The following is a 72089-nucleotide window of genomic DNA, read 5'->3' as shown; positions in this document are numbered from 1 at the left end:
GAAACTGTCAAAATCTTCAAAATGAAAAAAAGCACAATGAAATTAATGCTGGAATCATCTTCAAGTTGCTAAAATACACTAATGACAGCAAAAAGTTTGAGTCTACAACATTTAGTTAAGGTGTGAGAGCCAAAATGAACTTTATATTGCTTTAAATGCATTTTCAGCCCGATAGTACACTTCAGGTGAAACTGTCAAAATCTTTAAAATGAGCAAAAGCACAATGAAATTAATGCTGGAATCATCTTCAAGTTGCTAAAATACACTAATGACAGCAAAAAGTTTTAGTCTACAACATTTAGTTAAGGTGTGAGAGCCAAAATGAACTTTGTATTGCTTTAAATGCATTTTCAGCCCGATAGTACACTTCAGGTGAAACTGTCAAAATCTTCAAAATGAGCAAAAGCACAATGAAATTAATGCTGGAATCATCTTCAAGTTGCTAAAATACACTAATGACAGCAAAAAGTTTGAGTCTACAACATTTAGTTAAGGTGTGAGAGCCAAAATGAACTTTGTATTGCTTTAAATGCATTTTCAGCCCGATAGTACACTTCAGGTGAAACTGTCAAAATCTTCAAAATGAGCAAAAGCACAATGAAATTAATGTTGGAATCATCTTCAAGTTGCTAAAATACACTAATGACAGCAAAAAAATTGAGTCTACAACATTTAGTTAAGGTGTGAGAGCCAAAATGAACTTTGTATTGCTTTAAATGCATTTTCAGCCCGATAGTACACTTCAGGTGAAACTGTCAAAATCTTCAAAATGAGCAAAAGCACAATGAAATAATGCTGGAATCATCTTCAAGTTGCTAAAATACACTAATGACAGCAAAAAGTTTGAGTCTACAACATTTAGTTAAGGTGTGAGAGCCAAAATGAACTTTGTATTGCTTTAAATGCATTTTCAGCCCGATAGTACACTTCAGGTGAAACTGTCAAAATCTTCAAAATGAAAAAAAGCACAATGAAATTAATGCTGGAATCATCTTCAAGTTGCTAAAATACACTAATGACAGCAAAAAGTTTGAGTCTACAACATTTAGTTAAGGTGTGAGAGCCAAAATGAACTTTATATTGCTTTAAATGCATTTTCAGCCCGATAGTACACTTCAGGTGAAACTGTCAAAATCTTTAAAATGAGCAAAAGCACAATGAAATTAATGCTGGAATCATCTTCAAGTTGCTAAAATACACTAATGACAGCAAAAAGTTTGAGTCTACAACATTTAGTTAAGGTGTGAGAGCCAAAATGAACTTTATATTGCTTTAAATGCATTTTCAGCCCGATAGTACACTTCAGGTGAAACTGTCAAAATCTTTAAAATGAGCAAAAGCACAATGAAATTAATGCTGGAATCATCTTCAAGTTGCTAAAATACACTAATGACAGCAAAAAGTTTTAGTCTACAACATTTAGTTAAGGTGTGAGAGCCAAAATGAACTTTGTATTGCTTTAAATGCATTTTCAGCCGGATTGGACACTTCAGGTGAAAGTGTCAAAATCTTCAAAATGAGCAAAAGCACAATGAAATTAATGCTGGAATCATCTTCAATATGCTAAAATACACTAATGACAGCAAAAAGTTTGAGTCTACAACATTTAGTTAAGGTGTGAGAGCCAAAATGAACTTTGTATTGCTTTAAATGCATTATCAGGCCGATTGTACACTTCAGGTGAAACTGTCAAAATCTTCAAAATGAGCAAAAGCACAATGAAATGAATGCTGGAATCATCTTCAAGTTGCTAAAATACACTAATGACAGCAAAAAGTTTGAGTCTACAACATTTAGTTAAGGTTTGAGATCCTAAATGAACTTTTCATTGCTTTAAACGCGTTTTCAGCCCTTGATTGTACAATTCAGGTGAAACTGTCAAAATCTTCAAAATGAGCAAAAGCACAATGAAATTAATGCTGGAATCATCTTCAAGTTGCTAAAATACACTAATGACAGCAAAAAGTTTGAGTCTACAACATTTAGTTAAGGTGTGAGAGCCAAAATGAACTTTGTATTGCTGTAAACGCGTTTTCAGCACCTGAATGTACACTTCAGGTGAAACTGTCAAAATCTTCAAAATGAGCAAAAGCACAATGAAATTAATGCTGGAATCATCTTCAAGTTGCTAAAATACACTAATGACAGCAAAAAGTTTGAGTCTACAACATTTAGTTAAGGTGTGAGAGCCAAAATGAACTTTGTATTGCTTTAAATGCATTTTCAGCCCGATAGTACACTTCAGGTGAAACTGTCAAAATCTTAAAAATGAGCAAAAGCACAATGAAATTAATGCTGGAATCATCTTCAATATGCTAAAATACACTAATGACAGCAAAAAGTTTGAGTCTACAACATTTAGTTAAGGTGTGAGAGCCAAAATGAACTTTGTATTGCTTTAAATGCATTATCAGGCCGATTGTACACTTCAGGTGAAACTGTCAAATTCTTCAAAATGAGCAAAAGCACAATGAAATTAATGCTGGAATCATCTTCAAGTTGCTAAAATACACTAATGACAGCAAAAAGTTTGAGTCTACAACATTTAGTTAAGGTGTGAGAGCCAAAATGAACTTTGTATTGCTTTAAATGCATTATCAGGCCGATTGTACACTTCAGGTTAAACTGTCAAAATCTTCAAAATGAGCAAAAGCACAATGAAATGAATGCTGGAATCATCTTCAAGTTGCTAAAATACACTAATGACAGCAAAAAGTTTGAGTCTACAACATTTAGTTAAGGTGTGAGAGCCAAAATGAACTTTGTATTGCTTTAAATGCATTATCAGGCCGATTGTACACTTCAGGTGAAACTGTCAAATTCTTCAAAATGAGCAAAAGCACAATGAAATTAATGCTGGAATCATCTTCAAGTTGCTAAAATACACTAATGACAGCAAAAAGTTTGAGTCTACAACATTTAGTTAAGGTGTGAGAGCCAAAATGAACTTTGTATTGCTTTAAATGCATTATCAGGCCGATTGTACACTTCAGGTTAAACTGTCAAAATCTTCAAAATGAGCAAAAGCACAATGAAATGAATGCTGGAATCATCTTCAAGTTGCTAAAATACACTAATGACAGCAAAAAGTTTGAGTCTACAACATTTAGTTAAGGTGTGAGATCCTAAATGAACTTTTCATTGCTTTAAACGCGTTTTTAGCCCTTGATTGTACAATTCAGGTGAAACTGTCAAAATCTTCAAAATGAGCAAAAGCACAATGAAATTAATGCTGGAATCATCTTCAAGTTGCTAAAATACACTAATGACAGCAACAAGTTTGAGTCTACAACATTTAGTTAAGGTGTGAGAGCCTAAATTAACTTTGTAATGCTTTAAACGCGTTTTCAGCCCCTGATTGTACACTTCAGGTGAAACTGTCAAAATCTTCAAAATGAGCAAAAGCACAATGAAATTAATGCTGGAATCATCTTCAAGTTGCTAAAATACACTAATGACAGCAAAAAGTTTGAGTCTACAATATTTAGTTAAGGTGTGAGAGCCAAAATGAACTTTGTATTGCTTTAAAATTTATTTTCAGCCCGATTGTACACTTCAGGTGAAACTGTCAAAATCTTCAAAATGAGCAAAAGCACAATGAAATTAATGTTGGAATCATCTTCAAGTTGCTAAAATACACTAATGACAGCAAAAAGTTTGAGTCTACAACATTTAGTTGAGGTGTGAGAGCCTAAATGAACTTTGTATTGCTTTAAATGCATTTTCAGCCCGATTGTACACTTCAGGTAAAACTGTCAAAATCTTCAAAATGAGCAAAAGCACAATGAAATTAATGCTGGAATCATCTTCAAGTTGCTAAAATACACTAATGACAGCAAAAAGTTTGAGTCTACAACATTTAGTTAAGGTGTGAGAGCCAAAATGAACTTTGTATTGCTTTAAATGCATTTTCAGCCCGATAGTACACTTCAGGTGAAACTGTCAAAATCTTCAAAATGAGCAAAAGCACAATGAAATTAATGCTGGAATCATCTTCAAGTTGCTAAAATACACTAATGACAGCAAAAAGTTTGAGTCTACAACATTTAGTTAAGGTGTGAGAGCCAAAATGAACTTTGTATTGCTTTAAATGCATTTTCAGCCCGATAGTACACTTCAGGTGAAACTGTCAAAATCTTCAAAATGAGCAAAAGCACAATGAAATTAATGTTGGAATCATCTTCAAGTTGCTAAAATACACTAATGACAGCAAAAAAATTGAGTCTACAACATTTAGTTAAGGTGTGAGAGCCAAAATGAACTTTGTATTGCTTTAAATGCATTTTCAGCCCGATAGTACACTTCAGGTGAAACTGTCAAAATCTTCAAAATGAGCAAAAGCACAATGAAATAATGCTGGAATCATCTTCAAGTTGCTAAAATACACTAATGACAGCAAAAAGTTTGAGTCTACAACATTTAGTTAAGGTGTGAGAGCCAAAATGAACTTTGTATTGCTTTAAATGCATTTTCAGCCCGATAGTACACTTCAGGTGAAACTGTCAAAATCTTCAAAATGAAAAAAAGCACAATGAAATTAATGCTGGAATCATCTTCAAGTTGCTAAAATACACTAATGACAGCAAAAAGTTTGAGTCTACAACATTTAGTTAAGGTGTGAGAGCCAAAATGAACTTTGTATTGCTGTAAACGCGTTTTCAGCACCTGATTGTACACTTCAGGTGAAACTGTCAAAATCTTCAAAATGAGCAAAAGCACAATGAAATTAATGCTGGAATCATCTTCAAGTTGCTAAAATACACTAATGACAGCAAAAAGTTTGAGTCTACAACATTTAGTTAAGGTGTGAGAGCCTAAATGAACTTTGTATTGCTTTAAATGCATTTTCAGCCCGATTGTACACTTCAGGTAAAACTGTCAAAATCTTCAAAATGAGCAAAAGCACAATGAAATTAATGCTGGAATCATCTTCAAGTTGCTAAAATACACTAATGACAGCAAAAAGTTTGAGTCTACAACATTTAGTTAAGGTGTGAGAGCCAAAATGAACTTTGTATTGCTTTAAATGCATTTTCAGCCCGATAGTACACTTCAGGTGAAACTGTCAAAATCTTCAAAATGAGCAAAAGCACAATGAAATTAATGCTGGAATCATCTTCAAGTTGCTAAAATACACTAATGACAGCAAAAAGTTTGAGTCTACAACATTTAGTTAAGGTGTGAGAGCCAAAATGAACTTTGTATTGCTTTAAATGCATTTTCAGCCCGATAGTACACTTCAGGTGAAACTGTCAAAATCTTCAAAATGAGCAAAAGCACAATGAAATTAATGCTGGAATCATCTTCAAGTTGCTAAAATACACTAATGACAGCAAAAAGTTTGAGTCTACAACATTTAGTTAAGGTGTGAGAGCCAAAATGAACTTTGTATTGCTTTAAATGCATTTTCAGCCCGATAGTACACTTCAGGTGAAACTGTCAAAATCTTCAAAATGAGCAAAAGCACAATGAAATTAATGTTGGAATCATCTTCAAGTTGCTAAAATACACTAATGACAGCAAAAAAATTGAGTCTACAACATTTAGTTAAGGTGTGAGAGCCAAAATGAACTTTGTATTGCTTTAAATGCATTTTCAGCCCGATAGTACACTTCAGGTGAAACTGTCAAAATCTTCAAAATGAGCAAAAGCACAATGAAATAATGCTGGAATCATCTTCAAGTTGCTAAAATACACTAATGACAGCAAAAAGTTTGAGTCTACAACATTTAGTTAAGGTGTGAGAGCCAAAATGAACTTTGTATTGCTTTAAATGCATTTTCAGCCCGATAGTACACTTCAGGTGAAACTGTCAAAATCTTCAAAATGAAAAAAAGCACAATGAAATTAATGCTGGAATCATCTTCAAGTTGCTAAAATACACTAATGACAGCAAAAAGTTTGAGTCTACAACATTTAGTTAAGGTGTGAGAGCCAAAATGAACTTTGTATTGCTGTAAACGCGTTTTCAGCACCTGAATGTACACTTCAGGTGAAACTGTCAAAATCTTCAAAATGAGCAAAAGCACAATGAAATTAATGCTGGAATCATCTTCAAGTTGCTAAAATACACTAATGACAGCAAAAAGTTTGAGTCTACAACATTTAGTTAAGGTGTGAGAGCCAAAATGAACTTTGTATTGCTTTAAATGCATTTTCAGCCCGATAGTACACTTCAGGTGAAACTGTCAAAATCTTCAAAATGAGCAAAAGCACAATGAAATTAATGTTGGAATCATCTTCAAGTTGCTAAAATACACTAATGACAGCAAAAAGTTTTAGTCAACAACATTTAGTTAAGGTGTGAGAGCCAAAATGAACTTTGTATTGCTTTAAACGCGTTTTCAGCACCTGATTGTACACTTCAGGTGAAAATGTCAAAATCTTCAAAATGAGCAAAAGCACAATGAAATTAATGCTGGAATCATCTTCAATATGCTAAAATACACTAATGACAGCAAAAAGTTTGAGTCTACAACATTTAGTTAAGGTGTGAGAGCCAAAATGAACTTTGTATTGCTTTAAACGCGTTTTCAGCACCTGATTGTACACTTCAGGTGAAAATGTCAAAATCTTCAAAATGAGCAAAAGCACAATGAAATTAATGCTGGAATCATCTTCAAGTTGCTAAAATACACTAATGACAGCAAAAAGTTTGAGTCTACAACATTTAGTTAAGGTGTGAGAGCCAAAATGAACTTTATATTGCTTTAAATGCATTTTCAGCCCGATAGTACACTTCAGGTGAAACTGTCAAAATCTTCAAAATGAGCAAAAGCACAATGAAATTAATGCTGGAATCATCTTCAAGTTGCTAAAATACACTAATGACAGCAAAAAGTTTGAGTCTACAACATTTAGTTAAGGTGTGAGAGCCAAAATGAACTTTGTATTGCTTTAAATGCATTTTCAGCCCGATAGTACACTTCAGGTGAAACTGTCAAAATCTTCAAAATGAGCAAAAGCACAATGAAATTAATGCTGGAATCATCTTCAAGTTGCTAAAATACACTAATGACAGCAACAAGTTTGAGTCTACAACATTTAGTTAAGGTGTGAGAGCCAAAATGAACTTTGTATTGCTTTAAATGCATTTTCAGCCCGATAGTACACTTCAGGTGAAACTGTCAAAATCTTCAAAATGAGCAAAAGCACAATGAAATTAATGCTGGAATCATCTTCAAGTTGCTAAAATACACTAATGACAGCAAAAAGTTTGAGTCTACAACATTTAGTTAAGGTGTGAGAGCCAAAATGAACTTTGTATTGCTTTAAATGCATTTTCAGCCCGATAGTACACTTCAGGTGGAACTGTCAAAATCTTCAAAATGAGCAAAAGCACAATGAAATTAATGTTGGAATCATCTTCAAGTTGCTAAAATACACTAATGACAGCAAAAAGTTTGAGTCTACAACATTTAGTTAAGGTGTGAGAGCCAAAATGAACTTTGTATTGCTGTAAACGCGTTTTCAGCACCTGAATGTACACTTCATGTGAAACTGTCAAAATCTTCAAATTGAGCAAAAACATAATGAAATTAATGTTGGAATCATCTTCAAGTTGCTAAAATACACTAATGACAGCAAAAAGTTTTAGTCTACAACATTTAGTTAAGGTGTGAGAGCCAAAATGAACTTTATATTGCTTTAAATGCATTTTCAGCCCGATAGTACACTTCAGGTGAAACTGTCAAAATCTTCAAAATGAGCAAAAGCACAATGAAATTAATGCTGGAATCATCTTCAAGTTGCTAAAATACACTAATGACAGCAAAAAGTTTTAGTCTACAACATTTAGTTAAGGTGTGAGAGCCAAAATGAACTTTGTATTGCTGTAAACGCGTTTTCAGCACCTGATTGTACACTTCAGGTGAAAATGTCAAAATCTTCAAAATGAGCAAAAGCACAATGAAATTAATGCTGGAATCATCTTCAAGTTGCTAAAATACACTAATGACAGCAAAAAGTTTGAGTCTACAACATTTAGTTAAGGTGTGAGAGCCAAAATTAACTTTGTATTGCTTTAAAATTCATTTTCAGCCCGATTGTACACTTCAGGTGAAACTGTCAAAATCTTAAAAATGAGCAAAAGCACAATGAAATTAATGTTGGAATCATCTTCAAGTTGCTAAAATACACTAATGACAGCAAAAAGTTTTAGTCTACAACATTTAGTTAAGTTGTGAGAGCCTAAATTAACTTTTTATTGCTTTAAACGCGTTTTCAGCCCTTGATTGTACACTTCAGGTGAAACTGTCAAAATCTTCAAAATGAGCAAAAGCACAATGAAATTAATGCTGGAATCATCTTCAAGTTGCTAAAATACACTAATGACAGCAAAAAGTTTGAGTCTACAACATTTAGTTAAGGTGTGAGAGCCAAAATGAACTTTGTATTGCTTTAAATGCATTTTCAGCCCGATAGTACACTTCAGGTGAAACTGTCAAAATCTTCAAAATGAGCAAAAGCACAATGAAATAATGCTGGAATCATCTTCAAGTTGCTAAAATACACTAATGACAGCAAAAAGTTTGAGTCTACAACATTTAGTTAAGGTGTGAGAGCCAAAATGAACTTTGTATTGCTTTAAATGCATTTTCAGCCCGATAGTACACTTCAGGTGAAACTGTCAAAATCTTCAAAATGAAAAAAAGCACAATGAAATTAATGCTGGAATCATCTTCAAGTTGCTAAAATACACTAATGACAGCAAAAAGTTTGAGTCTACAACATTTAGTTAAGGTGTGAGAGCCAAAATGAACTTTGTATTGCTGTAAACGCGTTTTCAGCACCTGATTGTACACTTCAGGTGAAACTGTCAAAATCTTCAAAATGAGCAAAAGCACAATGAAATTAATGCTGGAATCATCTTCAAGTTGCTAAAATACACTAATGACAGCAAAAAGTTTGAGTCTACAACATTTAGTTAAGGTGTGAGAGCCTAAATGAACTTTGTATTGCTTTAAATGCATTTTCAGCCCGATTGTACACTTCAGGTAAAACTGTCAAAATCTTCAAAATGAGCAAAAGCACAATGAAATTAATGCTGGAATCATCTTCAAGTTGCTAAAATACACTAATGACAGCAAAAAGTTTGAGTCTACAACATTTAGTTAAGGTGTGAGAGCCAAAATGAACTTTGTATTGCTTTAAATGCATTTTCAGCCCGATAGTACACTTCAGGTGAAACTGTCAAAATCTTCAAAATGAGCAAAAGCACAATGAAATTAATGCTGGAATCATCTTCAAGTTGCTAAAATACACTAATGACAGCAAAAAGTTTGAGTCTACAACATTTAGTTAAGGTGTGAGAGCCAAAATGAACTTTGTATTGCTTTAAATGCATTTTCAGCCCGATAGTACACTTCAGGTGAAACTGTCAAAATCTTCAAAATGAGCAAAAGCACAATGAAATTAATGCTGGAATCATCTTCAAGTTGCTAAAATACACTAATGACAGCAAAAAGTTTGAGTCTACAACATTTAGTTAAGGTGTGAGAGCCAAAATGAACTTTGTATTGCTTTAAATGCATTTTCAGCCCGATAGTACACTTCAGGTGAAACTGTCAAAATCTTCAAAATGAGCAAAAGCACAATGAAATTAATGTTGGAATCATCTTCAAGTTGCTAAAATACACTAATGACAGCAAAAAAATTGAGTCTACAACATTTAGTTAAGGTGTGAGAGCCAAAATGAACTTTGTATTGCTTTAAATGCATTTTCAGCCCGATAGTACACTTCAGGTGAAACTGTCAAAATCTTCAAAATGAGCAAAAGCACAATGAAATAATGCTGGAATCATCTTCAAGTTGCTAAAATACACTAATGACAGCAAAAAGTTTGAGTCTACAACATTTAGTTAAGGTGTGAGAGCCAAAATGAACTTTGTATTGCTTTAAATGCATTTTCAGCCCGATAGTACACTTCAGGTGAAACTGTCAAAATCTTCAAAATGAAAAAAAGCACAATGAAATTAATGCTGGAATCATCTTCAAGTTGCTAAAATACACTAATGACAGCAAAAAGTTTGAGTCTACAACATTTAGTTAAGGTGTGAGAGCCAAAATGAACTTTGTATTGCTGTAAACGCGTTTTCAGCACCTGAATGTACACTTCAGGTGAAACTGTCAAAATCTTCAAAATGAGCAAAAGCACAATGAAATTAATGCTGGAATCATCTTCAAGTTGCTAAAATACACTAATGACAGCAAAAAGTTTGAGTCTACAACATTTAGTTAAGGTGTGAGAGCCAAAATGAACTTTGTATTGCTTTAAATGCATTTTCAGCCCGATAGTACACTTCAGGTGAAACTGTCAAAATCTTCAAAATGAGCAAAAGCACAATGAAATTAATGTTGGAATCATCTTCAAGTTGCTAAAATACACTAATGACAGCAAAAAGTTTTAGTCAACAACATTTAGTTAAGGTGTGAGAGCCAAAATGAACTTTGTATTGCTTTAAACGCGTTTTCAGCACCTGATTGTACACTTCAGGTGAAAATGTCAAAATCTTCAAAATGAGCAAAAGCACAATGAAATTAATGCTGGAATCATCTTCAATATGCTAAAATACACTAATGACAGCAAAAAGTTTGAGTCTACAACATTTAGTTAAGGTGTGAGAGCCAAAATGAACTTTGTATTGCTTTAAACGCGTTTTCAGCACCTGATTGTACACTTCAGGTGAAAATGTCAAAATCTTCAAAATGAGCAAAAGCACAATGAAATTAATGCTGGAATCATCTTCAAGTTGCTAAAATACACTAATGACAGCAAAAAGTTTGAGTCTACAACATTTAGTTAAGGTGTGAGAGCCAAAATGAACTTTATATTGCTTTAAATGCATTTTCAGCCCGATAGTACACTTCAGGTGAAACTGTCAAAATCTTCAAAATGAGCAAAAGCACAATGAAATTAATGCTGGAATCATCTTCAAGTTGCTAAAATACACTAATGACAGCAAAAAGTTTGAGTCTACAACATTTAGTTAAGGTGTGAGAGCCAAAATGAACTTTGTATTGCTTTAAATGCATTTTCAGCCCGATAGTACACTTCAGGTGAAACTGTCAAAATCTTCAAAATGAGCAAAAGCACAATGAAATTAATGCTGGAATCATCTTCAAGTTGCTAAAATACACTAATGACAGCAACAAGTTTGAGTCTACAACATTTAGTTAAGGTGTGAGAGCCAAAATGAACTTTGTATTGCTTTAAATGCATTTTCAGCCCGATAGTACACTTCAGGTGAAACTGTCAAAATCTTCAAAATGAGCAAAAGCACAATGAAATTAATGCTGGAATCATCTTCAAGTTGCTAAAATACACTAATGACAGCAAAAAGTTTGAGTCTACAACATTTAGTTAAGGTGTGAGAGCCAAAATGAACTTTGTATTGCTTTAAATGCATTTTCAGCCCGATAGTACACTTCAGGTGGAACTGTCAAAATCTTCAAAATGAGCAAAAGCACAATGAAATTAATGTTGGAATCATCTTCAAGTTGCTAAAATACACTAATGACAGCAAAAAGTTTGAGTCTACAACATTTAGTTAAGGTGTGAGAGCCAAAATGAACTTTGTATTGCTGTAAACGCGTTTTCAGCACCTGAATGTACACTTCATGTGAAACTGTCAAAATCTTCAAATTGAGCAAAAACATAATGAAATTAATGTTGGAATCATCTTCAAGTTGCTAAAATACACTAATGACAGCAAAAAGTTTTAGTCTACAACATTTAGTTAAGGTGTGAGAGCCAAAATGAACTTTATATTGCTTTAAATGCATTTTCAGCCCGATAGTACACTTCAGGTGAAACTGTCAAAATCTTCAAAATGAGCAAAAGCACAATGAAATTAATGCTGGAATCATCTTCAAGTTGCTAAAATACACTAATGACAGCAAAAAGTTTTAGTCTACAACATTTAGTTAAGGTGTGAGAGCCAAAATGAACTTTGTATTGCTGTAAACGCGTTTTCAGCACCTGATTGTACACTTCAGGTGAAAATGTCAAAATCTTCAAAATGAGCAAAAGCACAATGAAATTAATGCTGGAATCATCTTCAAGTTGCTAAAATACACTAATGACAGCAAAAAGTTTGAGTCTACAACATTTAGTTAAGGTGTGAGAGCCAAAATTAACTTTGTATTGCTTTAAAATTCATTTTCAGCCCGATTGTACACTTCAGGTGAAACTGTCAAAATCTTAAAAATGAGCAAAAGCACAATGAAATTAATGTTGGAATCATCTTCAAGTTGCTAAAATACACTAATGACAGCAAAAAGTTTTAGTCTACAACATTTAGTTAAGTTGTGAGAGCCTAAATTAACTTTTTATTGCTTTAAACGCGTTTTCAGCCCTTGATTGTACACTTCAGGTGAAACTGTCAAAATCTTCAAAATGAGCAAAAGCACAATGAAATTAATGCTGGAATCATCTTCAAGTTGCTAAAATACACTAATGACAGCAAAAAGTTTGAGTCTACAACATTTAGTTAAGGTGTGAGAGCCAAAATGAACTTTGTATTGCTTTAAATGCATTTTCAGCCGGATTGGACACTTCAGGTGAAAGTGTCAAAATCTTCAAAATGAGCAAAAGCACAATGAAATTAATGCTGGAATCATCTTCAAGTTGCTAAAATACACTAATGACAGCAAAAAGTTTGAGTCTACAACATTTAGTTAAGGTGTGAGAGCCAAAATGAACTTTGTATTGCTTTAAATGCATTATCAGGCCGATTGTACACTTCAGGTGAAACTGTCAAAATCTTCAAAATGAGCAAAAGCACAATGAAATGAATGCTGGAATCATCTTCAAGTTGCTAAAATACACTAATGACAGCAAAAAGTTTGAGTCTACAACATTTAGTTAAGGTGTGAGATCCTAAATGAACTTTTCATTGCTTTAAACGCGTTTTCAGCCCTTGATTGTACAATTCAGGTGAAACTGTCAAAATCTTCAAAATGAGCAAAAGCACAATGAAATTAATGCTGGAATCATCTTCAAGTTGCTAAAATACACTAATGACAGCAAAAAGTTTGAGTCTACAACATTTAGTTAAGGTGTGAGAGCCAAAATGAACTTTGTATTGCTTTAAATGCATTATCAGGCCGATTGTACACTTCAGGTTAAACTGTCAAAATCTTCAAAATGAGCAAAAGCACAATGAAATGAATGCTGGAATCATCTTCAAGTTGCTAAAATACACTAATGACAGCAAAAAGTTTGAGTCTACAACATTTAGTTAAGGTGTGAGAGCCAAAATGAACTTTGTATTGCTGTAAACGCGTTTTCAGCACCTGAATGTACACTTCAGGTGAAACTGTCAAAATCTTCAAAATGAGCAAAAGCACAATGAAATTAATGCTGGAATCATCTTCAAGTTGCTAAAATACACTAATGACAGCAAAAAGTTTGAGTCTACAACATTTAGTTAAGGTGTGAGAGCCAAAATGAACTTTGTATTGCTTTAAATGCATTTTCAGCCCGATAGTACACTTCAGGTGGAACTGTCAAAATCTTCAAAATGAGCAAAAGCACAATGAAATTAATGTTGGAATCATCTTCAAGTTGCTAAAATACACTAATGACAGCAAAAAGTTTGAGTCTACAACATTTAGTTAAGGTGTGAGAGCCAAAATGAACTTTGTATTGCTTTAAATGCATTATCAGGCCGATTGTACACTTCAGGTTAAACTGTCAAAATCTTCAAAATGAGCAAAAGCACAATGAAATGAATGCTGGAATCATCTTCAAGTTGCTAAAATACACTAATGACAGCAAAAAGTTTGAGTCTACAACATTTAGTTAAGGTGTGAGAGCCAAAATTAACTTTGTATTGCTGTAAACGCGTTTTCAGCACCTGAATGTACACTTCAGGTGAAACTGTCAAAATCTTCAAAATGAGCAAAAGCACAATGAAATTAATGCTGGAATCATCTTCAAGTTGCTAAAATACACTAATGACAGCAACAAGTTTGAGTCTACAACATTTAGTTAAGGTGTGAGAGCCTAAATTAACTTTGTATTGCTTTAAACGCGTTTTCAGCCCCTGATTGTACACTTCAGGTGAAACTGTCAAAATCTTCAAAATGAGCAAAAGCACAATGAAATTAATGCTGGAATCATCTTCAAGTTGCTAAAATACACTAATGACAGCAACAAGTTTGAGTCTACAACATTTAGTTAAGGTGTGAGAGCCAAAATTAACTTTGTATTGCTTTAAATGCATTTTCAGCCCGATTGGACACTTCAGGTGAAAGTGTCAAAATCTTCAAAATGAGAAAAAGCACAATGAAATTAATGCTGGAATCATCTTCAAGTTGCTAAAATACACTAATGACAGCAACAAGTTTGAGTCTACAACATTTAGTTAAGGTGTGAGAGCCTAAATGAACTTTTCATTGCTTTAAACGCGTTTTCAGCCCTTGATTGTACAATTCAGGTGAAACTGTCAAAATCTTCAAAATGAGCAAAAGCACAATGAAATTAATGCTGGAATCATCTTCAAGTTGCTAAAATACACTAATGACAGCAACAAGTTTGAGTCTACAACATTTAGTTAAGGTGTGAGAGCCTAAATTAACTTTTTATGGCTTTAAATGCATTTTCAGCACCTGATTGTACACTTCAGGTGAAAATGTCAAAATCTTCAAAATGAGCAAAAGCACAATAAAATTAATGCTGGAATCATCTTCAAGTTGCTAAAATACACTAATGACAGCAAAAAGTTTGAGTCTACAATATTTAGTTAAGGTGTGAGAGCCAAAATGAACTTTGTATTGCTTTAAAATTCATTTTCAGCCCGATTGTACACTTCAGGTGAAACTGTCAAAATCTTCAAAATGAGCAAAAGCACAATGAAATTAATGTTGGAATCATCTTCAAGTTGCTAAAATACACTAATGACAGCAAAAAGTTTGAGTCTACAACATTTAGTTGAGGTGTGAGAGCCTAAATGAACTTTGTATTGCTTTAAATGCATTTTCAGCCCGATAGTACACTTCAGGTGAAACTGTCAAAATCTTCAAAATGAGCAAAAGCACAATGAAATTAATGCTGGAATCATCTTCAAGTTGCTAAAATACACTAATGACAGCAACAAGTTTGAGTCTACAACATTTAGTTAAGGTGTGAGAGCCTAAATGAACTTTGTATTGCTTTAAATGCATTTTCAGCCCGATTGTACACTTCAGGTAAAACTGTCAAAATCTTCAAAATGAGCAAAAGCACAATGAAATTAATGCTGGAATCATCTTCAAGTTGCTAAAATACACTAATGACAGCAAAAAGTTTGTGTCTACAACATTTAGTTAAGGTGTGAGAGCCAAAATGAACTTTTTATTGCTGTAAACGCGTTTTCAGCACCTGAATGTACACTTCAGGTGAAACTGTCAAAATCTTCAAAATGAGCAAAAGCACAATGAAATTAATGCTGGAATCATCTTCAAGTTGCTAAAATACACTAATGACAGCAAAAGGTTTGAGTCTACAACATTTAGTTAAGGTGTGAGAGCAAAAATTAACTTTGTATTGCTTTAAATGCATTTTCAGCCCGATAGTACACTTCAGGTGAAACTGTCAAAATCTTCAAAATGAGCAAAAGCACAATGAAATTAATGCTGGAATCATCTTCAGGTTGCTAAAATACACTAATGACAGCAAAAAGTTTTAGTCTACAACATTTAGTTAAGATGTGAGAGCCAAAATGAACTTTGTATTGCTGTAAACACGTTTTCAGCACCTGATTGTACACTTCAGGTGAAAATGTGGAAAATCTTCAAAATGAGCAAAAGCACAATGAAATTAATGCTGGAATCATCTTCAAGTTGCTAAAATACACTAATGACAGCAAAAAGTTTGAGTCTACAACATTTAGTTAAGGTGTGAGAGCCAAAATTAACTTTGTATTGCTTTAAAATTCATTTTCAGCCCGATTGTACACTTCAGGTGAAACTGTCAAAATCTTCAAAATGAGCAAAAGTACAATGAAATGAATGCTGGAATCATCTTCAAGTTGCTAAAATACACTAATGAAAGCAAAAAGTTTGAGTCTACAACATTTAGTTAAGGTGTGAGAGCCTAAATGAACTTTTCATTGCTTTAAACGCGTTTTCAGCCCTTGATTGTACAATTCAGGTGAAACTGTCAAAATCTTCAAAATGAGCAAAAGCACAATGAAATTAATGCTGGAATCATCTTCAAGTTGCTAAAATACACTAATGACAGCAACAAGTTTGAGTCTACAACATTTAGTTAAGGTGTGAGATTCTAAATTAACTTTGTATTGCTGTAAACGCGTTTTCAGCCCCTGATTGTACACTTCAGGTGAAACTGTCAAAATCATCAAAATGAGCAAAAGCACAATGAAATTAATGCTGGAATCATCTTCAAGTTGCTAAAATACACTAATGACAGTAAAAAGTTTGAGTCTACAACATTTACTTAAGGTGTGAGAGCCAAAATTAACTTTGTATTGCTTTAAAATTCATTTTCAGCCCGATTGTACACTTCAGGTGAAACTGTCAAAATCTTCAAAATGAGCAAAAGCACAATGAAATGAACGCTGGAATCATCTTCAAGTTGCTAAAATACACTAATGACAGCAAAAGGTTTGAGTCTACAACATTTAGTTAAGGTGTGAGAGCCTAAATGAACTTTTCATTGCTTTAAACGCGTTTTCAGCCCGATTGTACACTTCAGGTAAAACTGTCAAAATCTTCAAAATGAGCAAAAGCACAATGAAATAAATGCTGGAATCATCTTCAAGTTGCTAAAATACACTAATGACAGCAAAAAGTTTGTGTCTACAACATTTAGTTAAGGTGTGAGAGCCAAAATGAACTTTTTATTGCTGTAAACGCGTTTTCAGCACCTGAATGTACACTTCAGGTGAAACTGTCAAAATCTTCAAAATGAGCAAAAGCACAATGAAATTAATGCTGGAATCATCTTCAAGTTGCTAAAATACACTAATGACAGCAAAACGTTTGAGTCTACAACATTTAGTTAAGGTGTGAGAGCAAAAATTAACTTTGTATTGCTTTAAATGCATTTTCAGCCCGATAGTACACTTCAGGTGAAACTGTCAAAATCTTCAAAATGAGCAAAAGCACAATGAAATTAATGCTGGAATCATCTTCAGGTTGCTAAAATACACTAATGACAGCAAAAAGTTTTAGTCTACAACATTTAGTTAAGGAGTGAGAGCCAAAATGAACTTTGTATTGCTGTAAACGCGTTTTCAGCACCTGATTGTACACTTCAGGTGAAACTGTCAAAATCTACAAAATTAGCAAAAGCACAATGAAATTAATGCTGGAATCATCTTCAAGTTGCTAAAATACACTAATGACAGCAAAAAGTTTGAGTCTACAACATTTAGTTAAGGTGTGAGAGCCAAAATTAACTTTGTATTGCTTTAAATGCATTTTCAGCCCGATAGTACACTTCATGTGAAACTGTCAAAATCTTCAAAATGAGCAAAAGCACAATGAAATTAATGCTGGAATCATCTTCAGGTTGCTAAAATACACTAATGACAGCAAAAAGTTTTAGTCTACAACATTTAGTTAAGGTGTGAGAGCCAAAATGAACTTTGTATTGCTGTAAACGCGTTTTCAGCACCTGATTGTACACTTCAGGTGAAACTGTCAAAATCTTCAAAATTAGCAAAAGCACAATGAAATTAATGCTGGAATCATCTTCAAGTTGCTAAAATACACTAATGACAGCAAAAAGTTTGAGTCTACAACATTTAGTTAAGGTGTGAGAGCCAAAATTAACTTTGTATTGCTTTAAATGCATTTTCAGCCCGATTGGACACTTCAGGTGAAAGTGTCAAAATCTTCAAAATGAGAAAAAGCACAATGAAATTAATGCTGGAATCATCTTCAATATGCTAAAATACAATAATGACAGCAAAAAGTTTGAGTCTACAACATTTAGTTAAGGTGTGAGAGCCAAAATGAACTTTGTATTGCTTTAAATGCATTATCAGGCCGATTGTACACTTCAGGTGAAACTGTCAAAATCTTCAAAATGAGCAAAAGCACAATGAAATGAATGCTTGAATCATCTTCAAGTTGCTAAAATACACTAATGACAGCAAAAAGTTTGAGTCTACAACATTTAGTAAAGGTGTGAGAGCCTAAATGAACTTTTCATTGCTTTAAACGCGTTTTCAGCCCTTGATTGTACAATTCAGGTGAAACTGTCAAAATCTTCAAAATGAGCAAAAGCACAATGAAATTAATGCTGGAATCATCTTCAAGTTGCTAAAATACACTAATGACAGCAACAAGTTTGAGTCTACAACATTTAGTTAAGGTGTGAGAGCCTAAATTAACTTTTTATGGCTTTAAATGCATTTTCAGCACCTGATTGTACACTTCAGGTGAAACTGTCAAAATCTTCAAAATGAGCAAAAGCACAATGAAATTAATGCTGGAATCATCTTCAAGTTGCTAAAATACACTAATGACAGCAAAAAGTTTGAGTCTACAATATTTAGTTAAGGTGTGAGAGCCAAAATGAACTTTGTATTGCTTTAAAATTCATTTTCAGCCCGATTGTACACTTCAGGTGAAACTGTCAAAATCTTCAAAATGAGCAAAAGCACAATGAAATTAATGTTGGAATCATCTTCAAGTTGCTAAAATACACTAATGACAGCAAAAAGTTTGAGTCTACAACATTTAGTTGAGGTGTGAGAGCCTAAATGAACTTTGTATTGCTTTAAATGCATTTTCAGCCCGATTGTACACTTCAGGTAAAACTGTCAAAATCTTCAAAATGAGCAAAAGCACAATGGAATTAATGCTGGAATCATCTTCAAGTTGCTAAAATACACTAATGACAGCAAAAAGTTTGTGTCTACAACATTTAGTTAAGGTGTGAGAGCAAAAATTAACTTTGTATTGCTTTAAATGCATTTTCAGCCCGATAGTACACTTCAGGTGAAACTGTCAAAATCTTCAAAATGAGCAAAAGCACAATGAAATTAATGCTGGAATCATCTTCAAGTTGCTAAAATACACTAATGACAGCAACAAGTTTGAGTCTACAACATTTAGTTAAGGTGTGAGATTCTAAATTAACTTTGTATTGCTGTAAACGCGTTTTCAGCCCCTGATTGTACACTTCAGGTGAAACTGTCAAAATCATCAAAATGAGCAAAAGCACAATGAAATTAATGCTGGAATCATCTTCAAGTTGCTAAAATACACTAATGACAGTAAAAAGTTTGAGTCTACAACATTTAGTTAAGGTGTGAGAGCCAAAATTAACTTTGTATTGCTTTAAAATTCATTTTCAGCCCGATTGTACACTTCAGGTGAAACTGTCAAAATCTTCAAAATGAGCAAAAGCACAATGAAATGAACGCTGGAATCATCTTCAAGTTGCTAAAATACACTAATGACAGCAAAAGGTTTGAGTCTACAACATTTAGTTAAGGTGTGAGAGCCAAAATTAACTTTGTATTGCTTTAAAATTCATTTTCAGCCCGATTGTACACTTCAGGTGAAACTGTCAAAATCTTCAAAATGAGCAAAAGCACAATGAAATGAACGCTGGAATCATCTTCAAGTTGCTAAAATACACTAATGACAGCAAAAGGTTTGAGTCTACAACATTTAGTTAAGGTGTGAGAGCCTAAATGAACTTTTCATTGCTTTAAACGCGTTTTCAGCCCGATTGTACACTTCAGGTAAAACTGTCAAAATCTTCAAAATGAGCAAAAGCACAATGAAATAAATGCTGGAATCATCTTCAAGTTGCTAAAATACACTAATGACAGCAAAAAGTTTGTGTCTACAACATTTAGTTAAGGTGTGAGAGCCAAAATGAACTTTTTATTGCTGTAAACGCGTTTTCAGCACCTGAATGTACACTTCAGGTGAAACTGTCAAAATCTTCAAAATGAGCAAAAGCACAATGAAATTAATGCTGGAATCATCTTCAAGTTGCTAAAATACACTAATGACAGCAAAAAGTTTGAGTCTACAACATTTAGTTAAGGTGTGAGAGCAAAAATTAACTTTGTATTGCTTTAAATGCATTTTCAGCCCGATAGTACACTTCAGGTGAAACTGTCAAAATCTTCAAAATGAGCAAAAGCACAATGAAATTAATGCTGGAATCATCTTCAGGTTGCTAAAATACACTAATGACAGCAAAAAGTTTTAGTCTACAACATTTAGTTAAGGAGTGAGAGCCAAAATGAACTTTGTATTGCTGTAAACGCGTTTTCAGCACCTGATTGTACACTTCAGGTGAAACTGTCAAAATCTACAAAATTAGCAAAAGCACAATGAAATTAATGCTGGAATCATCTTCAAGTTGCTAAAATACACTAATGACAGCAAAAAGTTTGAGTCTACAACATTTAGTTAAGGTGTGAGAGCCAAAATTAACTTTGTATTGCTTTAAATGCATTTTCAGCCCGATAGTACACTTCATGTGAAACTGTCAAAATCTTCAAAATGAGCAAAAGCACAATGAAATTAATGCTGGAATCATCTTCAGGTTGCTAAAATACACTAATGACAGCAAAAAGTTTTAGTCTACAACATTTAGTTAAGGTGTGAGAGCCAAAATGAACTTTGTATTGCTGTAAACGCGTTTTCAGCACCTGATTGTACACTTCAGGTGAAACTGTCAAAATCTTCAAAATTAGCAAAAGCACAATGAAATTAATGCTGGAATCATCTTCAAGTTGCTAAAATACACTAATGACAGCAAAAAGTTTGAGTCTACAACATTTAGTTAAGGTGTGAGAGCCAAAATTAACTTTGTATTGCTTTAAATGCATTTTCAGCCCGATTGGACACTTCAGGTGAAAGTGTCAAAATCTTCAAAATGAGAAAAAGCACAATGAAATTAATGCTGGAATCATCTTCAATATGCTAAAATACAATAATGACAGCAAAAAGTTTGAGTCTACAACATTTAGTTAAGGTGTGAGAGCCAAAATGAACTTTGTATTGCTTTAAATGCATTATCAGGCCGATTGTACACTTCAGGTGAAACTGTCAAAATCTTCAAAATGAGCAAAAGCACAATGAAATGAATGCTTGAATCATCTTCAAGTTGCTAAAATACACTAATGACAGCAAAAAGTTTGAGTCTACAACATTTAGTAAAGGTGTGAGAGCCTAAATGAACTTTTCATTGCTTTAAACGCGTTTTCAGCCCTTGATTGTACAATTCAGGTGAAACTGTCAAAATCTTCAAAATGAGCAAAAGCACAATGAAATTAATGCTGGAATCATCTTCAAGTTGCTAAAATACACTAATGACAGCAACAAGTTTGAGTCTACAACATTTAGTTAAGGTGTGAGAGCCTAAATTAACTTTTTATGGCTTTAAATGCATTTTCAGCACCTGATTGTACACTTCAGGTGAAACTGTCAAAATCTTCAAAATGAGCAAAAGCACAATGAAATTAATGCTGGAATCATCTTCAAGTTGCTAAAATACACTAATGACAGCAAAAAGTTTGAGTCTACAATATTTAGTTAAGGTGTGAGAGCCAAAATGAACTTTGTATTGCTTTAAAATTCATTTTCAGCCCGATTGTACACTTCAGGTGAAACTGTCAAAATCTTCAAAATGAGCAAAAGCACAATGAAATTAATGTTGGAATCATCTTCAAGTTGCTAAAATACACTAATGACAGCAAAAAGTTTGAGTCTACAACATTTAGTTGAGGTGTGAGAGCCTAAATGAACTTTGTATTGCTTTAAATGCATTTTCAGCCCGATTGTACACTTCAGGTAAAACTGTCAAAATCTTCAAAATGAGCAAAAGCACAATGAAATTAATGCTGGAATCATCTTCAAGTTGCTAAAATACACTAATGACAGCAACAAGTTTGAGTCTACAACATTTAGTTAAGGTGTGAGAGCCTAAATGAACTTTGTATTGCTTTAAATGCATTTTCAGCCCGATTGTACACTTCAGGTAAAACTGTCAAAATCTTCAAAATGAGCAAAAGCACAATGAAATTAATGCTGGAATCATCTTCAAGTTGCTAAAATACACTAATGACAGCAACAAGTTTGAGTCTACAACATTTAGTTAAGGTGTGAGATTCTAAATTAACTTTGTATTGCTGTAAACGCGTTTTCAGCCCCTGATTGTACACTTCAGGTGAAACTGTCAAAATCATCAAAATGAGCAAAAGCACAATGAAATTAATGCTGGAATCATCTTCAAGTTGCTAAAATACACTAATGACAGTAAAAAGTTTGAGTCTACAACATTTAGTTAAGGTGTGAGAGCCAAAATTAACTTTGTATTGCTTTAAAATTCATTTTCAGCCCGATTGTACACTTCAGGTGAAACTGTCAAAATCTTCAAAATGAGCAAAAGCACAATGAAATGAACGCTGGAATCATCTTCAAGTTGCTAAAATACACTAATGACAGCAAAAGGTTTGAGTCTACAACATTTAGTTAAGGTGTGAGAGCCTAAATGAACTTTTCATTGCTTTAAACGCGTTTTCAGCCCGATTGTACACTTCAGGTAAAACTGTCAAAATCTTCAAAATGAGCAAAAGCACAATGAACTAAATGCTGGAATCATCTTCAAGTTGCTAAAATACACTAATGACAGCAAAAAGTTTGTGTCTACAACATTTAGTTAAGGTGTGAGAGCCAAAATGAACTTTTTATTGCTGTAAACGCGTTTTCAGCACCTGAATGTACACTTCAGGTGAAACTGTCAAAATCTTCAAAATGAGCAAAAGCACAATGAAATTAATGCTGGAATCATCTTCAAGTTGCTAAAATACACTAATGACAGCAAAACGTTTGAGTCTACAACATTTAGTTAAGGTGTGAGAGCAAAAATTAACTTTGTATTGCTTTAAATGCATTTTCAGCCCGATAGTACACTTCAGGTGAAACTGTCAAAATCTTCAAAATGAGCAAAAGCACAATGAAATTAATGCTGGAATCATCTTCAGGTTGCTAAAATACACTAATGACAGCAAAAAGTTTTAGTCTACAACATTTAGTTAAGGTGTGAGAGCCAAAATGAACTTTGTATTGCTGTAAACGTGTTTTCAGCACCTGATTGTACACTTCAGGTGAAACTGTCAAAATCTTCAAAATTAGCAAAAGCACAATGAAATTAATGCTGGAATCATCTTCAAGTTGCTAAAATACACTAATGACAGCAAAAAGTTTGAGTCTACAACATTTAGTTAAGGTGTGAGAGCCAAAATTAACTTTGTATTGCTTTAAATGCATTTTCAGCCCGATTGGACACTTCAGGTGAAAGTGTCAAAATCTTCAAAATGAGAAAAAGCACAATGAAATTAATGCTGGAATCATCTTCAATATGCTAAAATACAATAATGACAGCAAAAAGTTTGAGTCTACAACATTTAGTTAAGGTGTGAGAGCCAAAATGAACTTTGTATTGCTTTAAATGCATTTTCAGCCCGATAGTACACTTCAGGTGAAACTGTCCAAAACTTCAAAATGAGCAAAAGCACAATGAAATTAATGCTGGAATCATCTTCAGGTTGCTAAAATACACTAATGACAGCAAAAAGTTTGAGTCTACAACATTTAGTTAAGGTGTGAGAGCCAAAATTAACTTTGTATTGCTTTAAAATTCATTTTCAGCCCGATTGTACACTTCAGGTGAAACTGTCAAAATCTTCAAAATGAGCAAAAGCACAATGAAATGAACGCTGGAATCATCTTCAAGTTGCTAAAATACACTAATGACAGCAAAAGGTTTGAGTCTACAACATTTAGTTAAGGTGTGAGAGCCAAAATTAACTTTGTATTGCTTTAAAATTCATTTTCAGCCCGATTGTACACTTCAGGTGAAACTGTCAAAATCTTCAAAATGAGCAAAAGCACAATGAAATGAACGCTGGAATCATCTTCAAGTTGCTAAAATACACTAATGACAGCAAAAGGTTTGAGTCTACAACATTTAGTTAAGGTGTGAGAGCCTAAATGAACTTTTCATTGCTTTAAACGCGTTTTCAGCCCGATTGTACACTTCAGGTAAAACTGTCAAAATCTTCAAAATGAGCAAAAGCACAATGAAATAAATGCTGGAATCATCTTCAAGTTGCTAAAATACACTAATGACAGCAAAAAGTTTGTGTCTACAACATTTAGTTAAGGTGTGAGAGCCAAAATGAACTTTTTATTGCTGTAAACGCGTTTTCAGCACCTGAATGTACACTTCAGGTGAAACTGTCAAAATCTTCAAAATGAGCAAAAGCACAATGAAATTAATGCTGGAATCATCTTCAAGTTGCTAAAATACACTAATGACAGCAAAAAGTTTGAGTCTACAACATTTAGTTAAGGTGTGAGAGCAAAAATTAACTTTGTATTGCTTTAAATGCATTTTCAGCCCGATAGTACACTTCAGGTGAAACTGTCAAAATCTTCAAAATGAGCAAAAGCACAATGAAATTAATGCTGGAATCATCTTCAGGTTGCTAAAATACACTAATGACAGCAAAAAGTTTTAGTCTACAACATTTAGTTAAGGAGTGAGAGCCAAAATGAACTTTGTATTGCTGTAAACGCGTTTTCAGCACCTGATTGTACACTTCAGGTGAAACTGTCAAAATCTACAAAATTAGCAAAAGCACAATGAAATTAATGCTGGAATCATCTTCAAGTTGCTAAAATACACTAATGACAGCAAAAAGTTTGAGTCTACAACATTTAGTTAAGGTGTGAGAGCCAAAATTAACTTTGTATTGCTTTAAATGCATTTTCAGCCCGATAGTACACTTCATGTGAAACTGTCAAAATCTTCAAAATGAGCAAAAGCACAATGAAATTAATGCTGGAATCATCTTCAGGTTGCTAAAATACACTAATGACAGCAAAAAGTTTTAGTCTACAACATTTAGTTAAGGTGTGAGAGCCAAAATGAACTTTGTATTGCTGTAAACGCGTTTTCAGCACCTGATTGTACACTTCAGGTGAAACTGTCAAAATCTTCAAAATTAGCAAAAGCACAATGAAATTAATGCTGGAATCATCTTCAAGTTGCTAAAATACACTAATGACAGCAAAAAGTTTGAGTCTACAACATTTAGTTAAGGTGTGAGAGCCAAAATTAACTTTGTATTGCTTTAAATGCATTTTCAGCCCGATTGGACACTTCAGGTGAAAGTGTCAAAATCTTCAAAATGAGAAAAAGCACAATGAAATTAATGCTGGAATCATCTTCAATATGCTAAAATACAATAATGACAGCAAAAAGTTTGAGTCTACAACATTTAGTTAAGGTGTGAGAGCCAAAATGAACTTTGTATTGCTTTAAATGCATTATCAGGCCGATTGTACACTTCAGGTGAAACTGTCAAAATCTTCAAAATGAGCAAAAGCACAATGAAATGAATGCTTGAATCATCTTCAAGTTGCTAAAATACACTAATGACAGCAAAAAGTTTGAGTCTACAACATTTAGTAAAGGTGTGAGAGCCTAAATGAACTTTTCATTGCTTTAAACGCGTTTTCAGCCCTTGATTGTACAATTCAGGTGAAACTGTCAAAATCTTCAAAATGAGCAAAAGCACAATGAAATTAATGCTGGAATCATCTTCAAGTTGCTAAAATACACTAATGACAGCAACAAGTTTGAGTCTACAACATTTAGTTAAGGTGTGAGAGCCTAAATTAACTTTTTATGGCTTTAAATGCATTTTCAGCACCTGATTGTACACTTCAGGTGAAACTGTCAAAATCTTCAAAATGAGCAAAAGCACAATGAAATTAATGCTGGAATCATCTTCAAGTTGCTAAAATACACTAATGACAGCAAAAAGTTTGAGTCTACAATATTTAGTTAAGGTGTGAGAGCCAAAATGAACTTTGTATTGCTTTAAAATTCATTTTCAGCCCGATTGTACACTTCAGGTGAAACTGTCAAAATCTTCAAAATGAGCAAAAGCACAATGAAATTAATGTTGGAATCATCTTCAAGTTGCTAAAATACACTAATGACAGCAAAAAGTTTGAGTCTACAACATTTAGTTGAGGTGTGAGAGCCTAAATGAACTTTGTATTGCTTTAAATGCATTTTCAGCCCGATTGTACACTTCAGGTAAAACTGTCAAAATCTTCAAAATGAGCAAAAGCACAATGAAATTAATGCTGGAATCATCTTCAAGTTGCTAAAATACACTAATGACAGCAACAAGTTTGAGTCTACAACATTTAGTTAAGGTGTGAGAGCCTAAATGAACTTTGTATTGCTTTAAATGCATTTTCAGCCCGATTGTACACTTCAGGTAAAACTGTCAAAATCTTCAAAATGAGCAAAAGCACAATGAAATTAATGCTGGAATCATCTTCAAGTTGCTAAAATACACTAATGACAGCAACAAGTTTGAGTCTACAACATTTAGTTAAGGTGTGAGAGCCAAAATGAACTTTGTATTGCTTTAAATGCATTATCAGGCCGATTGTACACTTCAGGTGAAACTGTCAAAATCTTCAAAATGAGCAAAAGCACAATGAAATGAATGCTTGAATCATCTTCAAGTTGCTAAAATACACTAATGACAGCAAAAAGTTTGAGTCTACAACATTTAGTAAAGGTGTGAGAGCCTAAATGAACTTTTCATTGCTTTAAACGCGTTTTCAGCCCTTGATTGTACAATTCAGGTGAAACTGTCAAAATCTTCAAAATGAGCAAAAGCACAATGAAATTAATGCTGGAATCATCTTCAAGTTGCTAAAATACACTAATGACAGCAACAAGTTTGAGTCTACAACATTTAGTTAAGGTGTGAGAGCCTAAATTAACTTTTTATGGCTTTAAATGCATTTTCAGCACCTGATTGTACACTTCAGGTGAAACTGTCAAAATCTTCAAAATGAGCAAAAGCACAATGAAATTAATGCTGGAATCATCTTCAAGTTGCTAAAATACACTAATGACAGCAAAAAGTTTGAGTCTACAATATTTAGTTAAGGTGTGAGAGCCAAAATGAACTTTGTATTGCTTTAAAATTCATTTTCAGCCCGATTGTACACTTCAGGTGAAACTGTCAAAATCTTCAAAATGAGCAAAAGCACAATGAAATTAATGTTGGAATCATCTTCAAGTTGCTAAAATACACTAATGACAGCAAAAAGTTTGAGTCTACAACATTTAGTTGAGGTGTGAGAGCCTAAATGAACTTTGTATTGCTTTAAATGCATTTTCAGCCCGATTGTACACTTCAGGTAAAACTGTCAAAATCTTCAAAATGAGCAAAAGCACAATGAAATTAATGCTGGAATCATCTTCAAGTTGCTAAAATACACTAATGACAGCAACAAGTTTGAGTCTACAACATTTAGTTAAGGTGTGAGAGCCTAAATGAACTTTGTATTGCTTTAAATGCATTTTCAGCCCGATTGTACACTTCAGGTAAAACTGTCAAAATCTTCAAAATGAGCAAAAGCACAATGAAATTAATGCTGGAATCATCTTCAAGTTGCTAAAATACACTAATGACAGCAACAAGTTTGAGTCTACAACATTTAGTTAAGGTGTGAGATTCTAAATTAACTTTGTATTGCTGTAAACGCGTTTTCAGCCCCTGATTGTACACTTCAGGTGAAACTGTCAAAATCATCAAAATGAGCAAAAGCACAATGAAATTAATGCTGGAATCATCTTCAAGTTGCTAAAATACACTAATGACAGTAAAAAGTTTGAGTCTACAACATTTAGTTAAGGTGTGAGAGCCAAAATTAACTTTGTATTGCTTTAAAATTCATTTTCAGCCCGATTGTACACTTCAGGTGAAACTGTCAAAATCTTCAAAATGAGCAAAAGCACAATGAAATGAACGCTGGAATCATCTTCAAGTTGCTAAAATACACTAATGACAGCAAAAGGTTTGAGTCTACAACATTTAGTTAAGGTGTGAGAGCCTAAATGAACTTTTCATTGCTTTAAACGCGTTTTCAGCCCGATTGTACACTTCAGGTAAAACTGTCAAAATCTTCAAAATGAGCAAAAGCACAATGAAATAAATGCTGGAATCATCTTCAAGTTGCTAAAATACACTAATGACAGCAAAAAGTTTGTGTCTACAACATTTAGTTAAGGTGTGAGAGCCAAAATGAACTTTTTATTGCTGTAAACGCGTTTTCAGCACCTGAATGTACACTTCAGGTGAAACTGTCAAAATCTTCAAAATGAGCAAAAGCACAATGAAATTAATGCTGGAATCATCTTCAAGTTGCTAAAATACACTAATGACAGCAAAACGTTTGAGTCTACAACATTTAGTTAAGGTGTGAGAGCAAAAATTAACTTTGTATTGCTTTAAATGCATTTTCAGCCCGATAGTACACTTCAGGTGAAACTGTCAAAATCTTCAAAATGAGCAAAAGCACAATGAAATTAATGCTGGAATCATCTTCAGGTTGCTAAAATACACTAATGACAGCAAAAAGTTTTAGTCTACAACATTTAGTTAAGGTGTGAGAGCCAAAATGAACTTTGTATTGCTGTAAACGTGTTTTCAGCACCTGATTGTACACTTCAGGTGAAACTGTCAAAATCTTCAAAATTAGCAAAAGCACAATGAAATTAATGCTGGAATCATCTTCAAGTTGCTAAAATACACTAATGACAGCAAAAAGTTTGAGTCTACAACATTTAGTTAAGGTGTGAGAGCCAAAATTAACTTTGTATTGCTTTAAATGCATTTTCAGCCCGATAGTACACTTCAGGTGAAACTGTCAAAATCTTCAAAATGAGCAAAAGCACAATGAAATTAATGCTGGAATCATCTTCAGGTTGCTAAAATACACTAATGACAGCAAAAAGTTTGAGTCTACAACATTTAGTTAAGGTGTGAGAGCCAAAATTAACTTTGTATTGCTTTAAAATTCATTTTCAGCCCGATTGTACACTTCAGGTGAAACTGTCAAAATCTTCAAAATGAGCAAAAGCACAATGAAATGAACGCTGGAATCATCTTCAAGTTGCTAAAATACACTAATGACAGCAAAAGGTTTGAGTCTACAACATTTAGTTAAGGTGTGAGAGCCAAAATGAACTTTGTATTGCTTTAAATGCATTTTCAGCCCGATAGTACACTTCAGGTGAAACTGTCAAAATCTTCAAAATGAGCAAAAGCACAATGAAATTAATGCTGGAATCATCTTCAGGTTGCTAAAATACACTAATGACAGCAAAAAGTTTTAGTCTACAACATTTAGTTAAGGTGTGAGAGCCAAAATGAACTTTGTATTGCTGTAAACGTGTTTTCAGCACCTGATTGTACACTTCAGGTGAAACTGTCAAAATCTTCAAAATTAGCAAAAGCACAATGAAATTAATGCTGGAATCATCTTCAAGTTGCTAAAATACACTAATGACAGCAAAAAGTTTGAGTCTACAACATTTAGTTAAGGTGTGAGAGCCAAAATTAACTTTGTATTGCTTTAAATGCATTTTCAGCCCGATTGGACACTTCAGGTGAAAGTGTCAAAATCTTCAAAATGAGAAAAAGCACAATGAAATTAATGCTGGAATCATCTTCAATATGCTAAAATACAATAATGACAGCAAAAAGTTTGAGTCTACAACATTTAGTTAAGGTGTGAGAGCCAAAATGAACTTTGTATTGCTTTAAATGCATTTTCAGCCCGATAGTACACTTCAGGTGAAACTGTCAAAATCTTCAAAATGAGCAAAAGCACAATGAAATTAATGCTGGAATCATCTTCAGGTTGCTAAAATACACTAATGACAGCAAAAAGTTTTAGTCTACAACATTTAGTTAAGGTGTGAGAGCCAAAATGAACTTTGTATTGCTGTAAACGTGTTTTCAGCACCTGATTGTACACTTCAGGTGAAACTGTCAAAATCTTCAAAATTAGCAAAAGCACAATGAAATTAATGCTGGAATCATCTTCAAGTTGCTAAAATACACTAATGACAGCAAAAAGTTTGAGTCTACAACATTTAGTTAAGGTGTGAGAGCCAAAATTAACTTTGTATTGCTTTAAATGCATTTTCAGCCCGATTGGACACTTCAGGTGAAAGTGTCAAAATCTTCAAAATGAGCAAAAGCACAATGAAATTAATGCTGGAATCATCTTCAAGTTGCTAAAATACACTAATGACAGTAAAAAGTTTGAGTGTACAACATTTAGTTAAGGTGTGAGAGCCAAAATGAACTTTGTATTGCTTTAAATGCACTTTCAGCCCGAATGTACACTTCAGGTGAAACTGTCAAAATCTTCAAAATGAGCAAAAGCACAATGAAATTAAGGCTGGAATCATCTTCAAGTTGCTAAAATACACTAATGACAGCAAAAAGTTTGAGTCTACAACATTTAGTTAAGGTGTGAGAGCATAAATGAACTTTGTATTGCTGTAAACGCGTTTTCAGCACCTGATTATACACTTCAGGTGAAACTGTCAAAATCTTCAAAATGAGCAAAAGCACAATGAAATTAATGCTGGAATCATCTTCAGGTTGCTAAAATACACTAATGACAGCAAAAAGTTTGAGTCTACAACATTTAGTTAAGGTGTGAGAGCAAAAATTAACTTTGTATTGCTTTAAATGCATTTTCAGCCCGATAGTACACTTCAGGTGAAACTGTCAAAATCTTCAAAATGAGCAAAAGCACAATGAAATTAATGCTGGAATCATCTTCAGGTTGCTAAAATACACTAATGACAGCAAAAAGTTTTAGTCTACAACATTTAGTTAAGGAGTGAGAGCCAAAATGAACTTTGTATTGCTGTAAACGCGTTTTCAGCACCTGATTGTACACTTCAGGTGAAACTGTCAAAATCTACAAAATTAGCAAAAGCACAATGAAATTAATGCTGGAATCATCTTCAAGTTGCTAAAATACACTAATGACAGCAAAAAGTTTGAGTCTACAACATTTAGTTAAGGTGTGAGAGCCAAAATTAACTTTGTATTGCTTTAAATGCATTTTCAGCCCGATAGTACACTTCATGTGAAACTGTCAAAATCTTCAAAATGAGCAAAAGCACAATGAAATTAATGCTGGAATCATCTTCAGGTTGCTAAAATACACTAATGACAGCAAAAAGTTTTAGTCTACAACATTTAGTTAAGGTGTGAGAGCCAAAATGAACTTTGTATTGCTGTAAACGCGTTTTCAGCACCTGATTGTACACTTCAGGTGAAACTGTCAAAATCTTCAAAATTAGCAAAAGCACAATGAAATTAATGCTGGAATCATCTTCAAGTTGCTAAAATACACTAATGACAGCAAAAAGTTTGAGTCTACAACATTTAGTTAAGGTGTGAGAGCCAAAATTAACTTTGTATTGCTTTAAATGCATTTTCAGCCCGATTGGACACTTCAGGTGAAAGTGTCAAAATCTTCAAAATGAGAAAAAGCACAATGAAATTAATGCTGGAATCATCTTCAATATGCTAAAATACAATAATGACAGCAAAAAGTTTGAGTCTACAACATTTAGTTAAGGTGTGAGAGCCAAAATGAACTTTGTATTGCTTTAAATGCATTATCAGGCCGATTGTACACTTCAGGTGAAACTGTCAAAATCTTCAAAATGAGCAAAAGCACTATGAAATGAATGCTTGAATCATCTTCAAGTTGCTAAAATACACTAATGACAGCAAAAAGTTTGAGTCTACAACATTTAGTAAAGGTGTGAGAGCCTAAATGAACTTTTCATTGCTTTAAACGCGTTTTCAGCCCTTGATTGTACAATTCAGGTGAAACTGTCAAAATCTTCAAAATGAGCAAAAGCACAATGAAATTAATGCTGGAATCATCTTCAAGTTGCTAAAATACACTAATGACAGCAACAAGTTTGAGTCTACAACATTTAGTTAAGGTGTGAGAGCCTAAATTAACTTTTTATGGCTTTAAATGCATTTTCAGCACCTGATTGTACACTTCAGGTGAAACTGTCAAAATCTTCAAAATGAGCAAAAGCACAATGAAATTAATGCTGGAATCATCTTCAAGTTGCTAAAATACACTAATGACAGCAAAAAGTTTGAGTCTACAATATTTAGTTAAGGTGTGAGAGCCAAAATGAACTTTGTATTGCTTTAAAATTCATTTTCAGCCCGATTGTACACTTCAGGTGAAACTGTCAAAATCTTCAAAATGAGCAAAAGCACAATGAAATTAATGTTGGAATCATCTTCAAGTTGCTAAAATACACTAATGACAGCAAAAAGTTTGAGTCTACAACATTTAGTTGAGGTGTGAGAGCCTAAATGAACTTTGTATTGCTTTAAATGCATTTTCAGCCCGATTGTACACTTCAGGTAAAACTGTCAAAATCTTCAAAATGAGCAAAAGCACAATGAAATTAATGCTGGAATCATCTTCAAGTTGCTAAAATACACTAATGACAGCAACAAGTTTGAGTCTACAACATTTAGTTAAGGTGTGAGAGCCTAAATGAACTTTGTATTGCTTTAAATGCATTTTCAGCCCGATTGTACACTTCAGGTAAAACTGTCAAAATCTTCAAAATGAGCAAAAGCACAATGAAATTAATGCTGGAATCATCTTCAAGTTGCTAAAATACACTAATGACAGCAACAAGTTTGAGTCTACAACATTTAGTTAAGGTGTGAGATTCTAAATTAACTTTGTATTGCTGTAAACGCGTTTTCAGCCCCTGATTGTACACTTCAGGTGAAACTGTCAAAATCATCAAAATGAGCAAAAGCACAATGAAATTAATGCTGGAATCATCTTCAAGTTGCTAAAATACACTAATGACAGTAAAAAGTTTGAGTCTACAACATTTAGTTAAGGTGTGAGAGCCAAAATTAACTTTGTATTGCTTTAAAATTCATTTTCAGCCCGATTGTACACTTCAGGTGAAACTGTCAAAATCTTCAAAATGAGCAAAAGCACAATGAAATGAACGCTGGAATCATCTTCAAGTTGCTAAAATACACTAATGACAGCAAAAGGTTTGAGTCTACAACATTTAGTTAAGGTGTGAGAGCCTAAATGAACTTTTCATTGCTTTAAACGCGTTTTCAGCCCGATTGTACACTTCAGGTAAAACTGTCAAAATCTTCAAAATGAGCAAAAGCACAATGAAATAAATGCTGGAATCATCTTCAAGTTGCTAAAATACACTAATGACAGCAAAAAGTTTGTGTCTACAACATTTAGTTAAGGTGTGAGAGCCAAAATGAACTTTTTATTGCTGTAAACGCGTTTTCAGCACCTGAATGTACACTTCAGGTGAAACTGTCAAAATCTTCAAAATGAGCAAAAGCACAATGAAATTAATGCTGGAATCATCTTCAAGTTGCTAAAATACACTAATGACAGCAAAACGTTTGAGTCTACAACATTTAGTTAAGGTGTGAGAGCAAAAATTAACTTTGTATTGCTTTAAATGCATTTTCAGCCCGATAGTACACTTCAGGTGAAACTGTCAAAATCTTCAAAATGAGCAAAAGCACAATGAAATTAATGCTGGAATCATCTTCAGGTTGCTAAAATACACTAATGACAGCAAAAAGTTTTAGTCTACAACATTTAGTTAAGGTGTGAGAGCCAAAATGAACTTTGTATTGCTGTAAACGTGTTTTCAGCACCTGATTGTACACTTCAGGTGAAACTGTCAAAATCTTCAAAATTAGCAAAAGCACAATGAAATTAATGCTGGAATCATCTTCAAGTTGCTAAAATACACTAATGACAGCAAAAAGTTTGAGTCTACAACATTTAGTTAAGGTGTGAGAGCCAAAATTAACTTTGTATTGCTTTAAATGCATTTTCAGCCCGATAGTACACTTCAGGTGAAACTGTCAAAATCTTCAAAATGAGCAAAAGCACAATGAAATTAATGCTGGAATCATCTTCAGGTTGCTAAAATACACTAATGACAGCAAAAAGTTTGAGTCTACAACATTTAGTTAAGGTGTGAGAGCCAAAATTAACTTTGTATTGCTTTAAAATTCATTTTCAGCCCGATTGTACACTTCAGGTGAAACTGTCAAAATCTTCAAAATGAGCAAAAGCACAATGAAATGAACGCTGGAATCATCTTCAAGTTGCTAAAATACACTAATGACAGCAAAAGGTTTGAGTCTACAACATTTAGTTAAGGTGTGAGAGCCAAAATGAACTTTGTATTGCTTTAAATGCATTTTCAGCCCGATAGTACACTTCAGGTGAAACTGTCAAAATCTTCAAAATGAGCAAAAGCACAATGAAATTAATGCTGGAATCATCTTCAGGTTGCTAAAATACACTAATGACAGCAAAAAGTTTTAGTCTACAACATTTAGTTAAGGTGTGAGAGCCAAAATGAACTTTGTATTGCTGTAAACGTGTTTTCAGCACCTGATTGTACACTTCAGGTGAAACTGTCAAAATCTTCAAAATTAGCAAAAGCACAATGAAATTAATGCTGGAATCATCTTCAAGTTGCTAAAATACACTAATGACAGCAAAAAGTTTGAGTCTACAACATTTAGTTAAGGTGTGAGAGCCAAAATTAACTTTGTATTGCTTTAAATGCATTTTCAGCCCGATTGGACACTTCAGGTGAAAGTGTCAAAATCTTCAAAATGAGAAAAAGCACAATGAAATTAATGCTGGAATCATCTTCAATATGCTAAAATACAATAATGACAGCAAAAAGTTTGAGTCTACAACATTTAGTTAAGGTGTGAGAGCCAAAATGAACTTTGTATTGCTTTAAATGCATTTTCAGCCCGATAGTACACTTCAGGTGAAACTGTCAAAATCTTCAAAATGAGCAAAAGCACAATGAAATTAATGCTGGAATCATCTTCAGGTTGCTAAAATACACTAATGACAGCAAAAAGTTTTAGTCTACAACATTTAGTTAAGGTGTGAGAGCCAAAATGAACTTTGTATTGCTGTAAACGTGTTTTCAGCACCTGATTGTACACTTCAGGTGAAACTGTCAAAATCTTCAAAATTAGCAAAAGCACAATGAAATTAATGCTGGAATCATCTTCAAGTTGCTAAAATACACTAATGACAGCAAAAAGTTTGAGTCTACAACATTTAGTTAAGGTGTGAGAGCCAAAATTAACTTTGTATTGCTTTAAATGCATTTTCAGCCCGATTGGACACTTCAGGTGAAAGTGTCAAAATCTTCAAAATGAGCAAAAGCACAATGAAATTAATGCTGGAATCATCTTCAAGTTGCTAAAATACACTAATGACAGCAAAACGTTTGAGTCTACAACATTTAGTTAAGGTGTGAGAGCAAAAATTAACTTTGTATTGCTTTAAATGCATTTTCAGCCCGATAGTACACTTCAGGTGAAACTGTCAAAATCTTCAAAATGAGCAAAAGCACAATGAAATTAATGCTGGAATCATCTTCAGGTTGCTAAAATACACTAATGACAGCAAAAAGTTTTAGTCTACAACATTTAGTTAAGGTGTGAGAGCCAAAATGAACTTTGTATTGCTGTAAACGTGTTTTCAGCACCTGATTGTACACTTCAGGTGAAACTGTCAAAATCTTCAAAATTAGCAAAAGCACAATGAAATTAATGCTGGAATCATCTTCAAGTTGCTAAAATACACTAATGACAGCAAAAAGTTTGAGTCTACAACATTTAGTTAAGGTGTGAGAGCCAAAATTAACTTTGTATTGCTTTAAATGCATTTTCAGCCCGATTGGACACTTCAGGTGAAAGTGTCAAAATCTTCAAAATGAGAAAAAGCACAATGAAATTAATGCTGGAATCATCTTCAATATGCTAAAATACAATAATGACAGCAAAAAGTTTGAGTCTACAACATTTAGTTAAGGTGTGAGAGCCAAAATGAACTTTGTATTGCTTTAAATGCATTTTCAGCCCGATAGTACACTTCAGGTGAAACTGTCAAAATCTTCAAAATGAGCAAAAGCACAATGAAATTAATGCTGGAATCATCTTCAGGTTGCTAAAATACACTAATGACAGCAAAAAGTTTTAGTCTACAACATTTAGTTAAGGTGTGAGAGCCAAAATGAACTTTGTATTGCTGTAAACGTGTTTTCAGCACCTGATTGTACACTTCAGGTGAAACTGTCAAAATCTTCAAAATTAGCAAAAGCACAATGAAATTAATGCTGGAATCATCTTCAAGTTGCTAAAATACACTAATGACAGCAAAAAGTTTGAGTCTACAACATTTAGTTAAGGTGTGAGAGCCAAAATTAACTTTGTATTGCTTTAAATGCATTTTCAGCCCGATTGGACACTTCAGGTGAAAGTGTCAAAATCTTCAAAATGAGCAAAAGCACAATGAAATTAATGCTGGAATCATCTTCAAGTTGCTAAAATACACTAATGACAGTAAAAAGTTTGAGTGTACAACATTTAGTTAAGGTGTGAGAGCCAAAATGAACTTTGTATTGCTTTAAATGCACTTTCAGCCCGAATGTACACTTCAGGTGAAACTGTCAAAATCTTCAAAATGAGCAAAAGCACAATGAAATTAAGGCTGGAATCATCTTCAAGTTGCTAAAATACACTAATGACAGCAAAAAGTTTGAGTCTACAACATTTAGTTAAGGTGTGAGAGCATAAATGAACTTTGTATTGCTGTAAACGCGTTTTCAGCACCTGATTATACACTTCAGGTGAAACTGTCAAAATCTTCAAAATGAGCAAAAGCACAATGAAATTAATGCTGGAATCATCTTCAGGTTGCTAAAATACACTAATGACAGCAAAAAGTTTGAGTCTACAACATTTAGTTAAGGTGTGAGAGCCAAAATTAACTTTGTATTGCTTTAAAATTCATTTTCAGCCCGATTGTACACTTCAGGTGAAACTGTCAAAATCTTCAAAATGAGCAAAAGCACAATGAAATGAACGCTGGAATCATCTTCAAGTTGCTAAAATACACTAATGACAGCAAAAAGTTTGAGTCTACAACATTTAGTTAAGGTGTGAGAGCCTAAATGAACTTTTCATTGCTTTAAACGCGTTTTCAGCCCGATTGTACACTTCAGGTAAAACTGTCAAAATCTTCAAAATGAGCAAAAGCACAATGAAATAAATGCTGGAATCATCTTCAAGTTGCTAAAATACACTAATGACAGCAAAAAGTTTGTGTCTACAACATTTAGTTAAGGTGTGAGAGCCAAAATGAACTTTTTATTGCTGTAAACGCGTTTTCAGCACCTGAATGTACACTTCAGGTGAAACTGTCAAAATCTTCAAAATGAGCAAAAGCACAATGAAATTAATGCTGGAATCATCTTCAAGTTGCTAAAATACACTAATGACAGCAAAAAGTTTGAGTCTACAACATTTAGTTAAGGTGTGAGAGCAAAAATTAACTTTGTATTGCTTTAAATGCATTTTCAGCCCGATAGTACACTTCAGGTGAAACTGTCAAAATCTTCAAAATGAGCAAAAGCACAATGAAATTAATGCTGGAATCATCTTCAGGTTGCTAAAATACACTAATGACAGCAAAAAGTTTTAGTCTACAACATTTAGTTAAGGTGTGAGAGCCAAAATGAACTTTGTATTGCTGTAAACGCGTTTTCAGCACCTGATTGTACACTTCAGGTGAAACTGTCAAAATCTTCAAAATGAGCAAAAGCACAATGAAATTAATGCTGGAATCATCTTCAAGTTGCTAAAATACACTAATGACAGCAAAAAGTTTGAGTCTACAACATTTAGTTAAGGTGTGAGAGCCAAAATTAACTTTGTATTGCTTTAAATGCATTTTCAGCCCGATTGGACACTTCAGGTGAAAGTGTCAAAATCTTCAAAATGAGAAAAAACACAATGAAATTAATGCTGGAATCATCTTCAATATGCTAAAATACACTAATGACAGCAAAAAGTTTGAGTCTACAACATTTAGTTAAGGTGTGAGAGCCAAAATGAACTTTTTATTGCTGTAAACGCGTTTTCAGCACCTGAATGTACACTTCAGGTGAAACTGTCAAAATCTTCAAAATGAGCAAAAGCACAATGAAATTAATGCTGGAATCATCTTCAAGTTGCTAAAATACACTAATGACAGCAAAAAGTTTGAGTCTACAACATTTAGTTAAGGTGTGAGAGCAAAAATTAACTTTGTATTGCTTTAAATGCATTTTCAGCCCGATAGTACACTTCAGGTGAAACTGTCAAAATCTTCAAAATGAGCAAAAGCACAATGAAATTAATGCTGGAATCATCTTCAGGTTGCTAAAATACACTAATGACAGCAAAAAGTTTTAGTCTACAACATTTAGTTAAGGAGTGAGAGCCAAAATGAACTTTGTATTGCTGTAAACGCGTTTTCAGCACCTGATTGTACACTTCAGGTGAAACTGTCAAAATCTACAAAATTAGCAAAAGCACAATGAAATTAATGCTGGAATCATCTTCAAGTTGCTAAAATACACTAATGACAGCAAAAAGTTTGAGTCTACAACATTTAGTTAAGGTGTGAGAGCCAAAATTAACTTTGTATTGCTTTAAATGCATTTTCAGCCCGATAGTACACTTCATGTGAAACTGTCAAAATCTTCAAAATGAGCAAAAGCACAATGAAATTAATGCTGGAATCATCTTCAGGTTGCTAAAATACACTAATGACAGCAAAAAGTTTTAGTCTACAACATTTAGTTAAGGTGTGAGAGCCAAAATGAACTTTGTATTGCTGTAAACGCGTTTTCAGCACCTGATTGTACACTTCAGGTGAAACTGTCAAAATCTTCAAAATTAGCAAAAGCACAATGAAATTAATGCTGGAATCATCTTCAAGTTGCTAAAATACACTAATGACAGCAAAAAGTTTGAGTCTACAACATTTAGTTAAGGTGTGAGAGCCAAAATTAACTTTGTATTGCTTTAAATGCATTTTCAGCCCGATTGGACACTTCAGGTGAAAGTGTCAAAATCTTCAAAATGAGAAAAAGCACAATGAAATTAATGCTAGAATCATCTTCAATATGCTAAAATACAATAATGACAGCAAAAAGTTTGAGTCTACAACATTTAGTTAAGGTGTGAGAGCCAAAATGAACTTTGTATTGCTTTAAATGCATTATCAGGCCGATTGTACACTTCAGGTGAAACTGTCAAAATCTTCAAAATGAGCAAAAGCACAATGAAATGAATGCTTGAATCATCTTCAAGTTGCTAAAATACACTAATGACAGCAAAAAGTTTGAGTCTACAACATTTAGTAAAGGTGTGAGAGCCTAAATGAACTTTTCATTGCTTTAAACGCGTTTTCAGCCCTTGATTGTACAATTCAGGTGAAACTGTCAAAATCTTCAAAATGAGCAAAAGCACAATGAAATTAATGCTGGAATCATCTTCAAGTTGCTAAAATACACTAATGACAGCAACAAGTTTGAGTCTACAACATTTAGTTAAGGTGTGAGAGCCTAAATTAACTTTTTATGGCTTTAAATGCATTTTCAGCACCTGATTGTACACTTCAGGTGAAACTGTCAAAATCTTCAAAATGAGCAAAAGCACAATGAAATTAATGCTGGAATCATCTTCAAGTTGCTAAAATACACTAATGACAGCAAAAAGTTTGAGTCTACAATATTTAGTTAAGGTGTGAGAGCCAAAATGAACTTTGTATTGCTTTAAAATTCATTTTCAGCCCGATTGTACACTTCAGGTGAAACTGTCAAAATCTTCAAAATGAGCAAAAGCACAATGAAATTAATGTTGGAATCATCTTCAAGTTGCTAAAATACACTAATGACAGCAAAAAGTTTGAGTCTACAACATTTAGTTGAGGTGTGAGAGCCTAAATGAACTTTGTATTGCTTTAAATGCATTTTCAGCCCGATTGTACACTTCAGGTAAAACTGTCAAAATCTTCAAAATGAGCAAAAGCACAATGAAATTAATGCTGGAATCATCTTCAAGTTGCTAAAATACACTAATGACAGCAACAAGTTTGAGTCTACAACATTTAGTTAAGGTGTGAGAGCCTAAATGAACTTTGTATTGCTTTAAATGCATTTTCAGCCCGATTGTACACTTCAGGTAAAACTGTCAAAATCTTCAAAATGAGCAAAAGCACAATGGAATTAATGCTGGAATCATCTTCAAGTTGCTAAAATACACTAATGACAGCAAAAAGTTTGTGTCTACAACATTTAGTTAAGGTGTGAGAGCAAAAATTAACTTTGTATTGCTTTAAATGCATTTTCAGCCCGATAGTACACTTCAGGTGAAACTATCAAAATCTTCAAAATGAGCAAAAGCACAATGAAATTAATGCTGGAATCATCTTCAAGTTGCTAAAATACACTAATGACAGCAACAAGTTTGAGTCTACAACATTTAGTTAAGGTGTGAGATTCTAAATTAACTTTGTATTGCTGTAAACGCGTTTTCAGCCCCTGATTGTACACTTCAGGTGAAACTGTCAAAATCATCAAAATGAGCAAAAGCACAATGAAATTAATGCTGGAATCATCTTCAAGTTGCTAAAATACACTAATGACAGTAAAAAGTTTGAGTCTACAACATTTAGTTAAGGTGTGAGAGCCAAAATTAACTTTGTATTGCTTTAAAATTCATTTTCAGCCCGATTGTACACTTCAGGTGAAACTGTCAAAATCTTCAAAATGAGCAAAAGCACAATGAAATGAACGCTGGAATCATCTTCAAGTTGCTAAAATACACTAATGACAGCAAAAGGTTTGAGTCTACAACATTTAGTTAAGGTGTGAGAGCCTAAATGAACTTTTCATTGCTTTAAACGCGTTTTCAGCCCGATTGTACACTTCAGGTAAAACTGTCAAAATCTTCAAAATGAGCAAAAGCACAATGAAATAAATGCTGGAATCATCTTCAAGTTGCTAAAATACACTAATGACAGCAAAAAGTTTGTGTCTACAACATTTAGTTAAGGTGTGAGAGCCAAAATGAACTTTTTATTGCTGTAAACGCGTTTTCAGCACCTGAATGTACACTTCAGGTGAAACTGTCAAAATCTTCAAAATGAGCAAAAGCACAATGAAATTAATGCTGGAATCATCTTCAAGTTGCTAAAATACACTAATGACAGCAAAACGTTTGAGTCTACAACATTTAGTTAAGGTGTGAGAGCAAAAATTAACTTTGTATTGCTTTAAATGCATTTTCAGCCCGATAGTACACTTCAGGTGAAACTGTCAAAATCTTCAAAATGAGCAAAAGCACAATGAAATTAATGCTGGAATCATCTTCAGGTTGCTAAAATACACTAATGACAGCAAAAAGTTTTAGTCTACAACATTTAGTTAAGGTGTGAGAGCCAAAATGAACTTTGTATTGCTGTAAACGTGTTTTCAGCACCTGATTGTACACTTCAGGTGAAACTGTCAAAATCTTCAAAATTAGCAAAAGCACAATGAAATTAATGCTGGAATCATCTTCAAGTTGCTAAAATACACTAATGACAGCAAAAAGTTTGAGTCTACAACATTTAGTTAAGGTGTGAGAGCCAAAATTAACTTTGTATTGCTTTAAATGCATTTTCAGCCCGATTGGACACTTCAGGTGAAAGTGTCAAAATCTTCAAAATGAGAAAAAGCACAATGAAATTAATGCTGGAATCATCTTCAATATGCTAAAATACAATAATGACAGCAAAAAGTTTGAGTCTACAACATTTAGTTAAGGTGTGAGAGCCAAAATGAACTTTGTATTGCTTTAAATGCATTTTCAGCCCGATAGTACACTTCAGGTGAAACTGTCAAAATCTTCAAAATGAGCAAAAGCACAATGAAATTAATGCTGGAATCATCTTCAGGTTGCTAAAATACACTAATGACAGCAAAAAGTTTTAGTCTACAACATTTAGTTAAGGTGTGAGAGCCAAAATGAACTTTGTATTGCTGTAAACGTGTTTTCAGCACCTGATTGTACACTTCAGGTGAAACTGTCAAAATCTTCAAAATTAGCAAAAGCACAATGAAATTAATGCTGGAATCATCTTCAAGTTGCTAAAATACACTAATGACAGCAAAAAGTTTGAGTCTACAACATTTAGTTAAGGTGTGAGAGCCAAAATTAACTTTGTATTGCTTTAAATGCATTTTCAGCCCGATTGGACACTTCAGGTGAAAGTGTCAAAATCTTCAAAATGAGCAAAAGCACAATGAAATTAATGCTGGAATCATCTTCAAGTTGCTAAAATACACTAATGACAGTAAAAAGTTTGAGTGTACAACATTTAGTTAAGGTGTGAGAGCCAAAATGAACTTTGTATTGCTTTAAATGCACTTTCAGCCCGAATGTACACTTCAGGTGAAACTGTCAAAATCTTCAAAATGAGCAAAAGCACAATGAAATTAAGGCTGGAATCATCTTCAAGTTGCTAAAATACACTAATGACAGCAAAAAGTTTGAGTCTACAACATTTAGTTAAGGTGTGAGAGCATAAATGAACTTTGTATTGCTGTAAACGCGTTTTCAGCACCTGATTATACACTTCAGGTGAAACTGTCAAAATCTTCAAAATGAGCAAAAGCACAATGAAATTAATGCTGGAATCATCTTCAGGTTGCTAAAATACACTAATGACAGCAAAAAGTTTGAGTCTACAACATTTAGTTAAGGTGTGAGAGCAAAAATTAACTTTGTATTGCTTTAAATGCATTTTCAGCCCGATAGTACACTTCAGGTGAAACTGTCAAAATCTTCAAAATGAGCAAAAGCACAATGAAATTAATGCTGGAATCATCTTCAGGTTGCTAAAATACACTAATGACAGCAAAAAGTTTTAGTCTACAACATTTAGTTAAGGAGTGAGAGCCAAAATGAACTTTGTATTGCTGTAAACGCGTTTTCAGCACCTGATTGTACACTTCAGGTGAAACTGTCAAAATCTACAAAATTAGCAAAAGCACAATGAAATTAATGCTGGAATCATCTTCAAGTTGCTAAAATACACTAATGACAGCAAAAAGTTTGAGTCTACAACATTTAGTTAAGGTGTGAGAGCCAAAATTAACTTTGTATTGCTTTAAATGCATTTTCAGCCCAATAGTACACTTCATGTGAAACTGTCAAAATCTTCAAAATGAGCAAAAGCACAATGAAATTAATGCTGGAATCATCTTCAGGTTGCTAAAATACACTAATGACAGCAAAAAGTTTTAGTCTACAACATTTAGTTAAGGTGTGAGAGCCAAAATGAACTTTGTATTGCTGTAAACGCGTTTTCAGCACCTGATTGTACACTTCAGGTGAAACTGTCAAAATCTTCAAAATTAGCAAAAGCACAATGAAATTAATGCTGGAATCATCTTCAAGTTGCTAAAATACACTAATGACAGCAAAAAGTTTGAGTCTACAACATTTAGTTAAGGTGTGAGAGCCAAAATTAACTTTGTATTGCTTTAAATGCATTTTCAGCCCGATTGGACACTTCAGGTGAAAGTGTCAAAATCTTCAAAATGAGAAAAAGCACAATGAAATTAATGCTGGAATCATCTTCAATATGCTAAAATACAATAATGACAGCAAAAAGTTTGAGTCTACAACATTTAGTTAAGGTGTGAGAGCCAAAATGAACTTTGTATTGCTTTAAATGCATTATCAGGCCGATTGTACACTTCAGGTGAAACTGTCAAAATCTTCAAAATGAGCAAAAGCACTATGAAATGAATGCTTGAATCATCTTCAAGTTGCTAAAATACACTAATGACAGCAAAAAGTTTGAGTCTACAACATTTAGTAAAGGTGTGAGAGCCTAAATGAACTTTTCATTGCTTTAAACGCGTTTTCAGCCCTTGATTGTACAATTCAGGTGAAACTGTCAAAATCTTCAAAATGAGCAAAAGCACAATGAAATTAATGCTGGAATCATCTTCAAGTTGCTAAAATACACTAATGACAGCAACAAGTTTGAGTCTACAACATTTAGTTAAGGTGTGAGAGCCTAAATTAACTTTTTATGGCTTTAAATGCATTTTCAGCACCTGATTGTACACTTCAGGTGAAACTGTCAAAATCTTCAAAATGAGCAAAAGCACAATGAAATTAATGCTGGAATCATCTTCAAGTTGCTAAAATACACTAATGACAGCAAAAAGTTTGAGTCTACAATATTTAGTTAAGGTGTGAGAGCCAAAATGAACTTTGTATTGCTTTAAAATTCATTTTCAGCCCGATTGTACACTTCAGGTGAAACTGTCAAAATCTTCAAAATGAGCAAAAGCACAATGAAATTAATGTTGGAATCATCTTCAAGTTGCTAAAATACACTAATGACAGCAAAAAGTTTGAGTCTACAACATTTAGTTGAGGTGTGAGAGCCTAAATGAACTTTGTATTGCTTTAAATGCATTTTCAGCCCGATTGTACACTTCAGGTAAAACTGTCAAAATCTTCAAAATGAGCAAAAGCACAATGAAATTAATGCTGGAATCATCTTCAAGTTGCTAAAATACACTAATGACAGCAACAAGTTTGAGTCTACAACATTTAGTTAAGGTGTGAGAGCCTAAATGAACTTTGTATTGCTTTAAATGCATTTTCAGCCCGATTGTACACTTCAGGTAAAACTGTCAAAATCTTCAAAATGAGCAAAAGCACAATGGAATTAATGCTGGAATCATCTTCAAGTTGCTAAAATACACTAATGACAGCAAAAAGTTTGTGTCTACAACATTTAGTTAAGGTGTGAGAGCAAAAATTAACTTTGTATTGCTTTAAATGCATTTTCAGCCCGATAGTACACTTCAGGTGAAACTATCAAAATCTTCAAAATGAGCAAAAGCACAATGAAATTAATGCTGGAATCATCTTCAAGTTGCTAAAATACACTAATGACAGCAACAAGTTTGAGTCTACAACATTTAGTTAAGGTGTGAGATTCTAAATTAACTTTGTATTGCTGTAAACGCGTTTTCAGCCCCTGATTGTACACTTCAGGTGAAACTGTCAAAATCATCAAAATGAGCAAAAGCACAATGAAATTAATGCTGGAATCATCTTCAAGTTGCTAAAATACACTAATGACAGTAAAAAGTTTGAGTCTACAACATTTAGTTAAGGTGTGAGAGCCAAAATTAACTTTGTATTGCTTTAAAATTCATTTTCAGCCCGATTGTACACTTCAGGTGAAACTGTCAAAATCTTCAAAATGAGCAAAAGCACAATGAAATGAACGCTGGAATCATCTTCAAGTTGCTAAAATACACTAATGACAGCAAAAGGTTTGAGTCTACAACATTTAGTTAAGGTGTGAGAGCCTAAATGAACTTTTCATTGCTTTAAACGCGTTTTCAGCCCGATTGTACACTTCAGGTAAAACTGTCAAAATCTTCAAAATGAGCAAAAGCACAATGAAATAAATGCTGGAATCATCTTCAAGTTGCTAAAATACACTAATGACAGCAAAAAGTTTGTGTCTACAACATTTAGTTAAGGTGTGAGAGCCAAAATGAACTTTTTATTGCTGTAAACGCGTTTTCAGCACCTGAATGTACACTTCAGGTGAAACTGTCAAAATCTTCAAAATGAGCAAAAGCACAATGAAATTAATGCTGGAATCATCTTCAAGTTGCTAAAATACACTAATGACAGCAAAACGTTTGAGTCTACAACATTTAGTTAAGGTGTGAGAGCAAAAATTAACTTTGTATTGCTTTAAATGCATTTTCAGCCCGATAGTACACTTCAGGTGAAACTGTCAAAATCTTCAAAATGAGCAAAAGCACAATGAAATTAATGCTGGAATCATCTTCAGGTTGCTAAAATACACTAATGACAGCAAAAAGTTTTAGTCTACAACATTTAGTTAAGGTGTGAGAGCCAAAATGAACTTTGTATTGCTGTAAACGTGTTTTCAGCACCTGATTGTACACTTCAGGTGAAACTGTCAAAATCTTCAAAATTAGCAAAAGCACAATGAAATTAATGCTGGAATCATCTTCAAGTTGCTAAAATACACTAATGACAGCAAAAAGTTTGAGTCTACAACATTTAGTTAAGGTGTGAGAGCCAAAATTAACTTTGTATTGCTTTAAATGCATTTTCAGCCCGATTGGACACTTCAGGTGAAAGTGTCAAAATCTTCAAAATGAGAAAAAGCACAATGAAATTAATGCTGGAATCATCTTCAATATGCTAAAATACAATAATGACAGCAAAAAGTTTGAGTCTACAACATTTAGTTAAGGTGTGAGAGCCAAAATGAACTTTGTATTGCTTTAAATGCATTTTCAGCCCGATAGTACACTTCAGGTGAAACTGTCAAAATCTTCAAAATGAGCAAAAGCACAATGAAATTAATGCTGGAATCATCTTCAGGTTGCTAAAATACACTAATGACAGCAAAAAGTTTTAGTCTACAACATTTAGTTAAGGTGTGAGAGCCAAAATGAACTTTGTATTGCTGTAAACGTGTTTTCAGCACCTGATTGTACACTTCAGGTGAAACTGTCAAAATCTTCAAAATTAGCAAAAGCACAATGAAATTAATGCTGGAATCATCTTCAAGTTGCTAAAATACACTAATGACAGCAAAAAGTTTGAGTCTACAACATTTAGTTAAGGTGTGAGAGCCAAAATTAACTTTGTATTGCTTTAAATGCATTTTCAGCCCGATTGGACACTTCAGGTGAAAGTGTCAAAATCTTCAAAATGAGCAAAAGCACAATGAAATTAATGCTGGAATCATCTTCAAGTTGCTAAAATACACTAATGACAGTAAAAAGTTTGAGTGTACAACATTTAGTTAAGGTGTGAGAGCCAAAATGAACTTTGTATTGCTTTAAATGCACTTTCAGCCCGAATGTACACTTCAGGTGAAACTGTCAAAATCTTCAAAATGAGCAAAAGCACAATGAAATTAAGGCTGGAATCATCTTCAAGTTGCTAAAATACACTAATGACAGCAAAAAGTTTGAGTCTACAACATTTAGTTAAGGTGTGAGAGCATAAATGAACTTTGTATTGCTGTAAACGCGTTTTCAGCACCTGATTATACACTTCAGGTGAAACTGTCAAAATCTTCAAAATGAGCAAAAGCACAATGAAATTAATGCTGGAATCATCTTCAGGTTGCTAAAATACACTAATGACAGCAAAAAGTTTGAGTCTACAACATTTAGTTAAGGTGTGAGAGCCAAAATTAACTTTGTATTGCTTTAAAATTCATTTTCAGCCCGATTGTACACTTCAGGTGAAACTGTCAAAATCTTCAAAATGAGCAAAAGCACAATGAAATGAACGCTGGAATCATCTTCAAGTTGCTAAAATACACTAATGACAGCAAAAAGTTTGAGTCTACAACATTTAGTTAAGGTGTGAGAGCCTAAATGAACTTTTCATTGCTTTAAACGCGTTTTCAGCCCGATTGTACACTTCAGGTAAAACTGTCAAAATCTTCAAAATGAGCAAAAGCACAATGAAATAAATGCTGGAATCATCTTCAAGTTGCTAAAATACACTAATGACAGCAAAAAGTTTGTGTCTACAACATTTAGTTAAGGTGTGAGAGCCAAAATGAACTTTTTATTGCTGTAAACGCGTTTTCAGCACCTGAATGTACACTTCAGGTGAAACTGTCAAAATCTTCAAAATGAGCAAAAGCACAATGAAATTAATGCTGGAATCATCTTCAAGTTGCTAAAATACACTAATGACAGCAAAAAGTTTGAGTCTACAACATTTAGTTAAGGTGTGAGAGCAAAAATTAACTTTGTATTGCTTTAAATGCATTTTCAGCCCGATAGTACACTTCAGGTGAAACTGTCAAAATCTTCAAAATGAGCAAAAGCACAATGAAATTAATGCTGGAATCATCTTCAGGTTGCTAAAATACACTAATGACAGCAAAAAGTTTTAGTCTACAACATTTAGTTAAGGTGTGAGAGCCAAAATGAACTTTGTATTGCTGTAAACGCGTTTTCAGCACCTGATTGTACACTTCAGGTGAAACTGTCAAAATCTTCAAAATGAGCAAAAGCACAATGAAATTAATGCTGGAATCATCTTCAAGTTGCTAAAATACACTAATGACAGCAAAAAGTTTGAGTCTACAACATTTAGTTAAGGTGTGAGAGCCAAAATTAACTTTGTATTGCTTTAAATGCATTTTCAGCCCGATTGGACACTTCAGGTGAAAGTGTCAAAATCTTCAAAATGAGAAAAAACACAATGAAATTAATGCTGGAATCATCTTCAATATGCTAAAATACACTAATGACAGCAAAAAGTTTGAGTCTACAACATTTAGTTAAGGTGTGAGAGCCAAAATGAACTTTTTATTGCTGTAAACGCGTTTTCAGCACCTGAATGTACACTTCAGGTGAAACTGTCAAAATCTTCAAAATGAGCAAAAGCACAATGAAATTAATGCTGGAATCATCTTCAAGTTGCTAAAATACACTAATGACAGCAAAAAGTTTGAGTCTACAACATTTAGTTAAGGTGTGAGAGCAAAAATTAACTTTGTATTGCTTTAAATGCATTTTCAGCCCGATAGTACACTTCAGGTGAAACTGTCAAAATCTTCAAAATGAGCAAAAGCACAATGAAATTAATGCTGGAATCATCTTCAGGTTGCTAAAATACACTAATGACAGCAAAAAGTTTTAGTCTACAACATTTAGTTAAGGAGTGAGAGCCAAAATGAACTTTGTATTGCTGTAAACGCGTTTTCAGCACCTGATTGTACACTTCAGGTGAAACTGTCAAAATCTACAAAATTAGCAAAAGCACAATGAAATTAATGCTGGAATCATCTTCAAGTTGCTAAAATACACTAATGACAGCAAAAAGTTTGAGTCTACAACATTTAGTTAAGGTGTGAGAGCCAAAATTAACTTTGTATTGCTTTAAATGCATTTTCAGCCCGATAGTACACTTCATGTGAAACTGTCAAAATCTTCAAAATGAGCAAAAGCACAATGAAATTAATGCTGGAATCATCTTCAGGTTGCTAAAATACACTAATGACAGCAAAAAGTTTTAGTCTACAACATTTAGTTAAGGTGTGAGAGCCAAAATGAACTTTGTATTGCTGTAAACGCGTTTTCAGCACCTGATTGTACACTTCAGGTGAAACTGTCAAAATCTTCAAAATTAGCAAAAGCACAATGAAATTAATGCTGGAATCATCTTCAAGTTGCTAAAATACACTAATGACAGCAAAAAGTTTGAGTCTACAACATTTAGTTAAGGTGTGAGAGCCAAAATTAACTTTGTATTGCTTTAAATGCATTTTCAGCCCGATTGGACACTTCAGGTGAAAGTGTCAAAATCTTCAAAATGAGAAAAAGCACAATGAAATTAATGCTAGAATCATCTTCAATATGCTAAAATACAATAATGACAGCAAAAAGTTTGAGTCTACAACATTTAGTTAAGGTGTGAGAGCCAAAATGAACTTTGTATTGCTTTAAATGCATTATCAGGCCGATTGTACACTTCAGGTGAAACTGTCAAAATCTTCAAAATGAGCAAAAGCACAATGAAATGAATGCTTGAATCATCTTCAAGTTGCTAAAATACACTAATGACAGCAAAAAGTTTGAGTCTACAACATTTAGTAAAGGTGTGAGAGCCTAAATGAACTTTTCATTGCTTTAAACGCGTTTTCAGCCCTTGATTGTACAATTCAGGTGAAACTGTCAAAATCTTCAAAATGAGCAAAAGCACAATGAAATTAATGCTGGAATCATCTTCAAGTTGCTAAAATACACTAATGACAGCAACAAGTTTGAGTCTACAACATTTAGTTAAGGTGTGAGAGCCTAAATTAACTTTTTATGGCTTTAAATGCATTTTCAGCACCTGATTGTACACTTCAGGTGAAACTGTCAAAATCTTCAAAATGAGCAAAAGCACAATGAAATTAATGCTGGAATCATCTTCAAGTTGCTAAAATACACTAATGACAGCAAAAAGTTTGAGTCTACAATATTTAGTTAAGGTGTGAGAGCCAAAATGAACTTTGTATTGCTTTAAAATTCATTTTCAGCCCGATTGTACACTTCAGGTGAAACTGTCAAAATCTTCAAAATGAGCAAAAGCACAATGAAATTAATGTTGGAATCATCTTCAAGTTGCTAAAATACACTAATGACAGCAAAAAGTTTGAGTCTACAACATTTAGTTGAGGTGTGAGAGCCTAAATGAACTTTGTATTGCTTTAAATGCATTTTCAGCCCGATTGTACACTTCAGGTAAAACTGTCAAAATCTTCAAAATGAGCAAAAGCACAATGAAATTAATGCTGGAATCATCTTCAAGTTGCTAAAATACACTAATGACAGCAACAAGTTTGAGTCTACAACATTTAGTTAAGGTGTGAGAGCCTAAATGAACTTTGTATTGCTTTAAATGCATTTTCAGCCCGATTGTACACTTCAGGTAAAACTGTCAAAATCTTCAAAATGAGCAAAAGCACAATGGAATTAATGCTGGAATCATCTTCAAGTTGCTAAAATACACTAATGACAGCAAAAAGTTTGTGTCTACAACATTTAGTTAAGGTGTGAGAGCAAAAATTAACTTTGTATTGCTTTAAATGCATTTTCAGCCCGATAGTACACTTCAGGTGAAACTATCAAAATCTTCAAAATGAGCAAAAGCACAATGAAATTAATGCTGGAATCATCTTCAAGTTGCTAAAATACACTAATGACAGCAACAAGTTTGAGTCTACAACATTTAGTTAAGGTGTGAGATTCTAAATTAACTTTGTATTGCTGTAAACGCGTTTTCAGCCCCTGATTGTACACTTCAGGTGAAACTGTCAAAATCATCAAAATGAGCAAAAGCACAATGAAATTAATGCTGGAATCATCTTCAAGTTGCTAAAATACACTAATGACAGTAAAAAGTTTGAGTCTACAACATTTAGTTAAGGTGTGAGAGCCAAAATTAACTTTGTATTGCTTTAAAATTCATTTTCAGCCCGATTGTACACTTCAGGTGAAACTGTCAAAATCTTCAAAATGAGCAAAAGCACAATGAAATGAACGCTGGAATCATCTTCAAGTTGCTAAAATACACTAATGACAGCAAAAGGTTTGAGTCTACAACATTTAGTTAAGGTGTGAGAGCCTAAATGAACTTTTCATTGCTTTAAACGCGTTTTCAGCCCGATTGTACACTTCAGGTAAAACTGTCAAAATCTTCAAAATGAGCAAAAGCACAATGAAATAAATGCTGGAATCATCTTCAAGTTGCTAAAATACACTAATGACAGCAAAAAGTTTGTGTCTACAACATTTAGTTAAGGTGTGAGAGCCAAAATGAACTTTTTATTGCTGTAAACGCGTTTTCAGCACCTGAATGTACACTTCAGGTGAAACTGTCAAAATCTTCAAAATGAGCAAAAGCACAATGAAATTAATGCTGGAATCATCTTCAAGTTGCTAAAATACACTAATGACAGCAAAACGTTTGAGTCTACAACATTTAGTTAAGGTGTGAGAGCAAAAATTAACTTTGTATTGCTTTAAATGCATTTTCAGCCCGATAGTACACTTCAGGTGAAACTGTCAAAATCTTCAAAATGAGCAAAAGCACAATGAAATTAATGCTGGAATCATCTTCAGGTTGCTAAAATACACTAATGACAGCAAAAAGTTTTAGTCTACAACATTTAGTTAAGGTGTGAGAGCCAAAATGAACTTTGTATTGCTGTAAACGTGTTTTCAGCACCTGATTGTACACTTCAGGTGAAACTGTCAAAATCTTCAAAATTAGCAAAAGCACAATGAAATTAATGCTGGAATCATCTTCAAGTTGCTAAAATACACTAATGACAGCAAAAAGTTTGAGTCTACAACATTTAGTTAAGGTGTGAGAGCCAAAATTAACTTTGTATTGCTTTAAATGCATTTTCAGCCCGATTGGACACTTCAGGTGAAAGTGTCAAAATCTTCAAAATGAGAAAAAGCACAATGAAATTAATGCTGGAATCATCTTCAATATGCTAAAATACAATAATGACAGCAAAAAGTTTGAGTCTACAACATTTAGTTAAGGTGTGAGAGCCAAAATGAACTTTGTATTGCTTTAAATGCATTTTCAGCCCGATAGTACACTTCAGGTGAAACTGTCAAAATCTTCAAAATGAGCAAAAGCACAATGAAATTAATGCTGGAATCATCTTCAGGTTGCTAAAATACACTAATGACAGCAAAAAGTTTTAGTCTACAACATTTAGTTAAGGTGTGAGAGCCAAAATGAACTTTGTATTGCTGTAAACGTGTTTTCAGCACCTGATTGTACACTTCAGGTGAAACTGTCAAAATCTTCAAAATTAGCAAAAGCACAATGAAATTAATGCTGGAATCATCTTCAAGTTGCTAAAATACACTAATGACAGCAAAAAGTTTGAGTCTACAACATTTAGTTAAGGTGTGAGAGCCAAAATTAACTTTGTATTGCTTTAAATGCATTTTCAGCCCGATTGGACACTTCAGGTGAAAGTGTCAAAATCTTCAAAATGAGCAAAAGCACAATGAAATTAATGCTGGAATCATCTTCAAGTTGCTAAAATACACTAATGACAGTAAAAAGTTTGAGTGTACAACATTTAGTTAAGGTGTGAGAGCCAAAATGAACTTTGTATTGCTTTAAATGCACTTTCAGCCCGAATGTACACTTCAGGTGAAACTGTCAAAATCTTCAAAATGAGCAAAAGCACAATGAAATTAAGGCTGGAATCATCTTCAAGTTGCTAAAATACACTAATGACAGCAAAAAGTTTGAGTCTACAACATTTAGTTAAGGTGTGAGAGCATAAATGAACTTTGTATTGCTGTAAACGCGTTTTCAGCACCTGATTATACACTTCAGGTGAAACTGTCAAAATCTTCAAAATGAGCAAAAGCACAATGAAATTAATGCTGGAATCATCTTCAGGTTGCTAAAATACACTAATGACAGCAAAAAGTTTGAGTCTACAACATTTAGTTAAGGTGTGAGAGCAAAAATTAACTTTGTATTGCTTTAAATGCATTTTCAGCCCGATAGTACACTTCAGGTGAAACTGTCAAAATCTTCAAAATGAGCAAAAGCACAATGAAATTAATGCTGGAATCATCTTCAGGTTGCTAAAATACACTAATGACAGCAAAAAGTTTTAGTCTACAACATTTAGTTAAGGAGTGAGAGCCAAAATGAACTTTGTATTGCTGTAAACGCGTTTTCAGCACCTGATTGTACACTTCAGGTGAAACTGTCAAAATCTACAAAATTAGCAAAAGCACAATGAAATTAATGCTGGAATCATCTTCAAGTTGCTAAAATACACTAATGACAGCAAAAAGTTTGAGTCTACAACATTTAGTTAAGGTGTGAGAGCCAAAATTAACTTTGTATTGCTTTAAATGCATTTTCAGCCCGATAGTACACTTCATGTGAAACTGTCAAAATCTTCAAAATGAGCAAAAGCACAATGAAATTAATGCTGGAATCATCTTCAGGTTGCTAAAATACACTAATGACAGCAAAAAGTTTTAGTCTACAACATTTAGTTAAGGTGTGAGAGCCAAAATGAACTTTGTATTGCTGTAAACGCGTTTTCAGCACCTGATTGTACACTTCAGGTGAAACTGTCAAAATCTTCAAAATTAGCAAAAGCACAATGAAATTAATGCTGGAATCATCTTCAAGTTGCTAAAATACACTAATGACAGCAAAAAGTTTGAGTCTACAACATTTAGTTAAGGTGTGAGAGCCAAAATTAACTTTGTATTGCTTTAAATGCATTTTCAGCCCGATTGGACACTTCAGGTGAAAGTGTCAAAATCTTCAAAATGAGAAAAAGCACAATGAAATTAATGCTGGAATCATCTTCAATATGCTAAAATACAATAATGACAGCAAAAAGTTTGAGTCTACAACATTTAGTTAAGGTGTGAGAGCCAAAATGAACTTTGTATTGCTTTAAATGCATTATCAGGCCGATTGTACACTTCAGGTGAAACTGTCAAAATCTTCAAAATGAGCAAAAGCACTATGAAATGAATGCTTGAATCATCTTCAAGTTGCTAAAATACACTAATGACAGCAAAAAGTTTGAGTCTACAACATTTAGTAAAGGTGTGAGAGCCTAAATGAACTTTTCATTGCTTTAAACGCGTTTTCAGCCCTTGATTGTACAATTCAGGTGAAACTGTCAAAATCTTCAAAATGAGCAAAAGCACAATGAAATTAATGCTGGAATCATCTTCAAGTTGCTAAAATACACTAATGACAGCAACAAGTTTGAGTCTACAACATTTAGTTAAGGTGTGAGAGCCTAAATTAACTTTTTATGGCTTTAAATGCATTTTCAGCACCTGATTGTACACTTCAGGTGAAACTGTCAAAATCTTCAAAATGAGCAAAAGCACAATGAAATTAATGCTGGAATCATCTTCAAGTTGCTAAAATACACTAATGACAGCAAAAAGTTTGAGTCTACAATATTTAGTTAAGGTGTGAGAGCCAAAATGAACTTTGTATTGCTTTAAAATTCATTTTCAGCCCGATTGTACACTTCAGGTGAAACTGTCAAAATCTTCAAAATGAGCAAAAGCACAATGAAATTAATGTTGGAATCATCTTCAAGTTGCTAAAATACACTAATGACAGCAAAAAGTTTGAGTCTACAACATTTAGTTGAGGTGTGAGAGCCTAAATGAACTTTGTATTGCTTTAAATGCATTTTCAGCCCGATTGTACACTTCAGGTAAAACTGTCAAAATCTTCAAAATGAGCAAAAGCACAATGAAATTAATGCTGGAATCATCTTCAAGTTGCTAAAATACACTAATGACAGCAACAAGTTTGAGTCTACAACATTTAGTTAAGGTGTGAGAGCCTAAATGAACTTTGTATTGCTTTAAATGCATTTTCAGCCCGATTGTACACTTCAGGTAAAACTGTCAAAATCTTCAAAATGAGCAAAAGCACAATGGAATTAATGCTGGAATCATCTTCAAGTTGCTAAAATACACTAATGACAGCAAAAAGTTTGTGTCTACAACATTTAGTTAAGGTGTGAGAGCAAAAATTAACTTTGTATTGCTTTAAATGCATTTTCAGCCCGATAGTACACTTCAGGTGAAACTATCAAAATCTTCAAAATGAGCAAAAGCACAATGAAATTAATGCTGGAATCATCTTCAAGTTGCTAAAATACACTAATGACAGCAACAAGTTTGAGTCTACAACATTTAGTTAAGGTGTGAGATTCTAAATTAACTTTGTATTGCTGTAAACGCGTTTTCAGCCCCTGATTGTACACTTCAGGTGAAACTGTCAAAATCATCAAAATGAGCAAAAGCACAATGAAATTAATGCTGGAATCATCTTCAAGTTGCTAAAATACACTAATGACAGTAAAAAGTTTGAGTCTACAACATTTAGTTAAGGTGTGAGAGCCAAAATTAACTTTGTATTGCTTTAAAATTCATTTTCAGCCCGATTGTACACTTCAGGTGAAACTGTCAAAATCTTCAAAATGAGCAAAAGCACAATGAAATGAACGCTGGAATCATCTTCAAGTTGCTAAAATACACTAATGACAGCAAAAGGTTTGAGTCTACAACATTTAGTTAAGGTGTGAGAGCCTAAATGAACTTTTCATTGCTTTAAACGCGTTTTCAGCCCGATTGTACACTTCAGGTAAAACTGTCAAAATCTTCAAAATGAGCAAAAGCACAATGAAATAAATGCTGGAATCATCTTCAAGTTGCTAAAATACACTAATGACAGCAAAAAGTTTGTGTCTACAACATTTAGTTAAGGTGTGAGAGCCAAAATGAACTTTTTATTGCTGTAAACGCGTTTTCAGCACCTGAATGTACACTTCAGGTGAAACTGTCAAAATCTTCAAAATGAGCAAAAGCACAATGAAATTAATGCTGGAATCATCTTCAAGTTGCTAAAATACACTAATGACAGCAAAACGTTTGAGTCTACAACATTTAGTTAAGGTGTGAGAGCAAAAATTAACTTTGTATTGCTTTAAATGCATTTTCAGCCCGATAGTACACTTCAGGTGAAACTGTCAAAATCTTCAAAATGAGCAAAAGCACAATGAAATTAATGCTGGAATCATCTTCAGGTTGCTAAAATACACTAATGACAGCAAAAAGTTTTAGTCTACAACATTTAGTTAAGGTGTGAGAGCCAAAATGAACTTTGTATTGCTGTAAACGTGTTTTCAGCACCTGATTGTACACTTCAGGTGAAACTGTCAAAATCTTCAAAATTAGCAAAAGCACAATGAAATTAATGCTGGAATCATCTTCAAGTTGCTAAAATACACTAATGACAGCAAAAAGTTTGAGTCTACAACATTTAGTTAAGGTGTGAGAGCCAAAATTAACTTTGTATTGCTTTAAATGCATTTTCAGCCCGATTGGACACTTCAGGTGAAAGTGTCAAAATCTTCAAAATGAGAAAAAGCACAATGAAATTAATGCTGGAATCATCTTCAATATGCTAAAATACAATAATGACAGCAAAAAGTTTGAGTCTACAACATTTAGTTAAGGTGTGAGAGCCAAAATGAACTTTGTATTGCTTTAAATGCATTTTCAGCCCGATAGTACACTTCAGGTGAAACTGTCAAAATCTTCAAAATGAGCAAAAGCACAATGAAATTAATGCTGGAATCATCTTCAGGTTGCTAAAATACACTAATGACAGCAAAAAGTTTTAGTCTACAACATTTAGTTAAGGTGTGAGAGCCAAAATGAACTTTGTATTGCTGTAAACGTGTTTTCAGCACCTGATTGTACACTTCAGGTGAAACTGTCAAAATCTTCAAAATTAGCAAAAGCACAATGAAATTAATGCTGGAATCATCTTCAAGTGTCTAAAATACACTAATGACAGCAAAAAGTTTGAGTCTACAACATTTAGTTAAGGTGTGAGAGCCAAAATTAACTTTGTATTGCTTTAAATGCATTTTCAGCCCGATTGGACACTTCAGGTGAAAGTGTCAAAATCTTCAAAATGAGCAAAAGCACAATGAAATTAATGCTGGAATCATCTTCAAGTTGCTAAAATACACTAATGACAGTAAAAAGTTTGAGTGTACAACATTTAGTTAAGGTGTGAGAGCCAAAATGAACTTTGTATTGCTTTAAATGCACTTTCAGCCCGAATGTACACTTCAGGTGAAACTGTCAAAATCTTCAAAATGAGCAAAAGCACAATGAAATTAAGGCTGGAATCATCTTCAAGTTGCTAAAATACACTAATGACAGCAAAAAGTTTGAGTCTACAACATTTAGTTAAGGTGTGAGAGCATAAATGAACTTTGTATTGCTGTAAACGCGTTTTCAGCACCTGATTATACACTTCAGGTGAAACTGTCAAAATCTTCAAAATGAGCAAAAGCACAATGAAATTAATGCTGGAATCATCTTCAGGTTGCTAAAATACACTAATGACAGCAAAAAGTTTGAGTCTACAACATTTAGTTAAGGTGTGAGAGCCAAAATTAACTTTGTATTGCTTTAAAATTCATTTTCAGCCCGATTGTACACTTCAGGTGAAACTGTCAAAATCTTCAAAATGAGCAAAAGCACAATGAAATGAACGCTGGAATCATCTTCAAGTTGCTAAAATACACTAATGACAGCAAAAAGTTTGAGTCTACAACATTTAGTTAAGGTGTGAGAGCCTAAATGAACTTTTCATTGCTTTAAACGCGTTTTCAGCCCGATTGTACACTTCAGGTAAAACTGTCAAAATCTTCAAAATGAGCAAAAGCACAATGAAATAAATGCTGGAATCATCTTCAAGTTGCTAAAATACACTAATGACAGCAAAAAGTTTGTGTCTACAACATTTAGTTAAGGTGTGAGAGCCAAAATGAACTTTTTATTGCTGTAAACGCGTTTTCAGCACCTGAATGTACACTTCAGGTGAAACTGTCAAAATCTTCAAAATGAGCAAAAGCACAATGAAATTAATGCTGGAATCATCTTCAAGTTGCTAAAATACACTAATGACAGCAAAAAGTTTGAGTCTACAACATTTAGTTAAGGTGTGAGAGCAAAAATTAACTTTGTATTGCTTTAAATGCATTTTCAGCCCGATAGTACACTTCAGGTGAAACTGTCAAAATCTTCAAAATGAGCAAAAGCACAATGAAATTAATGCTGGAATCATCTTCAGGTTGCTAAAATACACTAATGACAGCAAAAAGTTTTAGTCTACAACATTTAGTTAAGGTGTGAGAGCCAAAATGAACTTTGTATTGCTGTAAACGCGTTTTCAGCACCTGATTGTACACTTCAGGTGAAACTGTCAAAATCTTCAAAATGAGCAAAAGCACAATGAAATTAATGCTGGAATCATCTTCAAGTTGCTAAAATACACTAATGACAGCAAAAAGTTTGAGTCTACAACATTTAGTTAAGGTGTGAGAGCCAAAATTAACTTTGTATTGCTTTAAATGCATTTTCAGCCCGATTGGACACTTCAGGTGAAAGTGTCAAAATCTTCAAAATGAGAAAAAACACAATGAAATTAATGCTGGAATCATCTTCAATATGCTAAAATACACTAATGACAGCAAAAAGTTTGAGTCTACAACATTTAGTTAAGGTGTGAGAGCCAAAATGAACTTTGTATTGCTTTAAATGTATTATCAGGCCGATTGTACACTTCAGGTGAAACTGTCAAAATCTTCAAAATGAGCAAAAGCACAATGAAATGAATGCTGGAATCATCTTCAAGTTGCTAAAATACACTAATGACAGCAAAAAGTTTGAGTCTACAACATTTAGTAAAGGTGTGAGAGCCTAAATGAACTTTTCATTGCTTTAAACGCGTTTTCAGCCCTTGATTGTACAATTCAGGTGAAACTGTCAAAATCTTCAAAATGAGCAAAAGCACAATGAAATTAATGCTGGAATCATCTTCAAGTTGCTAAAATACACTAATGACAGCAACAAGTTTGAGTCTACAACATTTAGTTAAGGTGTGAGAGCCTAAATGAACTTTGTATTGCTTTAAATGCACTTTCAGCCCGAATGTACACTTCAGGTGAAACTGTCAAAATCTTCAAAATGAGCAAAAGCACAATGAAATTAAGGCTGGAATCATCTTCAAGTTGCTAAAATACACTAATGACAGCAAAAAGTTTGAGTCTACAACATTTAGTTAAGGTGTGAGAGCCTAAATGAACTTTGTATTGCTGTAAACGCGTTTTCAGCACCTGATTGTACACTTCAGGTGAAACTGTCAAAATCTTCAAAATGAGCAAAAGCACAATGAAATGAATGCTCGAATCATCTTCAAGTTGCTAAAATACACTAATGACAGCAAAAAGTTTGAGTCTACAACATTTAGTTAAGGTGTGAGAGCCTAAATGAACTTTTCATTGCTTTAAACGCGTTTTCAGCCCGATTGTACACTTCAGGTAAAACTGTCAAAATCTTCAAAATGAGCAAAAGCACAATGAAATTAATGCTGGAATCATCTTCAAGTTGCTAAAATACACTAATGACAGCAAAAAGTTTGAGTCTACAACATTTAGTTAAGGTGTGAGAGCCTAAATGAACTTTTCATTGCTTTAAACGCGTTTTCAGCCCTTGATTGTACAATTCAGGTGAAACTGTCAAAATCTTCAAAATGAGCAAAAGCACAATGAAATTAATGCTGGAATCATCTTCAAGTTGCTAAAATACACTAATGACAGCAACAAGTTTGAGTCTACAACATTTAGTTAAGGTGTGAGATTCTAAATTAACTTTGTATTGCTGTAAACGCGTTTTCAGCCCCTGATTGTACACTTCAGGTGAAACTGTCAAAATCTTCAAAATGAGCAAAAGCACAATGCAATTAATGCTGGAATCATCTTCAAGTTGCTAAAATACACTAATGACAGCAAAAAGTTTGAGTCTACAACATTTAGTTAAGGTGTGAAAGCCAAAATTAACTTTGTATTGCTTTAAATGCATTTTCAGCCCGATTGGACACTTCAGGTGAAAGTGTCAAAATCTTCAAAATGAGAAAAAGCACAATGAAATTAATGCTGGAATCATCTTCAAGTTGCTAAAATACACTAATGACAGCAACAAGTTTGAGTCTACAACATTTAGTTAAGGTGTGAGAGCCTAAATGAACTTTGTATTGCTTTAAATGCATTTTCAGCCCGATTGTACACTTCAGGTAAAACTGTCAAAATCTTCAAAATGAGCAAAAGCACAATGAAATTAATGCTGGAATCATCTTCAAGTTGCTAAAATACACTAATGACAGCAAAAAGTTTGTGTCTACAACATTTAGTTAAGGTGTGAGAGCCAAAATGAACTTTTTATTGCTGTAAACGCGTTTTCAACACCTGAATGTACACTTCAGGTGAAACTGTCAAAATCTTCAAAATGAGCAAAAGCACAATGAAATTAATGCTGGAATCATCTTCAAGTTGCTAAAATACACTAATGACAGCAAAAGGTTTGAGTCTACAACATTTAGTTAAGGTGTGAGAGCAAAAATTAACTTTGTATTGCTTTAAATGCATTTTCAGCCCGATAGTACACTTCAGGTGAAACTGTCAAAATCTTCAAAATGAGCAAAAGCACAATGAAATTAATGCTGGAATCATCTTCAGGTTGCTAAAATACACTGATGACAGCAAAAAGTTTTAGTCTACAACATTTAGTTAAGGTGTGAGAGCCAAAATGAACTTTGTATTGCTGTAAACACGTTTTCAGCACCTGATTGTACACTTCAGGTGAAAATGTGGAAAATCTTCAAAATGAGCAAAAGCACAATGAAATTAATGCTGGAATCATCTTCAAGTTGCTAAAATACACTAATGACAGCAAAAAGTTTGAGTCTACAACATTTAGTTAAGGTGTGAGAGCCAAAATTAACTTTTTTATTGCTTTAAAATTCATTTTCAGCCCGATTGTACACTTCAGGTGAAACTGTCAAAATCTTCAAAATGAGCAAAAGCACAATGAAATGAATGCTGGAATCATCTTCAAGTTGCTAAAATACACTAATGAAAGCAAAAAGTTTGAGTCTACAACATTTAGTTAAGGTGTGAGAGCCTAAATGAACTTTTCATTGCTTTAAACGCGTTTTCAGCCCTTGATTGTACAATTCAGGTGAAACTGTCAAAATCTTCAAAATGAGCAAAAGCACAATGAAATTAATGCTGGAATCATCTTCAAGTTGCTAAAATACACTAATGACAGCAACAAGTTTGAGTCTACAACATTTAGTTAAGGTGTGAGATTCTAAATTAACTTTGTATTGCTGTAAACGCGTTTTCAGCCCCTGATTGTACACTTCAGGTGAAACTGTCAAAATCATCAAAATGAGCAAAAGCACAATGAAATTAATGCTGGAATCATCTTCAAGTTGCTAAAATACACTAATGACAGTAAAAAGTTTGAGTCTACAACATTTAGTTAAGGTGTGAGAGCCAAAATTAACTTTTCATTGCTTTAAACGCGTTTTCAGCCCGATTGTACACTTCAGGTAAAACTGTCAAAATCTTCAAAATGAGCAAAAGCACAATGAAATAAATGCTGGAATCATCTTCAAGTTGCTAAAATACACTAATGACAGCAAAAAGTTTGTGTCTACAACATTTAGTTAAGGTGTGAGAGCCAAAATGAACTTTTTATTGCTGTAAACGCGTTTTCAGCACCTGAATGTACACTTCAGGTGAAACTGTCAAAATCTTCAAAATGAGCAAAAGCACAATGAAATTAATGCTGGAATCATCTTCAAGTTGCTAAAATACACTAATGACAGCAAAAAGTTTGAGTCTACAACATTTAGTTAAGGTGTGAGAGCAAAAATTAACTTTGTATTGCTTTAAATGCATTTTCAGCCCGATAGTACACTTCAGGTGAAACTGTCAAAATCTTCAAAATGAGCAAAAGCACAATGAAATTAATGCTGGAATCATCTTCAGGTTGCTAAAATACACTAATGACAGCAAAAAGTTTTAGTCTACAACATTTAGTTAAGGAGTGAGAGCCAAAATGAACTTTGTATTGCTGTAAACGCGTTTTCAGCACCTGATTGTACACTTCAGGTGAAACTGTCAAAATCTACAAAATTAGCAAAAGCACAATGAAATTAATGCTGGAATCATCTTCAAGTTGCTAAAATACACTAATGACAGCAAAAAGTTTGAGTCTACAACATTTAGTTAAGGTGTGAGAGCCAAAATTAACTTTGTATTGCTTTAAATGCATTTTCAGCCCGATAGTACACTTCAGGTGAAACTGTCAAAATCTTCAAAATGAGCAAAAGCACAATGAAATTAATGCTGGAATCATCTTCAGGTTGCTAAAATACACTAATGACAGCAAAAAGTTTTAGTCTACAACATTTAGTTAAGGTGTGAGAGCCAAAATGAACTTTGTATTGCTGTAAACGCGTTTTCAGCACCTGATTGTACACTTCAGGTGAAACTGTCAAAATCTTCAAAATTAGCAAAAGCACAATGAAATTAATGCTGGAATCATCTTCAAGTTGCTAAAATACAATAATGACAGCAAAAAGTTTGAGTCTACAACATTTAGTTAAGGTGTGAGAGCCAAAATGAACTTTGTATTGCTTTAAATGCATTATCAGGCCGATTGTACACTTCAGGTGAAACTGTCAAAATCTTCAAAATGAGCAAAAGCACAATGAAATGAATGCTGGAATCATCTTCAAGTTGCTAAAATACACTAATGACAGCAAAAAGTTTGAGTCTACAACATTTAGTTAAGGTGTGAGAACCAAAATGAACTTTGTATTGCTGTAAACTCGTTTTCAGCACCTGATTGTACACTTCAGGTGAAACTGTCAAAATCTTCAAAATGAGCAAAAGCACAATGAAATTAATGCTGGAATCATCTTCAAGTTGCTAAAATACACTAATGACAGCAAAAAGTTTGAGTCTACAATATTTAGTTAAGGTGTGAGAGCCAAAATGAACTTTGTATTGCTTTAAAATTCATTTTCAGCCCGATTGTACACTTCAGGTGAAACTGTCAAAATCTTCAAAATGAGCAAAAGCACAATGAAATTAATGTTGGAATCATCTTCAAGTTGCTAAAATACACTAATGACAGCAAAAAGTTTGAGTCTACAACATTTAGTTGAGGTGTGAGAGCCTAAATGAACTTTGTATTGCTTTAAATGCATTTTCAGCCCGATTGTACACTTCAGGTAAAACTGTCAAAATCTTCAAAATGAGCAAAAGCACAATGAAATTAATGCTGGAATCATCTTCAAGTTGCTAAAATACACTAATGACAGCAAAAAGTTTGTGTCTACAACATTTAGTTAAGGTGTGAGAGCAAAAATTTACTTTGTATTGCTTTAAATGCATTTTCAGCCCGATAGTACACTTCAGGTGAAACTGTCAAAATCTTCAAAATGAGCAAAAGCACAATGAAATTAATGCTGGAATCATCTTCAAGTTGCTAAAATACACTAATGACAGCAACAAGTTTGAGTCTACAACATTTAGTTAAGGTGTGAGAGCCAAAATGAACTTTGTATTGCTGTAAACGCGTTTTCAGCACCTGATTGTACACTTCAGGTGAAACTGTCAAAATCTTCAAAATTAGCAAAAGCACAATGAAATTAATGCTGGAATCATCTTCAAGTTGCTAAAGTACAATAATGACAGCAAAAAGTTTGAGTCTACAACATTTAGTTAAGGTGTGAGAGCCAAAATGAACTTTGTATTGCTTTAAATGCATTATCAGGCCGATTGTACACTTCAGGTGAAACTGTCAAAATCTTCAAAATGAGCAAAAGCACAATGAAATGAATGCTGGAATCATCTTCAAGTTGCTAAAATACACTAATGACAGCAAAAAGTTTGAGTCTACAACATTTAGTTAAGGTGTGAGAGCCAAAATGAACTTTGTATTGCTGTAAACTCGTTTTCAGCACCTGATTGTACACTTCAGGTGAAACTGTCAAAATCTTCAAAATGAGCAAAAGCACAATGAAATTAATGCTGGAATCATCTTCAAGTTGCTAAAATACACTAATGACAGCAAAAAGTTTGAGTCTACAACATTTAGTTAAGGTGTGAGAGCCAAAATGAACTTTGTATTGCTTTAAACGCGTTTTCAGCACCTGATTGTACACTTCAGGTGAAACTGTCAAAATCTTCAAAATGAGCAAAAGCACAATGAAATTAATGCTGGAATCATCTTCAAGTTGCTAAAATACACTAATGACAGCAAAAAGTTTGTGTCTACAACATTTAGTTAAGGTGTGAGAGCAAAAATTTACTTTGTATTGCTTTAAATGCATTTTCAGCCCGATAGTACACTTCAGGTGAAACTGTCAAAATCTTCAAAATGAGCAAAAGCACAATGAAATTAATGCTGGAATCATCTTCAAGTTGCTAAAATACACTAATGACAGCAACAAGTTTGAGTCTACAACATTTAGTTAAGGTGTGAGATTCTAAATTAACTTTGTATTGCTGTAAACGCGTTTTCAGCCCCTGATTGTACACTTCAGGTGAAACTGTCAAAATCATCAAAATGAGCAAAAGCACAATGAAATTAATGCTGGAATCATCTTCAAGTTGCTAAAATACACTAATGACAGTAAAAAGTTTGAGTCTACAACATTTAGTTAAGGTGTGAGAGCCAAAATTAACTTTGTATTGCTTTAAAATTCATTTTCAGCCCGATTGTACACTTCAGGTGAAACTGTCAAAATCTTCAAAATGAGCAAAAGCACAATGAAATGAACGCTGGAATCATCTTCAAGTTGCTAAAATACACTAATGACAGCAAAAGGTTTGAGTCTACAACATTTAGTTAAGGTGTGAGAGCCTAAATGAACTTTTTATTGCTGTAAACGCGTTTTCAGCACCTGAATGTACACTTCAGGTGAAACTGTCAAAATCTTCAAAATGAGCAAAAGCACAATGAAATTAATGCTGGAATCATCTTCAAGTTGCTAAAATACACTAATGACAGCAAAACGTTTGAGTCTACAACATTTAGTTAAGGTGTGAGAGCAAAAATTAACTTTGTATTGCTTTAAATGCATTTTCAGCCCGATAGTACACTTCAGGTGAAACTGTCAAAATCTTCAAAATGAGCAAAAACACAATGAAATTAATGCTGGAATCATCTTCAGGTTGCTAAAATACACTAATGACAGCAAAAAGTTTTAGTCTACAACATTTAGTTAAGGTGTGAGAGCCAAAATGAACTTTGTATTGCTGTAAACGTGTTTTCAGCACCTGATTGTACACTTCAGGTGAAACTGTCAAAATCTTCAAAATTAGCAAAAGCACAATGAAATTAATGCTGGAATCATCTTCAAGTTGCTAAAATACACTAATGACAGCAAAAAGTTTGAGTCTACAACATTTAGTTAAGGTGTGAGAGCCAAAATTAACTTTGTATTGCTTTAAATGCATTTTCAGCCCGATTGGACACTTCAGGTGAAAGTGTCAAAATCTTCAAAATGAGAAAAAGCACAATGAAATTAATGCTGGAATCATCTTCAATATGCTAAAATACAATAATGACAGCAAAAAGTTTGAGTCTACAACATTTAGTTAAGGTGTGAGAGCCAAAATGAACTTTGTATTGCTTTAAATGCATTATCAGGCCGATTGTACACTTCAGGTGAAACTGTCAAAATCTTCAAAATGAGCAAAAGCACAATGAAATGAATGCTGGAATCATCTTCAAGTTGCTAAAATACACTAATGACAGCAAAAAGTTTGAGTCTACAACATTTAGTTAAGGTGTGAGAGCCAAAATGAACTTTGTATTGCTGTAAATGTATTATCAGGCCGATTGTACACTTCAGGTGAAACTGTCAAAATCTTCAAAATGAGCAAAAGCACAATGAAATGAATGCTGGAATCATCTTCAAGTTGCTAAAATACACTAATGACAGCAAAAAGTTTGAGTCTACAACATTTAGTAAAGGTGTGAGAGCCTAAATGAACTTTTCATTGCTTTAAACGCGTTTTCAGCCCTTGATTGTACAATTCAGGTGAAACTGTCAAAATCTTCAAAATGAGCAAAAGCACAATGAAATTAATGCTGGAATCATCTTCAATATGCTAAAATACAATAATGACAGCAAAAAGTTTGAGTCTACAACATTTAGTTAAGGTGTGAGAGCCAAAATGAACTTTGTATTGCTTTAAATGCATTATCAGGCCGATTGTACACTTCAGGTGAAACTGTCAAAATCTTCAAAATGAGCAAAAGCACAATGAAATGAATGCTGGAATCATCTTCAAGTTGCTAAAATACACTAATGACAGCAAAAAGTTTGAGTCTACAACATTTAGTTAAGGTGTGAGAGCCAAAATGAACTTTGTATTGCTGTAAATGTATTATCAGGCCGATTGTACACTTCAGGTGAAACTGTCAAAATCTTCAAAATGAGCAAAAGCACAATGAAATGAATGCTGGAATCATCTTCAAGTTGCTAAAATACACTAATGACAGCAAAAAGTTTGAGTCTACAACATTTAGTAAAGGTGTGAGAGCCTAAATGAACTTTTCATTGCTTTAAACGCGTTTTCAGCCCTTGATTGTACAATTCAGGTGAAACTGTCAAAATCTTCAAAATGAGCAAAAGCACAATGAAATTAATGCTGGAATCATCTTCAAGTTGCTAAAATACACTAATGACAGCAACAAGTTTGAGTCTACAACATTTAGTTAAGGTGTGAGAGCCTAAATGAACTTTGTATTGCTTTAAATGCACTTTCAGCCCGAATGTACACTTCAGGTGAAACTGTCAAAATCTTCAAAATGAGCAAAAGCACAATGAAATTAAGGCTGGAATCATCTTCAAGTTGCTAAAATACACTAATGACAGCAAAAAGTTTGAGTCTACAACATTTAGTTAAGGTGTGAGAGCCTAAATGAACTTTGTATTGCTGTAAACGCGTTTTCAGCACCTGATTGTACACTTCAGGTGAAACTGTCAAAATCTTCAAAATGAGCAAAAGCACAATGAAATGAATGCTCGAATCATCTTCAAGTTGCTAAAATACACTAATGACAGCAAAAAGTTTGAGTCTACAACATTTAGTTAAGGTGTGAGAGCCTAAATGAACTTTTCATTGCTTTAAACGCGTTTTCAGCCCGATTGTACACTTCAGGTAAAACTGTCAAAATCTTCAAAATGAGCAAAAGCACAATGAAATTAATGCTGGAATCATCTTCAAGTTGCTAAAATACACTAATGACAGCAAAAAGTTTGAGTCTACAACATTTAGTTAAGGTGTGAGAGCCTAAATGAACTTTTCATTGCTTTAAACGCGTTTTCAGCCCTTGATTGTACAATTCAGGTGAAACTGTCAAAATCTTCAAAATGAGCAAAAGCACAATGAAATTAATGCTGGAATCATCTTCAAGTTGCTAAAATACACTAATGACAGCAACAAGTTTGAGTCTACAACATTTAGTTAAGGTGTGAGATTCTAAATTAACTTTGTATTGCTGTAAACGCGTTTTCAGCCCCTGATTGTACACTTCAGGTGAAACTGTCAAAATCTTCAAAATGAGCAAAAGCACAATGAAATTAATGCTGGAATCATCTTCAAGTTGCTAAAATACACTAATGACAGCAAAAAGTTTGAGTCTACAACATTTAGTTAAGGTGTGAAAGCCAAAATTAACTTTGTATTGCTTTAAATGCATTTTCAGCCCGATTGGACACTTCAGGTGAAAGTGTCAAAATCTTCAAAATGAGAAAAAGCACAATGAAATTAATGCTGGAATCATCTTCAAGTTGCTAAAATACACTAATGACAGCAACAAGTTTGAGTCTACAACATTTAGTTAAGGTGTGAGAGCCTAAATGAACTTTGTATTGCTTTAAATGCATTTTCAGCCCGATTGTACACTTCAGGTAAAACTGTCAAAATCTTCAAAATGAGCAAAAGCACAATGAAATTAATGCTGGAATCATCTTCAAGTTGCTAAAATACACTAATGACAGCAAAAAGTTTGTGTCTACAACATTTAGTTAAGGTGTGAGAGCCAAAATGAACTTTTTATTGCTGTAAACGCGTTTTCAGCACCTGAATGTACACTTCAGGTGAAACTGTCAAAATCTTCAAAATGAGCAAAAGCACAATGAAATTAATGCTGGAATCATCTTCAAGTTGCTAAAATACACTAATGACAGCAAAAGGTTTGAGTCTACAACATTTAGTTAAGGTGTGAGAGCAAAAATTAACTTTGTATTGCTTTAAATGCATTTTCAGCCCGATAGTACACTTCAGGTGAAACTGTCAAAATCTTCAAAATGAGCAAAAGCACAATGAAATTAATGCTGGAATCATCTTCAGGTTGCTAAAATACACTGATGACAGCAAAAAGTTTTAGTCTACAACATTTAGTTAAGGTGTGAGAGCCAAAATGAACTTTGTATTGCTGTAAACACGTTTTCAGCACCTGATTGTACACTTCAGGTGAAAATGTGGAAAATCTTCAAAATGAGCAAAAGCACAATGAAATTAATGCTGGAATCATCTTCAAGTTGCTAAAATACACTAATGACAGCAAAAAGTTTGAGTCTACAACATTTAGTTAAGGTGTGAGAGCCAAAATTAACTTTTTTATTGCTTTAAAATTCATTTTCAGCCCGATTGTACACTTCAGGTGAAACTGTCAAAATCTTCAAAATGAGCAAAAGCACAATGAAATGAATGCTGGAATCATCTTCAAGTTGCTAAAATACACTAATGAAAGCAAAAAGTTTGAGTCTACAACATTTAGTTAAGGTGTGAGAGCCTAAATGAACTTTTCATTGCTTTAAACGCGTTTTCAGCCCTTGATTGTACAATTCAGGTGAAACTGTCAAAATCTTCAAAATGAGCAAAAGCACAATGAAATTAATGCTGGAATCATCTTCAAGTTGCTAAAATACACTAATGACAGCAACAAGTTTGAGTCTACAACATTTAGTTAAGGTGTGAGATTCTAAATTAACTTTGTATTGCTGTAAACGCGTTTTCAGCCCCTGATTGTACACTTCAGGTGAAACTGTCAAAATCATCAAAATGAGCAAAAGCACAATGAAATTAATGCTGGAATCATCTTCAAGTTGCTAAAATACACTAATGACAGTAAAAAGTTTGAGTCTACAACATTTAGTTAAGGTGTGAGAGCCAAAATTAACTTTTCATTGCTTTAAACGCGTTTTCAGCCCGATTGTACACTTCAGGTAAAACTGTCAAAATCTTCAAAATGAGCAAAAGCACAATGAAATAAATGCTGGAATCATCTTCAAGTTGCTAAAATACACTAATGACAGCAAAAAGTTTGTGTCTACAACATTTAGTTAAGGTGTGAGAGCCAAAATGAACTTTTTATTGCTGTAAACGCGTTTTCAGCACCTGAATGTACACTTCAGGTGAAACTGTCAAAATCTTCAAAATGAGCAAAAGCACAATGAAATTAATGCTGGAATCATCTTCAAGTTGCTAAAATACACTAATGACAGCAAAAAGTTTGAGTCTACAACATTTAGTTAAGGTGTGAGAGCAAAAATTAACTTTGTATTGCTTTAAATGCATTTTCAGCCCGATAGTACACTTCAGGTGAAACTGTCAAAATCTTCAAAATGAGCAAAAGCACAATGAAATTAATGCTGGAATCATCTTCAGGTTGCTAAAATACACTAATGACAGCAAAAAGTTTTAGTCTACAACATTTAGTTAAGGAGTGAGAGCCAAAATGAACTTTGTATTGCTGTAAACGCGTTTTCAGCACCTGATTGTACACTTCAGGTGAAACTGTCAAAATCTACAAAATTAGCAAAAGCACAATGAAATTAATGCTGGAATCATCTTCAAGTTGCTAAAATACACTAATGACAGCAAAAAGTTTGAGTCTACAACATTTAGTTAAGGTGTGAGAGCCAAAATTAACTTTGTATTGCTTTAAATGCATTTTCAGCCCGATAGTACACTTCAGGTGAAACTGTCAAAATCTTCAAAATGAGCAAAAGCACAATGAAATTAATGCTGGAATCATCTTCAGGTTGCTAAAATACACTAATGACAGCAAAAAGTTTTAGTCTACAACATTTAGTTAAGGTGTGAGAGCCAAAATGAACTTTGTATTGCTGTAAACGCGTTTTCAGCACCTGATTGTACACTTCAGGTGAAACTGTCAAAATCTTCAAAATTAGCAAAAGCACAATGAAATTAATGCTGGAATCATCTTCAAGTTGCTAAAATACACTAATGACAGCAAAAAGTTTGAGTCTACAACATTTAGTTAAGGTGTGAGAGCCAAAATTAACTTTGTATTGCTTTAAATGCATTTTCAGCCCGATTGGACACTTCAGGTGAAAGTGTCAAAATCTTCAAAATGAGAAAAAGCACAATGAAATTAATGCTGGAATCATCTTCAATATGCTAAAATACAATAATGACAGCAAAAAGTTTGAGTCTACAACATTTAGTTAAGGTGTGAGAGCCAAAATGAACTTTGTATTGCTTTAAATGCATTATCAGGCCGATTGTACACTTCAGGTGAAACTGTCAAAATCTTCAAAATGAGCAAAAGCACAATGAAATGAATGCTGGAATCATCTTCAAGTTGCTAAAATACACTAATGACAGCAAAAAGTTTGTGTCTACAACATTTAGTTAAGGTGTGAGAGCCAAAATGAACTTTTTATTGCTGTAAACGCGTTTTCAACACCTGAATGTACACTTCAGGTGAAACTGTCAAAATCTTCAAAATGAGCAAAAGCACAATGAAATTAATGCTGGAATCATCTTCAAGTTGCTAAAATACACTAATGACAGCAAAAGGTTTGAGTCTACAACATTTAGTTAAGGTGTGAGAGCAAAAATTAACTTTGTATTGCTTTAAATGCATTTTCAGCCCGATAGTACACTTCAGGTGAAACTGTCAAAATCTTCAAAATGAGCAAAAGCACAATGAAATTAATGCTGGAATCATCTTCAGGTTGCTAAAATACACTGATGACAGCAAAAAGTTTTAGTCTACAACATTTAGTTAAGGTGTGAGAGCCAAAATGAACTTTGTATTGCTGTAAACACGTTTTCAGCACCTGATTGTACACTTCAGGTGAAAATGTGGAAAATCTTCAAAATGAGCAAAAGCACAATGAAATTAATGCTGGAATCATCTTCAAGTTGCTAAAATACACTAATGACAGCAAAAAGTTTGAGTCTACAACATTTAGTTAAGGTGTGAGAGCCAAAATTAACTTTGTATTGCTTTAAATGCATTTTCAGCCCGATTGGACACTTCAGGTGAAAGTGTCAAAATCTTCAAAATGAGAAAAAGCACAATGAAATTAATGCTGGAATCATCTTCAATATGCTAAAATACAATAATGACAGCAAAAAGTTTGAGTCTACAACATTTAGTTAAGGTGTGAGAGCCAAAATGAACTTTGTATTGCTTTAAATGCATTATCAGGCCGATTGTACACTTCAGGTGAAACTGTCAAAATCTTCAAAATGAGCAAAAGCACAATGAAATGAATGCTGGAATCATCTTCAAGTTGCTAAAATACACTAATGACAGCAAAAAGTTTGAGTCTACAACATTTAGTTAAGGTGTGAGAGCCAAAATGAACTTTGTATTGCTGTAAACTCGTTTTCAGCACCTGATTGTACACTTCAGGTGAAACTGTCAAAATCTTCAAAATGAGCAAAAGCACAATGAAATTAATGCTGGAATCATCTTCAAGTTGCTAAAATACACTAATGACAGCAAAAAGTTTGAGTCTACAATATTTAGTTAAGGTGTGAGAGCCAAAATGAACTTTGTATTGCTTTAAAATTCATTTTCAGCCCGATTGTACACTTCAGGTGAAACTGTCAAAATCTTCAAAATGAGCAAAAGCACAATGAAATTAATGTTGGAATCATCTTCAAGTTGCTAAAATACACTAATGACAGCAAAAAGTTTGAGTCTACAACATTTAGTTGAGGTGTGAGAGCCTAAATGAACTTTGTATTGCTTTAAATGCATTTTCAGCCCGATTGTACACTTCAGGTAAAACTGTCAAAATCTTCAAAATGAGCAAAAGCACAATGAAATTAATGCTGGAATCATCTTCAAGTTGCTAAAATACACTAATGACAGCAAAAAGTTTGTGTCTACAACATTTAGTTAAGGTGTGAGAGCAAAAATTTACTTT

The sequence above is a fragment of the Leptonotus elevatus genome, unplaced genomic scaffold (assembly GCF_054856555.1).
Source record: "Leptonotus elevatus isolate MCC_2025b unplaced genomic scaffold, RoL_Lele_1.0 HiC_scaffold_24, whole genome shotgun sequence".
Lineage (NCBI taxonomy): Eukaryota > Metazoa > Chordata > Actinopteri > Syngnathiformes > Syngnathidae > Leptonotus > Leptonotus elevatus.
The sequence above is the reverse complement of the archived record's forward strand: the minus strand, read 5'-3'. Positions refer to the sequence as shown.